The sequence below is a fragment of the Tinamus guttatus genome, unplaced genomic scaffold (genome assembly GCF_059628265.1).
Source record: "Tinamus guttatus ecotype Peru unplaced genomic scaffold, ASM5962826v1 Tinamus_guttatus_pri_ptg000107l, whole genome shotgun sequence".
Lineage (NCBI taxonomy): Eukaryota > Metazoa > Chordata > Aves > Tinamiformes > Tinamidae > Tinamus > Tinamus guttatus.
The window spans coordinates 19,039-79,986 of record NW_028288641.1 but is presented as its reverse complement, the minus strand read 5'-3'; the positions used below and the strand labels follow the sequence as shown (position 1 = coordinate 79,986).

At 47.5% G+C, this 60,948-nt stretch overlaps 3 protein-coding genes and 2 long non-coding RNA genes across 7 annotated transcripts; 4 read left to right on the top strand and 1 right to left on the bottom strand.

Moving 5' to 3' along the window:
* The first annotated feature begins 4,428 nt into the window (after positions 1–4,428).
* UBE2I (ubiquitin conjugating enzyme E2 I) lies at positions 4,429–20,114 on the top strand. Of its 2 annotated transcripts, none has more exons than XM_088520958.1 (7): positions 4,429–4,546; positions 10,663–10,741; positions 10,964–11,047; positions 14,736–14,808; positions 16,057–16,166; positions 16,368–16,447; positions 19,452–20,114. In XM_088520958.1, exons 2-7 carry the CDS (start codon positions 10,676–10,678, stop codon positions 19,513–19,515), a joined length of 477 nt encoding a protein of 158 aa, XP_088377084.1. In that variant the 5' UTR covers positions 4,429–4,546; positions 10,663–10,675; the 3' UTR covers positions 19,516–20,114. The 2 variants fall into 2 exon arrangements, with proteins under 2 accessions (XP_088377084.1, XP_088377083.1); XM_088520957.1 differs by lacking the exon at positions 4,429–4,546 and adding an exon at positions 4,833–4,909.
* Positions 20,115–22,143: 2,029 nt separating this feature from the next.
* TSR3 (TSR3 ribosome maturation factor) lies at positions 22,144–25,798 on the bottom strand. Its single transcript, XM_088520956.1, has 6 exons — positions 25,654–25,798; positions 25,089–25,305; positions 24,223–24,416; positions 23,285–23,458; positions 22,415–22,478; positions 22,144–22,310 (listed from the first exon to the last, which is right to left on the bottom strand). Exons 1-6 carry the CDS (start codon positions 25,763–25,765, stop codon positions 22,160–22,162), a joined length of 912 nt encoding a protein of 303 aa, XP_088377082.1. The 5' UTR covers positions 25,766–25,798; the 3' UTR covers positions 22,144–22,159.
* A 37-nt stretch (positions 25,799–25,835) lies between these two features.
* Positions 25,836–34,388, top strand: GNPTG (N-acetylglucosamine-1-phosphate transferase subunit gamma). The gene is made up of 11 exons (XM_010222053.2): positions 25,836–25,869; positions 25,944–25,998; positions 26,174–26,241; positions 28,402–28,456; positions 28,559–28,642; positions 29,620–29,713; positions 30,577–30,691; positions 31,217–31,299; positions 31,586–31,717; positions 33,015–33,096; positions 33,920–34,388. Exons 1-11 carry the CDS (start codon positions 25,836–25,838, stop codon positions 34,042–34,044), a joined length of 927 nt encoding a protein of 308 aa, XP_010220355.2. The 3' UTR covers positions 34,045–34,388.
* Positions 34,389–40,581: 6,193 nt separating this feature from the next.
* Positions 40,582–42,215, top strand: LOC148595370 (uncharacterized). Of its 2 annotated transcripts, none has more exons than XR_015913166.1 (3): positions 40,582–40,681; positions 41,188–41,359; positions 42,088–42,215. It is a non-coding gene; the product is annotated as an uncharacterized LOC148595370 (long non-coding RNA). The 2 variants fall into 2 exon arrangements; XR_015913167.1 differs by having other exon boundaries at positions 42,085–42,215.
* A 1,099-nt stretch (positions 42,216–43,314) lies between these two features.
* On the top strand, positions 43,315–43,904 carry LOC148595369 (uncharacterized). Its single transcript, XR_015913165.1, has 2 exons — positions 43,315–43,411; positions 43,857–43,904. It is a non-coding gene; the product is annotated as an uncharacterized LOC148595369 (long non-coding RNA).
* The last annotated feature ends 17,044 nt before the right edge of the window (positions 43,905–60,948 follow it).

Here is a 60,948-nt window from a genome sequence, read left to right as displayed (position 1 = left end):
CTGGGCCTAGCTATGAAAAAACAGATTTTCCTGTGAGCTGTAGAGGCTTCCCTGGTCAATTCAGCAGGTGTTTCTTTTTTTTTTTTTTTTTTCCTTTTCTTTTTTGGGTTGCTTTTTGTTGTTGTTGTTTTTTAAACACTGGTCTCAATCAGTTGTGCACTAGGTGTTTATGTTAATGTCCAACCGTACTTGCAAAATGTTATTTCCTGGATAGTGGATTAGCAATAACATTTTCTTTTGTGCCAGTTCTTTATCTCCGAAGTGTTCTTACTGCAGCAAAGTTTTGAGTTAGTTTTAATGCTTTTGTATTAGTCTAAATTATTAGCACAAACATGGACAACAATTTGAATACAGGGAATTTCCCTGGATAAAAACCGGCTAGGGCTTCCCAAATCATTTGACGATGACTACTATTAGCCATCGTTTTTAGAAAAAGCATACTATTAAAATGTGTGTGGGTATTTTTTTAACCTCCTTTTCGTAACACTAGTGTATTATAAACTGCATGAAATAAACATGTTTTCTCCCTTTTAAAGTCTGATATCTTTTCTTTTATTTTCCAAGTCCATTAAGAGTGTAATATCACAGATATACACTCAGTTTAGCACTTCAGATTAAAAAAAATACATAGCTTAACAGTTCACTTTTATGCAGCCACTCAAAACGGTGATACTTCTTCCTGCGTAAAGGAGATGCATCCTCTTGCCACAGTGCCTTAGTTGTAAAAAGCAGGCTTATCCACTGTGAAATTTCATGTTTACTATTACTGTTGCTCATTACAGTAGGAAATTCTTTCCTCTAGTGTGGGTATAAAATCACAATTAATATATATAATATATAATGCCAAGGTTAACCAAACATCATGCATGTATTTTCCTTCACACAAATCACAAATAAGCCTGCCTAAAAACACAATTTCTTTTAGAATACTTGGATTTTTAAAGTAAATGTTTGTTGTTTGAAAAAAATAAAGTAACCAAAATCAACACTTTATACTAAGGCCGACTTAGAGTATAATAAATGAAATGTAAACAAGAAGCCACTTAGTTCATTTGCTGTAGAAGTTTTGAAGATAAAAACTGCGGAAGGAAGTCAGTGGTTAAGTACCTGAAACAGGATACTAAAATAATTTAGAAAGTTTTTGTGAGCTGTTCCATCTGCAAGTATAGAAAACATAATAATTTACTGTTAGTATTGAGAAATCAACATAATTGTCCTTATTTTCCAAACTGATAATAAAAATTATGTATGACAGACTAAGACTTGTGAGTCCTAAAATCTTAGCGTCTGCACAGGTAAGAATGAGAGTAATTTCATTTTAGCAGTTTTAATCAATTTTAAATGCAAACAATGGTTTATTTTTTCCTTACATATCCTGCGACTTTGGTATAATTTTACTGACATTTCTTGCAGTTTAGTAACATTCCAATCCAGTAGGTATTAACTATTCTGTGTACACTTCCATATTTTGTCTGACTTCTTAAAAGTTTTTTACTTTACAATCAAGCAGTATTACTACCAATCCAAATTCCTATTCTCTGTATCTGTAGCTCCAGTGTTTTCACAAACTGTCAAAGGTGAGAACATTAAAGCAGTAACTGTGTATCCCAAACCAGAAACCAGTTAGTAAAGGGCATCTAAAGGAGATTATCCTGCACTTCTGAGTAAGTCATTAACACTCCACTTGGATCTTTTAAAGCATTCAGAGTTTATTTCAGGAAGATGAAAATGACCCTGCAAATATACCTTGTGAGGTGCTGATTCTTGCCTGGCAGTCACAAACAGAGTTTCATGTTTATGTGATGTTCTCTAGGCTGCTCTCTGGGTAATTGCAGCGGGTTAAGTGTTAGCAGTTCTCTCTGAATCACTGCTTCTGGTAATTTCCTTCCAATCCTCTGCACAGAAATGTTGCTTCCTCTACCACATCCATTCAGATCAATGGTGACAATCTTCAGGTCCGAGTTTGCAAGGATGCAGATTCAAGCAACACGAAACCCTGGGAAGTCTACATAGTACAGTACAGTGCATCTATCCATTATCTTATGGACCGTGCTGCCAAAGTTGCGTCTTAAATGCAAGGATAATACTTTAGCTCAGGGGACCCCCATACTGCAAATGATCAATGCCAGAAAGGTATGCAAGGGAATGCATGTTCATTTTCTTCCTGCTACAGGTATTAGTTACCGACAAAAGATTACTAAAATAATGACATGTACTGCGATGAGGCATAGCCACTATTATGTTTGTACACAGCCTTACGACATACCTCATTTTCGAACTTCTACCGAGACACTATCAGAGATTCCAACTATATTTTCACCAAGTGACATGCCATTGAGGCATTCAGTAACTGGCAAAGCAATCTGTAACTGGTGTTTTCATATAGAAATGCTAAGTCATTTGTGACTGTTCAGGATGCATCTTCTGTACATGCATCTGCTACGTTGCTTCCCTCTCTACTCCGGCATTAACTGGTTGAAACCAATAAAACAATTAAAGCAGATGCTACTCCAGATGTGCATGTTTTAGGAAAAGAGAACTGTGCAGCAGCAGGGACCCACAGAAAGGAAAATGTCCTACTTTGCATGGCTGAATCACAAATGTGAATAAAGACTGCCCGTTCAAAGAGAATGTAGTTACTGTTAGTAACTCCCTTATGCAGGGACGCTAAATAAGGACACCATGAGAACATGGCGAGTGCTTCAAGAATCTGGACTGTTTATATTAAGGTGAAATCATTACATTGCATTCTTAAACATTTCTGTGACGCGTCACTGTTCTTGTTCTGCCTCACGATCTCATTCACTGTTCCTTGCTGTAACAGGGAGACGTTCCAACTGCCCACTAGCCTACCAGAAAATACTTGTGCCCTCCATCCTTTCTATAGGAATCAAAAATCAGAATTTGATTTTAAAAGTCTGGAAGGGGGTGAGATACACCACTCGGCTTGTGCCCTGGCAGAAGGCAGAAACAGCAACACTTCCAACGTATGTTGTCTAACCCACCTTTAAAGCCCCACAAGAGTCCGTACCACTCCCATACCCATTAGGCAATCAAATGCTTTAGCACCTTTGACATGAAAGACTTTCTTCATACCTTACCTTCATTTTTCTTGCTGCAGTTTATACTGATGATACTTTGCCCCCTCCATTGCAGGCACAAATAGTAGATTATTCCCTTCTCTGTGCAACACCCTTTAATTTTCTCAAAACCAACTTACATCTTCATATTGCGTATCATGTTTACAGTGATTCAAGGAGCAGAAAAATCTAATGGGGTTCTAAACTGAGATTATAAAAGCCAAGCACAAACAAAAATTTCTAATGAGGTCGAGTCATCCTGCTACCTTTGGGTGCCAGTTGCAACCGAATCCTAGATACCCAGGGTACAGAGAACACGAGTCCTTCCAACAGACAGTTTAATGTATCCAAAATGAATTCCTCTTTGCAGCTGCATGCTCATTAGATGGAATGCTGGGCAAGATTACTAACTAAGCACATATTTTGATTTGGGCAAATTTAAGTCTAAGTGATTTTTTTTTCCAAAATTGATTCTAGCATTCCTAATTGAGATACAACTTTGAATTTAATTTTAAGCAGTACACTGGAGGTACCTCAAGAACAACTAACACGATAACATCGTGAAACACAGCTGGGTGAAGGTTTCAGGGCTGAAATTTCATTTATTTTGCAGTAAAGTATGTAAATCAAACACAAGAACCCAATGCCCTCTTTGCCACACACATATGAAAGCATTCTTATAAACTATTAGCTAAAAAAAAAAAAAAAAGGTAAAGCAATCTGCCTCTCAAGTACGAGAAGTACAAGATGGAAAAACAGTCGGGCCAAGCACAGAGCTGAGGGCGGGACGCGCGGAAGCAGCAGCGAAGCTCGGTGTTTCCGGCGCCCTGTGGCCTGGGCCGTGGCCCGAGGAGGCGCCACCAACGACGCGGGGCGGCGCGGGGAACCTGGGGGCCGGGCGGGCTCCCAGCACCGCCCCCCGCCGCCCCGCCCCGCCTCCCGCCGCCGCAGCTCCCGGCACCGCCCCGCCCCCCGCCGCCGCCGCCGCAGCTCCCAGCACCGCCCCCCACCGCCCCGCCCCGCCCCCCGCCGCAGCTCCCGGCACCGCCCCGCCCCGCGCGGCCGCCGCCGCAGCTCCTGGCACCGCCCCGCCCCCCGCCGCCGCCGCCGCAGCTCCTGGCACCGCCCCCCGCCGCCCCGCCCCGCCTCCCGCCGCCGCCGCAGCTCCTGGCACCGCCCCCCGCCGCCCCGCGCCGCGGCAGCTCCCGGCACCGCGCTGGGGAGCGCCAAAGCCAAAGGAAAACCCCGTCCCACTGACGAGTTCTCCAGCCAACCAATCACCTGTGAAAGTTCCTCCAGGGGCGGAGCCCCCACCCGCCAATCAGAGGCCTGGCTGCTCATGGGGGCGGGGGGGGTCCTCTCGGCCTCAAGACTGTCCCGGGCAGGCGCGGCCTGCGACACTGGTTCTAGCCCTTTGCGAGGGTCCAGGCCTTCCGAGGGCGTAGGTGACTCTCTTGACGCCTGAGGTAAAACTTCGCTGCCTCTTGGTGCGGGCTGGCAGGGCGCGAGGACGCGCCGAGCACTCTAGGGAGCCCTGCGGAGATCCCCGCGCGCCCCCTGCTCAGGCATTGTTTTGGGCGCCTCGGGTCCTGTGTCACGAGGTTGCGTAAAGCGTGGCGGACGGAGCGGGCTTGGGGCATACAGCGCCGGCGCGGACGGGTCGGGCCGAGGGACAGACCGAAGTGCTGCGCCCTGCACCGAGGAAGAGGGAGGGAGACTCCGGGCCAGAGACAAAGGGGGGGGTGGGGGTGGAAAGCTGAGTGGGGAACATCCGGGTCACTCTCTGCCGCCTCAATCCGGGACACGCGCCGGCGCTGCGGCCGATCACGGTGAGGCCTAGCCCGGTGAGGAGCCTGAGGCGGCAGGAGCGGGGGAGGCACGACGGGGCAGGCGGCCCTGGGGAGCGGCGTCTGTCCTGGCGCGTCCCGTCCGGGCCGCGACGGCGCGGGTGGGCGCGCGGGTTCGGCGACACCTGCGGAGACGGGCGGCCGGGCCAGCCGGCGCGGCGCTGCCTGCCTCGGGCGCGCTCTGCGGCTGCCGCCCTGGAGCGCTCGACCGCCGCGAGCCGAGCGCGAAGAGGATGGCTGGGTGACCCCGGTCCCTGCCCCGCGAGCACTCGTCCGGGTTTGGGTGGGCGGGCGCCGGGCTGCCCTGCGTAGGCCGCGGTGCCGCCCAGGGCCCTCGGCCGGGCCCGGGAGCGCCCGGCCCGCGGCGGCGTTACCGAGTCGCTCTGGAGTGAGAGCCCTTGCCGCGCGGCTCCGGCAGCCGCGTCGGGAGGGCAGCCCCTGGCTTCCATCGTTTTCCTGCCGAGCACGCCATTTCTCCTCCAGTCCACGCTGCTATGTTTTGGTTAAATCACAGTCACAGCTCTTCTGAAGAGCAAAGTTTGTCAAGTTCTTGAAAGAGCTGCTTGCTTGATATCTTCTTGTGCTAGTAATCAACACGTGGAGTGACAATGTGAGTCTAGCAATCTTGAACTAGTTTTATTGTTGTTTGAAATTAATAGACCTTCTTCAAGTTCTTGCCACTTAAAGAGCATCCTGTCCCTGTTTTAAGGACTCCTCACAGGTTAGAAGTGTGTGTGTGACAGATGTTGCTATCCCCCAGCAGAACTGTTCTTTGTGAGATTAGCTTTTTGTATATGGAAATGGATTTGTTTTTTATTTTTTTCATTTATTTATTGGTCTTTTCCTTGTATGAGGGAATAGGTAGCCAAGATGATCTGTAATGGAACACAACCAGTTCACCCCTGTGATAAAGATTTAGTTTTGGTATGGTTGGTGGTTGTTTTTTATTTTCTCTCCAAAAGTGGATAGTGTGGGTATTAGCAGCAATCTACAAAGTTTGGAAGCTTTTGCTCATTTCTTAAAGCTTTAATAAACGATATTTATAACAGTAAAAGGGACATCAATATTTCTGTATGTGGATGGCAGGGTGGGAGGGAAGGAAGAGTGTAAAACTGAATAGAAAGTGGACGTGGACCTCCTGTGCTCGCATGGCTTCTATAATATAGGGTTTGCGTACTCCTCCAAGGGCTGAAGTTTGTGTCCTTTTCAGTCAGGTATCTCTTTAATGTGTTCTGACCTCAGTTCTGTACTTAATAATGAATTTCCCAAGTGGAGGAAAAATCGGATGTGATAGTGGTGACTTTTTTTTAAGCTATTTTTTTTTTCTTCAGATTTTTAAATGTTTCAAGTTAGTAGTGTTATCTTTCATTTGCTAGGAGTTTAAAGAGCTTACAAGAGCTAAACATTAAACACAGGTATTTGAACAAATACTACTCCAGTTACTATTACCAAGAAAATAGCATGCTAAAATTATTGAGGAAGACAAATGTAGCAGGGAAGATAGGAAATCTTCGGCTTTATTTCCGAAGATCTTGTTAACTCTTTTATCATCTCCCTCCTTCTTCCCTATTCCATTACTTCTAAGATGAAAATATATATTCAGGTGAATCAGTCTGTTTCTTGTATCTAAAGTGACAGGCATATATTACAGCAACAGTTTGAGCAAGATGTATAGATTGCTCTACAGAAGCTGCTGGACATGGTATGTTGGGAATTTGTTAATAGATCGCACATTTGAGCAGATTCAAGGGGATCTTTATTCAGGCCTGGGCTTTAGCTCTCATTTGTCACAAACTGTTACAAAGTAGATGTGCAAGAGATGGGAGTGACAAGAGTGTGGTTTGGCGGGGGCCGGGGGGAGGGGTTCTCTCTTTTTTTTTTTTTTTTTTTTTTTTAATGTTTTTCTGCTCTTGTAAGGATTACTGAACCCTTTGTACTTTATAAAGAGTTTAACCAGGCACTGACCTATCTACAAGTCTGTAAGATATTTAGATACACTGGGGAAGAGGGTAACATGTTCCAGAAGTGAGGTCTCATTTTTTGCATCCTCTTATGCTGAATGCTCCTTACAGTCCTGTAGTCATGTAGGAGTTGCAAAACTCAAAGTGCGTCTACAAGTGTACAGTCTTCCACTACAGTTCCTGATTTACTTTAAAATATGCAAAGAGGAGTAAATGTAGTTAGACAGTAATAAGCCTGTTGCACTCACTGCCTGAAGATACCCATTGCAGTTACTTCAGCATCCTGGACACTTTTAAAACATTGTAACAACAGTCTTGCAAAAGATGGACAAGAAGTTGGCACAAAAATCAGAGTTCAAGTCTGGCTGTGATGGAGCTTGGTTCTATTTGGTAAAACTTAATCAGAAATTCAAGTGTGTGTGTGTGTGTGTGTGTGTGTGTGTGTGTGTGTGTGTGTTTGTTGTGGGGGGAGAGGATAGGACAGAGGTTCCAACCTTCCAACCTGCAATAAAACCACTACATATATATAGTAACAGATGATTAAATAGATGATAGTAGATTAAGATATTACCTATGTATTTGAAGCCATCTAATATAATTGTGTTTTTTTCTAGTTGTTTGCCTGTCTAACTTAATATGGATCTGATACCTCTCTGATTTGATATGGATAAAGTAAATATTCTTAAAATGTTGGGAATTATCATTTATGTATTTATTTTTTCTCCTCTTTCCAAGGACTTTTGATATTCAGAGTACTAGAACAGCAGGGACTAGGAGACTGTCCAAATATATGTCCTTGGAATCTAAACTGAAGGCACAAACATTTCTTTATCAAGCTTCTCAGTATATCCTAGTTAATCACACCTGGCTCATTAATAATCTACAATGTTCTGTGAAATTAAAATTCAGGCACTCTCTCTTTTTTCCCAAGCAACAGAGTTGCTATTAGAATAAATATTAAGCTCTTAAGTCACAGGCTTCACTCACTGAAATAGTGAATATTAGCGTAATGTTTTCTTGATGTTAAAAAATAGTAATTGAGAGAATCCCTTCTTAGTTCATAAATCCATCTGTCCAAGTGTGTGTTTGTTTGGCAGGGGTAGAAGCCACGCAGTGTTTTAGTATTACCCTTATCTATTTGCCTGGGCTGCAGAATAGCCAAGAGCTTGAAATTGTTTTTATATGCTCTTCCTGCTCTGCCCTTGCATAATATATCATTCTCAAAACTTAAGTAATGACACTTTTTTGTGATGACAATGAGGAGAGGAAAGCAAGAAATTGACTTTTGAACTAAGGAATGAAAGGTAGACATGAGAAAGACAAAAGGGCTACCCTTGGGAAAGAAGGGGTGTGTGGTCTTTCCTCAGAGCTTGTTTTGACATCTTGAGGTGCAAAACAGTTAACAGATTAAGTCTAATCTGGCAATGTGTGTATATATGTGCTGCAAATAATCTCTGAATGTAGTCTGATCAGTGATTGAGATAAATGGCTCAATATTTGAAAAGGTCTTTACAGAGCAGAAGAAAGGCTTAAGATTACTAGGTCACCGTATAGTGCATAACTAGTGGCAAAAGCAAGGAGGTTACAAAAAGTAACCTAAAACAAGTCAGAAATGAAGCCTGAAGATTTGTAATTTCTTTCTGTTAAAAATTACTTAGTGTTCTGTAGGATCTGTGTAGTTTATAGCCCTCTGAGAAGCCAGCATTTTCCTTGAGAAAATTACCTGCTAACTATAGGAAACTTAATTCATTGTGTATTTGAAAGCATTCTGTAATATTTTTGTCAGAAAAAAGGTAACTGAGTTAGTAAAGGATCTAAGAATATTTGAGTGGTTAATAAGCACCACTAGTTTCCTCAAATTATCGTAGCCAGATTTATATAGTGTATCATCATAAACTGGCAGCACAACTGAAATTCAGTCATATATTCAAAAGTTCATTTAAATCTGTTGCAAGAGTATGGGGTCATAGAGAAATATAAGAGAGTATAAAAGGGAGATTTTTTTTTTCTGACAACATTGTTTCAGTGGCTCCTACCTCTTCTGAACAAAGGAGTCTGAAGTAGTATGTACAGTTTCTTTGTTGACTAAGTCTTCTGACTTAACTAAGAATCAGATACTTCTGTTTTACCCATCAAACAATTTATAGTGGTGATGCATAGAAAACATTGAGAGGTATTGGATTGAAGATAGGATTTACTGTACGTATTTGCTGTATTTCAGGGTTGATGATACTTTCTAAGAATAGCTTTGTTTGGCATGAATTTAACTGCTAGCCTGAAGTTGAGATTGTTTTACGGACATCCAGGCAAAACTGACTTTGAATAAAACTGGAAGAAAGTATTAGAAATACTGACTGTCTGGGGAACTCATTAAAACTGTTAGTCTGGAGTTTAAAGACTTTGAATTGCTAATTGCTAATCTGCCAATTTTTGATGTGTAGTTACTTATGTTGGAAGACAACCGTCTTCTAATCTTTAAAGTGTATAGTAAATGACCATGTGTAGTCCAGTCTGAGATTTCAACACAAGGATCTTTATAAACTGCAAATCACACTATTGTATGACTGACTGTAATATTCTTCTGAGTACTTTGCATGTTAATACAGTTTTGAATGTTGCATAGTTCTTGATTAGTATTTAAAATGTTCGTGTTAACAGAATGTTAATATTCGTATTGTTAATTCTGTGAACCTGTTTAGTGAAAAAGTTATTGTATTCTTTTGATTTTCCTGAAGGCTAGTTAACTACACATAGAGTTAAAGACAGTTGGAGAAGTCAGACCAACTGTGAGTACAAATACTGCTTTGAAAAGGAGAAATGTGCAATAGGGAGAAATGAAAAACTGTTGTTGGAAGGAGGTTGTGAACACCTTTTGACCAAGTAGCTAGCACAATTTCAGTAATGAAGAATAAATTCTGTCTCTTGATTAGTGTTCTGCATGACTACTCATGCAGATTTTCTACAAAATCTTCCCTGAATTTGAGTGAATCGCTATATTGTAACTATCATGTCTTGAACTCCTGTTGTATCATCTGCAGTGAAGACCTATTCTCTGCATATTTTTTTCTGCAGTTTGCTGTTTTGGTCGTCTTTTTTTCTTGGCTGTTACTGTGGGCACTGACGATGCAGAAAGATCACTCAGTTTACACTGGAGTTCAGAATGTGCCTTGTGGAATGAGCGGGACACACTGGTTCTTCTGTTGATCACTTGTGCATTACTGTCTGTGTTTGCTGATATTTGTAAGTTACATAGCAACATCTCAGCAAATTTGAGAGGATTCTCCTAAGTTCTAGGCCCATGTTGCTTTTACATAGTGCACAGAGTTTCAGTAGGAGCTTACAGTCTAAAATTGACAATCATCATCTGTTTCCTACAATCAGGAGCAACAGATGTACTGGCCTGGAGAAGAAAATCATGCCCTTATGTAGTGGTAGATAGGCCATTTTCCTACTAATGATGGCATTTCTGGTGTCAAGTTACTGTTAAGTATTTTTGAGAATGTACTTCACATACAAAACACAAGATGGGGATAGTGCATGAAGTCCAATAACTTAAAAGCTTTTGTCGTGGGAGACCTTGATGATGTTTTTTCTTGATGCGGAGTTTTGCTGGGATGGATGGGGGGATACTTTGATCCAAGATTTTCATTATCCTTGTCAAGATATGTATTTACTGAGTAATCATAGCTTTTAAAAATACAGGATTTGTGAAATATGTACACTTAAAGTACTTAAAGTAGAAGTTTATACTAAAAGCAATCCCTTCCTTTTTAGAGGGACTACAAGTATGTCTGGCATAGCCCTCAGCAGACTTGCACAGGAGAGAAAAGCCTGGAGAAAAGATCATCCATTTGTAAGTGTACAACTGCCAACTTTCTGACTTCTGTAGCTATTTTTGTCTTCTGATGATGATTCTCTGATTTGTGCATGTGTGGGGTGTGTGTGTGTGTGTTTTTTTGTTTTTTTGGTTTTTTTTTGCAGTGCAAAACAAACTAACACCATCTATAAATAGAAGATAGTTGTATACTGTGTATCTTCTGAAATCCTCAGTCTTTGACTTTTTGCCTTAATTCAGGGTTTTGTAGCAGTACCTACAAAAAATCCAGATGGCACAATGAATCTAATGAACTGGGAGTGTGCTATTCCAGGAAAGAAAGGGGTAAGACTTACTATTGTCCTAACATTTCACTTAACTACTGAAAAGTAACATAAGCCTGCTCATGTATTAAGGCGAGAACTGAGAGTATAACTTAGATGCAGCTTAATGTAAATGTTTAGATCCTTTTGCTACTTTGGAATCCAGTTTCGGTAAATGGAGAAAGGGCATTGGTCTAAATGCACTGAGTCTGACTGTTGGCCTTGAGCACTTAAAGAAACAAATGCTTCAGAGGACTGTGCAAAAACAGTCTGAGCAGACTTAAAAGCAGAGTTAAGATAATCAACCCTGTCATGAAGCATATGATTATGACTTCTGTTAATAAACGCTGCATTAAGCCTTAAAGCTTTAAGGTTAGTATTTCCAAAGTGTTGCCTCTGGCCATGAACCACCAATGTCTCTTTTCTCTTGATTAAATAGTAAGACCTTTCAAATCTTACAGAAGGGCTGTACTATAGCACTACTCCTTGTTTTATGGATTTTATGGAAAATAGTTCTGCTTTATCATTATTGAAAATTTCGTAAGCTGAAGATACACAATCCCCTTTTCCTTTTAGGAAAAGAAGAATATAACTTTCTAACGTGGTTTTTCTAGCTGACTCAATCTAAGCTTTTTATGTCTACTTCCCGAAAATATCTCTCTTGTTACTCTAATCAGCTTAGTCAGGCTTTATGGAAGAGAACAAACAAAACTTATAGATGGGTGTCATCATTAATGTATGAGGCTTTTTGATTGCTATACTGCCAACTTCAGGGTGGTATTTCTTTCTCTTAAGTTTTTGTTTGGCAGGGAGTCATTGGTTCTTGAACCCCATGGATGTGGTCTTCTGGAGTAGTACTATTAACTACTTAGTATTTTTTTCATTTTTGCAAGTCTTTGGTGTGGAATTTCTTTTGTTTTGCTACATCTTCATGCCAACTTACTTAAGTCCTTGTAAAATCTGGTCTCTTAGATTTTTGTTTAATACAGAAAGCATATATTAGCAAAACATACTAATTCCGTGATGTTGTATAGCTTATCTAGTACTGAAATGCTATTGAGCATTCCTGCTAGAGCAGCTTGACTGGACAGTTACCAAAGTATTGAGCTAATTAATACCTGCTTTTTGTATGACTCTCTGAAACAGCACACCTCTTGTCAAGATGTCACGTTTAAATGCCACGTTTAAATGCTTATGTTAAGAAATCTTAGTGGTGCTGCTCTGTACATTGTAAAATGAAGCAAACAAAACTGGCCTTAAAGGGCAATTTCTTGTCCCCTTTAAAACAGCTGATCAAAGGACAAGATTAGGTAAAACTCATGTAACTGTCTCTTCAGAAATGAAAGCCTTGAATTATCAATCTCTAACCAAGATTTTTTTAGATTTTTTTGCTAGAAGCAGCGTGTATACAGACCAACCAGTTGCTGTATATTGCCTTTGTGTTTGGAGGCATGCTATACTTGAGTTGGGTGAAATTGTTTGGATGGAGAAGACGTATGTTTGGAACCTTGATACAAAGCTTTGATAAAACTCAATTATCCTCAAAAAAAATCTTTAAGACCTCTAATGCAGGTGCAAAGCTTTGAGTTGTTGCTTCTCATGACTGTGTGACATAAGATTCATTTTCAGTTACCAAGCTTGAATCCTTCTCTTCAATCCTAGCTACCTAGTCATTTTTTCCTGTCTGATTGCAATTTAAACAAAAAATCTTGTACTTCTCCCTGAATTGCATCCATTTCCCTTTCCTTCCCCCACCCCAAATTGTTTAAAGCATATTAAAGTTAAGTAAGTTTGAATCCAGAATGCTTTCTCATCTACTTGTTGCTTCTGTTAGCTTGGTTCTGCCTGCAGATTTATTGGATGTCTTCTGTGTTATCAGCAGATCACAAGCTGAAGCAACAAATGGTATTAGACTTGGGATAGATATCTTCATACACCCCTATTTTGTCAAGGAATCATTTATTAACTACCCAAATCTGACTACCCAAAATTAACTACCCAAAAATCTTGAGAATACATCTGCAATCTGTCCAGTAGCACAGTAGGATCTAGATGATGCTTTATCTTAATAAGGTTTTCGAATGTCTGCTATTTTACATCCGTAAAATATGTTGCTCTGTCTAAGTCACAGCTTAACAAGTTTCATATTTTCTCCCAGAAGTTGAAATCAAACTCAATACTAGTTTTTATTCTATCAAAAGGCTTCATCTCTTTTTAAAATGGACATGTTTGTCTCATTTCAAAAAGTGTGGGGAACAGGTATTTTGAGTCAATAACAACTCACTATGACCATCTCGGAACCTGATAGGTATGTTATAGTAATTAAGATCATCCACTCTTGAAACATTTCTGTGTTGGTCTTCCTTAGCACCCTTTCCCTATTGTAGACGTAGACTTTGCACAGTGAAAACAAGCAGAAACAGTGTGTGCTTTTTTTCCCCGCTAAAAATTAGGTGGTTCACATAGGAAAGAGGTAGGGCTTTTCTCCTAGGATGATGTGTGAATGTCCTTGAGGACACAAGTTGATAACTTATGAGGCTATCATCACTTAGATTTGTCACTAAAGGACAAATTCAGCACTTTCATTCCAGTGAGCCTAGTTATAGATGAGTGATCTGTTTTAGAGATTACTAAACTTTTTCACACTACTTACTGGAAGTCAGTTCTTCAGAGGAAAGGCGCTTCTCCTTAAGTAAGACAAGGCAGGATATCTTCTGAGGTAGATATTCTGCCACTTGCTGGATATTTATACATCTTAAGGTGACCATTCTGAGTAGCGCTGTCTTATTTAGTCCCTGTTGTTGTGTAGTGCAAGAATTGCTCTAACAGCAATTTTCGTAATTTCAGACAGTGATGAAAACCTTGAAAGTTGTTTCTTGTACAAAAAAGGCAATCTGCAAGATTACATGCCAGCAAATAGACAGGATTAATCTAGGCTAGTGAAGAACATTGCATAAGTCTAGACTGCACTGTAATGTTATTACTTATTGTTGATTTGGCAGTTTGTTTATTTTTGGTGCTTTTTCTGAGGTCAGATTTTCATGAGTTGAAGTAGAAGCTGTGTATATTCACTTACTTAAATAATGTGTCCATATCCTATCATTCCACATTATAAGTGTAGACATAGCAATCCCTCCCTCATTACATGTTTATCACTTACACGTTTTGTTCTTCAAGTATAAAACTGTCATACTATATAGAATATTCTTGTGTTTGTATTGAATTTCTTGAACAACTCTGCAACACTTATTAGCAATTATCAAGTGGAAAAAAAGTGTGGCTTTGTTTTTTGTCGTTGTTGTCGTGTTTCTTTTTTCTTTTTTCTTTTTTTCCAGCTGCTCATTATATAGATAGAATAATTAGTCTCAATTAGACATGGCTTTACACCTTTATGGACTTGGTATGCAGATGCAGCACTGAGATATTACTGTTATGTTAAAACAAGCACATACTCTTAAAAGATTTTTTTAAACTTTTAGGGTTTGAAATTTGATTTCAAATTAGTGTAGGAACTAATTTACTCCTTTAATTTTTTTTTGTCAATCAAAGTATTGCACTAAGTAATTCGTTCAATGCATTCTTACTAAACCCAGCAAAAAGCTAATGAGACAAGAGGACAAATTTCGTACTGCTATAGATAAAGGAAGGGTCTTGCTATGCCATTTTGTTTTTGCTTGTTTGACCTGATGTAATCTGAATTATTTTGATAGACACCATGGGAAGGAGGCTTATTTAAACTACGGATGCTTTTCAAGGATGACTACCCTTCTTCACCCCCAAAATGCAAGTAAAATGACCAAAAAACATGGGTTTAGTGGAACAATATTAATCCAGTCTATGAGAATGTGCGAGAAGTTATGAATGGTTCTTACTGATTTCCTACTGAAAGGTGTTTCTGCTCTGCTTTTGCATCTGGGGAGCAAGTGTTTAAATGAGCAAAATGTTCAGTATTAGAAAGCTGCAGAGTAGAGGGCTGCTTTGTGAATTTTATAAAAATTAGAGATCTGAGAACATCTTGTGCCTGTTTAGCCTCTGGGTTCTTGAAAACGGCCAGCCCTATGGAGGACATGATCGCAAACAGCTTTTTATACAATGGTTCATGTTTCTTTAGCATTTCAGCAGGTTGTCTTGGCTATTCCTTAAGTTTTTCTCCAACTAAATTTTTTGTGGCAAAGGCAACATACCTTTTTAACTAGAAAATATTTAACGTGAGTATCTCGGGAAATACCAACTAGTTTAGTGCAGTTGGCAAGTGCTGAATGAACTATCATCCCTGAAGGTGTATCTTGACTTGCCATTTATTATGATTTATTTCCTGCCAATACTCTTAGATTCCCACTGAACTTTGACGGCCTCATAAGCAAAACTTAGTTGTGATGTAAGATGACTAGAAAACTGTCCCACTATTTAAGCATTTTCTAGATTGCTAAGTATCTGTTCATTGCATTACTGAAGATGCAGGATTTAACTATTGCAGAGATTAAAGAAGTGTGAATTAAATGTGAGTTAAAGCATGTACATTGCTTGACAAAGGGATAATTGTACAAGCCTATCCCTTCAGTCAATCTTGCAACTTAAATTTTTTCATGTTCAAAGCATGTTGATTATGCATAAAAGAAAAGTGAAACTGGAGAAAAATGACTGTTCAAGGCTTAACTTAGCTTTTTTTTTTTTTTTTTTTTTTTTTTTTTTTTTTTGCATGGACCTTTTTTCTTCTCAAGCTAGAAGACTTACGGGTTGTAATGGTGTTGCTGTGTTGCTTGGGCTGATATTGCAGACACTTAGAGTTCCTGCTTTATGTGCAGGCTGGGCCAAGAGGAAAGCTGATGAAAATAGCCCTTCATACACACAAAAAATATCTTTAGAGATTGTATGTCTGTCTCTTCCCATGCCTTGCCTTACCCCTCCCACCTTGTGTCTTTTTTTTTTTTTTTTTTTTTTTTTTTTTTTTGTCTTCTCATAGACAGTATGAGCTAGCCTTCTAATCATAGCCTGATCTTACATATGCGAGTAACCTTTCTTCTCCCTTAGGTAAATTTGAACCACCGTTATTTCACCCAAATGTGTATCCTTCAGGCACGGTGTGTCTCTCCATCTTAGAGGAGGATAAGGATTGGAGGCCAGCAATCACAATTAAACAGGTCATTAATTATACTTGGACATGAGCACTCTTATTTGCTTTGCCTGATTGTCTTACATGAATCTAAAATGTTCAGTGTATGCTTCTGCAGTTCACTTCTAAGTATTTTTTTTTGTAGTGGTTTTGTTGTTTTATTTTTAATTGTATATTTCCTAGCAATATCTATGCCTACATTACTCGCATCCTATTCCTTCTTAAACAGATCTTGTTAGGAATACAAGAACTTCTAAATGAACCAAATATTCAAGACCCAGCTCAAGCAGAGGCTTACACAATTTACTGGTGAGTATCTTTACATATCAACTTCAAAGATGTCATGTTATCTACAACTATTTGTAACTGATAGTATAATATGGAAATATTCTTACCTTCTCAGCTGTGATTTGTGGAGATCTCTAGCTCATGCTAAATTTAAGCAAAAGAGGAACTTGAAAGTTAATAGTTTGATTTTAATAATGTGACAACAGCAATACATTTCACGTCTTCCTTAGTTGGACCATGATGCTCATATTGCTTTATGCTGATACAAAATCCCTTTCTTTAAAGCCTAAGTGGGCGATAGTGATAAGGCAATAATGATTTTGTGCAAGCAGCAATTGGAAAGATGAGACTGAATCAGTTGATAAATCCCATTCATCAATACAGGAATAAGCTGTTTCTGATTGGCAGCGGGTGTGTATTAGCATTTGTGCCTGGAGGATAAAGTAGAGCTTTGTGTGATTATTGTAGTGAATGTGGAACATTTTGTGAAAAATAAGTCTTCAAAAAGAAGAGACACACAAGTATGGAAAGCTTGTAACTGTACAGAATAAATATTGCAGTGGCTATGAAAAGAGGTATTGTTTAAACCGAAAAAATCCTCCCCCTGCTCCTGTTTTTTTTTTTTTGTTTGTTTGTTTTTTTTTTAAGGCTTAATCTTAACATCCCATAATAAAAAAAAAAAAAAAAAAAACGGGCAGCTGAACTATAATGTCTGTGGGGGAAAAATAAGTTAAATGCTTTTGACTGTCAGCTGCTAAAATAATGACCAATATCAAAACATGAGGTTGCTGTTCCAGACTGAGGAACAAGTCTTCAGGAGGCTGCCAGATTAGAAAATGACATTTTATGAGATCACATCTTTGACATAGCTTAGATGTACCTATATTACAGGAATCTAGCTAACAGGAAAAATAGGGCAGAACAATGTGTCTTGGATGAAATACTTCACTCAGTGTTACCCCTTAAGAATACACTCACAGAATTTTATTGAAGATTGGATGGAACGGAGTGCAGGTGAAAGACATGCAAAAGGCCACACTTGTAGGCAGTATCTTCAGCAGCAAGCAGTGGTGAGGGCAGGCCATTTATAAAAGTATTCTGAGGGATTGTGTGGGGAGGAAGAGCATGCTTTTATCAAAAAAAAAAATTATATAGCCTATTTGTCTCCTGTTGATGTAGAAACACTGGTGTGTGCATATACAAAACCAGTTTATTGTTCTTATTTCTGCCTTGAAAAAACAGGATCTTGGATTGTACCCTGATAGTACTGGTTAGTACTAATGAATGCACTGCTTTAAGGAATAGTCCTATACTGCTAAGTAGGATTAGGGAACGGTTTCTATGTGCATAAGCTTAACACATTTTGTATTTTTGGGGTAGGAGGATGGGGAGGTGTTGGGAAGGTATTGCACGAGCTGCTTCAGTGTTTGTTCTAAGACTTTCCCGTTGCATTAGTCAAGCACTGTGCTTCTGTGCCTATTTCTGTACAATTGATTTCCCCCAAAGTAAGATCTGTATCTACTGAAATATATGGTAAAACTCTTCTTCTTTAGAACGTTGCTTTCAAGTGTTATCTGTTTTAGTTCTGTATCCTTTTCATGTGTCCCTAGACATGCAGTTTTTCAGCAAGTTTAGTGTATTTCTACAGCCTGACAGTATGAGTAGTACTCTTAAACTCAACAGAGCAGGATGATGCATGCATTTACTGAAATTAGGAAATAGGGGAGAAAATGAAGTGCTGTATAAGTAGATGCCCTGTAGGTTGCTAAACTCCATTTTCAAGAAAAAGCTTTATGCACAAAATAAGGATACTTACACTACTACTTATTCTCAAGACTGCTTTGGTGTACTGTTATTTTTTTAACTTGAATATCAGCGCTCTTAATGCACTAACCTGCTTTTTCCTCTCCCCTCTCTCTATGTGTACAGAGACTCCTATGGCAGGACCTCTGCTTGGGTTCTGAGGGTGTGAGACCTAACAAGCTGGGTTGAATTCTTGTGTGACAATACATTATAACCTAAAGTGTTTTTTTGTTTTTTTTTTTTTTTTAAGTTTGAGTTTAGTTATGTGAGAAAAAGCTAGAGTATTGTCAGATTACTTGCTGATAATTGTTCATCTGACATGTCCACATTTGGCTTCATGTCTTCCTTAAAACCATCAACTCCTGAGAATATAACTTACTGTTCCTTTTGCCCCGCTCCCCATGCAAGCCTTCAAAACTGAAAGTGCATTGACTGACTCAGGCTGTCTGCAAAATCTAGTTGCTTTGTTTTAGTGACATATCTTACATACAAGAGTAAAGACACTTTGTTTAGTAAGAGCTTGCCATTTTCTCTGTTCAGTCTGTAAGCCGTAATGAGTGATTATAGTTCCTTGTAGTAACACGTGCTTGTTTAATCAATCTTTATCATGTATGGTAGCTGCTGTGAACTATAGTGCCATTTTTAATGTGCAACACTTTTTCAACGAAAAATTAAGATAAAAGTCCTGATTTGAGGCAGGATTTGCAGAGAGTGTGATGCTATCATCATCTTTTTCCCCTTCTTAGAGTGCTTTCCCTCTCCCCTCAAAGCAGAAGAGATGGCACTTTAAAATTCTATGAATTCTGCCAACTGTTCATGTGAACGTACGCTTTGTGTTATTTGGATACTAGCATTGAGGCCTCGGCATAAAGAGAGAAAAAAGTCTTAGTTTCAAATAAATAAGATGCTTTTATGTAAGACACAGCTGGCCCTGTCAGAGGACAGGCATAAACTTGCTTGTTACATGTTGGTATGGCATGTGGTGAGAGAATGCAGTCATTCAACAAAAGGCTAAGTAACTAGTTTAACAGACCTTCCCTCCAAAACAAATTGTCAGAGTATGGTCCAGATAAATACTTAATACAGTATATTTTTGTGCATTGTGAAAATTGGATTTGCTTCTGTCTAATGTATGTTGTTAACAACAGTGGTTTAGTTTCATATTGAAGGAGGGAAAAAGTGCAATTCTGATTTCTCAAGCTTCTGTTCCTTTTCTATTCAGCCAAAACAGAGTGGAATATGAAAAGAGGGTTCGAGCACAAGCCAAGAAGTTTGCACCATCATAAGCATCTGTCATGCAGCATCTTAAAAAGGAAGGGATTGGTTTGGCAAGAACTTGTTTACAAAACTTTTGCAAAATCTAATGTTGCTATGTACAATTAATATCCACTTAGGGGAGGGGGTTGTATGTGTGCCATTTTCCATATTCGCCACTTGTATACAGTTCTAAATTTGCTGAATTGCCCCCAGTTTTTTCATACAGGGTCTCTTCCTTCAGTCTTTTGTATTTTTGATTGTTATGTAAAACTTGCTTTTATTTTAATATTGATGTCAGTATTTCAACTGCTGTAAAATTATAAACTTTTATACTTCTATAAATTCACTAGTATCTCTAGTTACTTTGCTCTCTGATGCAGGCATGCTTTCAAATGTTTAGAACTATATTTAGCCTCTAGCTGGCTGTATGGGGAAAAAAAATCATGCCCTCCACCCCCTTCCCTCCCTGAATTTGTTTTTCTATCTTTCAGAAACTAGGTTGTTATTGCTTAAGAGCCTCTGAGATCCAAAGTCAGCCAGCATCTTTATTCTGCATCACTTCCTTTGTGTTTATATGGCGTTCTGTCTGTGTTGCTGTTTAGAGTAAATAAACTGTTTATATAAAGGGTTTTGATTCATTATCTTCATTAAAATTATTGAAAGGCTGCCATTTAAGCAGTTCCAAACACCATGAACACAATCTGGTAAAAATACCGTTTTTAAGGCCTGTGATGCTACAGTTTTTGTTTAGATGTTTTCCTCATTTCTCCTTCCTATCCTGTTCTTGCTTCTAACACAGATGTTGTCCTTTGAGCCTAAATCATGATTATTCATAGCTTTTAGGAGGAGTCAATAATTACTTATACTTAAACAGCTCACTGAATTATGTGACTAGAGACCAATTGCTCACTGATATGACCACTTCATCATAAAATAACAAAAATGCAGACTGACATTAACTATGGTACTAACTCTCAAAGGAATACTAGATGACTTAAAGTATCTGGGGATTTTAGATGATATGTTTCTCCAAAATACTTCTGTGCCTTCTGCCATATATCAATATGTATAGGTTTTAGGAAAAAGACATACTCTGTGTAAAGGAAACTGGTTATGTAAGTTATTTTCCATGTATGTCAAGTTGATATGCCCTATATTAAACTTGCACTGCTTTTTTTAATGTATTTTTCTAGTTCAAGTAATGCTGCAAAACATACAATGATAAAAGCTTCATCCCATTTGATCTTCAGTGTTTTTGTTATTAAAAGGTACCCTAAGTCTGCAGTGGTAACCATCTCAATGTTACAGCTGTGCTTTCAGGCTTGCTATATTTGTCAGCATCTGATTATGATAGCACTGTAACATGACAATATTCCCTCAAATTACAATAGCTGGCACCATGACATTCTCATTCCTTTAAGACTGTGTCTAAAATAGCTTTTGTAGCAAAGATTTCTAAATTAGTGAGAAAGAAGCAAACTTAAAAAAAAGACTTCAAATTCTTGAGGTTGGAGGATGAATTGCTGAGGAACACTGTTAAAGGTAGGATTTGCTGTCAGCTCCGATTCAAAGTTTTTTTTTTTTTTTTTTTTCTTCTTCTTTAAAGGTATATAGAGTATTTCGCCACTAAAATTGCTGTGAATCCCAAAGCTCCAGCAGAGCTAGAATTTCATCTCTGTACAGTTAGTTGGAAGAAGGTTAAGACCTTCTGTGATTTGAAGACCTTTATCTTAAGCATATGAAGGTAACAAATGATAAGTTGTCCTCTGAACCTCCCTTTTTACTGAAGGGTTGCTGAAGGTCAGGTGTAACTCCAAACCTAAGGTTAGGTTCCAGTGGGGTGCTGGCAATTCAAAATAGCTTTCTATTTAAGTACACAGAAGCCTGAAAACAAGGGATAATGGCTGTACATTGACTATATAAACTGGCACACAGCTGGAAAAGTGAACTAAGATACCAGTGCCCCTTAAAGCCTTGCTCTTACCTCAGGGAAAGATGATGTGCAGTTGTGATTTGGTGGAATGCTGTCTCAAAATAAAGATACTATTGGCGGTGGTATTGCTGAACCTACTGTCTGAAATTCTATAATGTATCTCTGAATATAAAATGTTAAAGCTTTGTATGTCACTGAGGACCCTCTCATTGAACCTAAGCACATCAAAACTCAGCATATAATGCTACTGAAAAGACAGTAGGATTTTAAAACTTTGCCCTGCCCCAGGTGTTTGGTTTACTGTAAAATAAGTGACACAGCTGGAATACCTGAATCAGATTCAAGCCTGCACACAAGTCAGGAGCACTTTATGTGCTCTAATTTAGGTAATAACCTAGAATTAGAGCTCTTGGAAGATGAAATATTCCCCAGCTGTCAAAGTCTAGTCTACAATGTACTATCAAGTAAAAATAATGCCTATAAATTACGCTACAGAAATGTTTCCTTACTAATGTAGCTAAGCTGCGACATCCTTACATAATAACCATCTGCCCTCTATAAATATTTAGAAGGTAAATGACCTTAACCTTTATAAGTAGACCTATAAACCTCCATGTGGCCTTAGTGAGAACTGGAGATAATTAAGTACCCAATTACAGCAGGATAGCCCCCATACTAGTGTCTATTCACAAGAAAGTTTCTTATACAAGATTTTACAACTCTGTTTACAAAGTTTTTACTTATTTTTCCAAGAGTTGGTTTCTTAGTTCTTGGTGCAGCAACTTGTCAGTGCCATCTTCCTCGGGACTGTTCTCGTCATTGGTCTCAGTGTCGTCATCATCTGCATCACTCAGTGGACTGTCTTCAGATTCTTCATCACTTTGTGCTATTCTGGAAACATTTCAGGATGGTAGCAGCAAAGTAATTTTAATACCAGACAAAAAAGCAAAAAAAATCAAAAAAAAACAAACACTATGTAAGTTAAATTTCATTACCCTGGGACCTTGACTGGTCTATTAGGATTAGAAAATTCTTTTCCTGAGTCAACATCAAATGGATCTGGAGGAGAAAAATAAAATACACACATTTGCATACATGAATGCAAGGAGGGGAAGATAATAGATAACAAATCTGTTTCAGCTTTGATAAGCCTGATGTACTTGTTCTGCCAAGAGGTCAAAAGCCAGGAACTGGAGAGAGAACAAATGACCAAAAAAACAAAACCCTAAATTCCACTCCCCATTCTCATCTTTTTAATTCTTTTTTAATTAATTAAAAAGGGGGTTTAGTAGCAATCTGGGGACAGACCAACTGCCCACATAGGTGGTTAAAGCTTAGTTCTTGAACTAGTTAGATGCGTCTATCTTTTGATCTTGACTATTTGACTTTTTTTGCATTGTCTTAAATAACAGCAAGCACTCATCTGTGAATACAACCTGAAATACTGGGATACAGCTCAGTTACGCAAAGAATCTGGGAATAAGCTATTTGCACTTGTTCAAGGTCTTACCATTATTCTTACAGGTGTCCTTTTAAGCATCGTGGTTAGATACTTTTTGTATGTGTCTGTTAAGGATTTATCTAGACTTGGATATGACTCATTTACTGTCAGAATGCATGCCTTAATTTTTGTTACATTTCTCCTGTATTGTGAGTTATCTCATTCATATTCTGCCTTTAACACTTGTAGATACAGTGAGGAAGTCAATATGTTTTCTTTTTACCCATTAGTTCTCTAATCATAGCTTCATGTTAATTAGGTAGCTTCTCCACAGCTCAGCCAAATAAATTAATATTAAAGAAAAAGTATGGAAACTATATGGTAAACCAGGTGAGAAAAGAAGATATTTTTAGGTGTTTCTTACCTATTTCTTCTTCTTCTATTTCTTGGACACTGGCTAAATATTCCTTTTCAACTCTTAGCACATCTTCTTGGCAATGGCAGATTGCATACTTTTCCAAAAGATTTTTGTTCAAATCAATAAATGTCTTCCCCCATTTAAATTTCCTTAGAAGAATGGTGGCTAGGTCTGGAAATCCTAAAACAGGAGATAAAATACCGATTTTCTTTTCAGTATGAGATTTTACTTGGTTTACCGATTTGCTTTTAATGTTTGTCAGCATATTTTCAGTTTCATATTTTTAAGAGATCAAAGATCCTTTTAAATTTCCCTTTAACTTGAAATATCTACTAAATCCAAGAAAAGTTTATAGTCTTTTAGTCTGACATGAAAATATTAAAGTATTTTGTACAAAGGATGATTCAAGCGATAGCTCCCCCATCTTTTTTTAAGACAGTAATACTATGCATACTGTATTATCAGAAAATAAGATCTGTCAGCATTATAGCAGAGAATGTCTGTTCCACTGTGAGCCTGGAAAACATTATGAGTAGGGGGTGTTTTCTCTTAAGGTTCTCAACCAGAACCCACCTTGTTATGAATAGCTGCTAACCGCCATGGAGGCAAGAGACCTAAAGATTAACCCTTTCTTCTCTGACCCCCCAACACTTTTTTTGGTGTTTGTTTATTGTTTTACATTTTTCCTAACATTTGGTGCTGTCCTGACAACAGTAAGGTCATGAGATCATAGGTCATATATAGCAGCTGAGGTGATCTCCATCCCAGAATTATCTATGAAAGGCAATTAGAAGAACTAGATAGTCTCATTCCAAACAGAAGACTAAAGCGATGAGGAATGCGACAGCGTTGTAATTTATTATATCAAAAGTAATCTATTGTGGTTGATTAAAGATATGAGAATTGCTGGCAATACATTTCGTATCAGACACGTTGCAGCCTACCAACGATACAAAAAGTAGCAGCAAAAGCTTCCACACATGACAGCTTGCATGGCCGGCCATAGTTTACAGGATTTGCAGCCACCAGGTAAGGTAGGAGCCGTAGATGATTTCCTTTCATTCTCTTAAAGGGAGCTTCTTCAAGTTTTGCCCATGAGCAATCTATGACTGCAATTCCACTCTGAGCAACAATATGTCTTAAAAAAAAAAAAAAGAAAGAAAAAGAGAAGCTATATTAAAAAAAAAAGTTTTATTCTATTGATAAAGTAAGTTCAAGTGAGAACGACAACTGCAGGTTTGGCAAGAAATGAACATATAACCCCCCCAAAAAAAAACCCTCTATATTATAACTAAAATTCAGCTGCAATGGGAAAGAATAACAACATGCTTTTCTTCAGATTCTGAATTGGGCAGGAAAGTCATATCCCCATTTCAAAGTGAAATTTAGGATTAAAAAAAAAGATTGAAAGGTGATTAAAAACAATTATCTTGTTCTTAAGGCATTGAGATGAAAGTTCAGACCAAAGTTCTCCACTAGCTTCTAAAGCAATCTCTTAATATATATACATCTTTGAAATTCTGCAAATACATTTGAAGAAAACTCCGCAAGTTTCCCAAATAAGTCTTCTACCTAATGGACTGTGGTGTCTAGCCTAAGAATTTTTATGTGCAATCAAAAAAAAAAAGTGTGTCTAAGCTGATTCTGCATATGCTGGCCTTCAAGCTGCAGAGTGCCCTTTGGAGGTCCACAGATATTTTTCATCAGCTAGCAGCCGCTTCAGAGTTTTGACCTTATTTGACAAGACTCCGGTTCTCATAGTCACGCGCCAGCGGGCAGGAGGGTCCGGGTGCCCCGCGGGCGCTCGCACCTGTCGGCCGGCGAGACGGGCGCAGCGGCGGCGGGGCTGAGCACGAGCCCCGCGAACCTCTGCCCGAGGCGCAGGGTGCGCAGCAGCCCCGCGCGCGCCAGCTTCCTCCCGGTGCAGCGCTTGGGATCGCAGTGCTCCAGGTCCCACATGGCCAGGGGGCAGGGCAGCTCCGCCGCCGCGGCGCCGCCCTCCGCGGAGCCGCCGCCCTCCACGCAAGCTGCAACACAGGCGCCGCTCAGTGCCCGCCGACTGGGACCGGCACGGAGCCGCGACCCGAGCCCCGCGCCCCCAGCCGCGTCCCAGCCAGAGCGGCACCGGCCCCCGCCGCGCCCCGTCCTGCCCCAGCCGGCCCCAGCCGGCCGCTCTTCAGCCAGGCTGCAACAGACGCCCTCAGTGCCCGCCCAACCCCCAGCCGCGACAGACCCGCCGCGGCGGCACCGACTCCCAGCTGCGGCCCGCCCAGCCCGTCGCCCAGCGGCACCGATACCGGCACCGACCGCAACCCCGGGGCGCGACCGCCGCGGCCCACCGCCCAGTCCGGCCTGGCCTGGCCCGGCCGCCGTACCTCTCAGCGCGGACTCCGCTTCTGCCGCGAAAGTGTCGAGGCTCTGGACGCCCCGGCGAGCGCTCCGCGCCGAGGCCGCAGCGGGCCGCGGCGGGCGCCTTCTCCGCCTCATGGGCCTGCGGTCCGCGGAGCTGGGCGGAGCGCCCAAGCCGTGGCGCCTTCCGCTTCCGAGGGTAGCGGCTATGGCGGCCGCCGGGCTGCTGCTGGCGGCGCTGGGTGAGCTTGGGGCAGGGGCCAGGGCCAGGGCCGGGGCAGCGGCCGCGCCGCTGCTCACCGCTCTCTGTCAACAGGTGCCTTCGCCTCAGCGGCCAAGATGAAGATCGTGGAGGAGCCCAACACGTTCGGGTGCGTGGCCGCTCGCGCTCCCCGGCCCGCCGCACGGCGCGGGGCCGGGGCAACTCTTCTCGCCGTGCTCGTTCCCCCGGCGCGCCGCGCTCGCCTGCCGGTGGCTGGACACGACGACGACCAGAAACACCTGTTCCTCTTAAATCTTACATTGTAAATTTTCTTCTTTTGAAAGGCTCAATAACCCGTTCTTACCTCAAACAAACAGGCTGCAGCCAAAGGTGGCCCCTTCTGCAGTGTCAGGTATGCGCAAAAGTCTCTTTTCTGTATGAACTTTACCTTTTTCATCATAGTCATTTCTAGAGTAATGTGCCTCAAATTTGTGCCTAGAATGACTAATTTTGCCAGCTGCTTTGTGTGAGTTGTAGAAAATAAACATGACCAAGTATGTCTTAATGTGCATCTAGAAGATTAAAAATCTAGTTTAACATCTTCTGTGTTCTGTTTGGATTGCTTTGGTCAGTCTGCCCTCCTTGTGCTGCTTCTGTGCTGTTTGAGCCTGCTGATCCCTACTGAAGACTTACTTGCTTCCTGACACAGTCCCTGATGTCCTTGAAATTCTTATACAAAAATGATGCTGTCATCTGGTCATACTTAGTTCTCAGAAGTCCTTTTTCAAAAGTTTTTAGAATAAACTTGGAACGAGTCATGCAGACTCAATTTCACATGCAAAGTGTGGATGCTGCAGTATAACTTACCACTGTAGTAGCAAAATAAACAGAAATCTAAGGATTTTTTGACCTGTATGGTGGACAGTAGGTAGGTGCAATAAACACCAGATTGGTATGGCAGACAAACAGGTAGTAACATTAAGTGAGCTGTTTCTTTAAATCTCCCCTTTCATCCTAACCTTAGGCACAGACATAAGGCTCCTTATTGGTTCAAGCTGAGGCTGATAAGGACACTCATGAATGGTGAAGTTAAATGTGTGTGGGTTTTTTTTTGTTGTTGTTTTTGTTTTGTGTGACCTGGTTTATAAGCCTAAATCAACTACATAAATTATGTACAGGCTGTAAGTGAAAAGTGAGTTAGAAATAGGAATAATGATAGTTGGAATGCAGAATAGGAAGGTGCCAAACAATAGGAAAAGAAAACAAAATGAAAGGATAGCATATCAGAAATCTTTCTTTCCTGGCCTCACAAACTTATCTGTAGATCAAAATTGGAAGCATCTGTTGAACTGGAATCTCGGGCACAGCACCCTGGCTTGCATGGATGTTTCTTTAGCATGAATAACTGATTTTATGACAGTCAGTGTAGTAGTTTGTTATAGTTACTCTATGAGAGCATTTGTCCAGGAAACGGAGACGGAATTGAATATATTCTTTATGGACGTTCAGATTAGTATTTCTTCCCCTTTGGGGAAACCATCTTAATCACTTGGCACAGATTACTTGTAGGAGAGGAGCAAACTCTTTAGTCAAACTTGTGGTGATCAACAAAAAGAATGAAAGATCATAAGGTCAGAAAAAGGGTGTGCAAAGGAGAACCTGCCTATGTTCCAGTGGTTAGGGCATATTGGAGGGGCATTCTTGTGTTCTGTTCTCTGTTTCAAGATTTGCTTGTTTGGATCTTTGTAAGAAATACATTGGTGATGATGGCAGTGATGGCCCAGGTTCTAGATTTTCTGTATGATTTTAGGTATCTGCTTTGTAATCTCTTTTTCACTCGCAAAAATTATTTCTCTCACCAGTAATTTCATGTAAAGTTAGATGAGACATGTGACTCTTGAAATAGCCCTGTAGGAATTGTTCAGATTTTCTGGCCCTTTTCCAAATGGCAAATTACCTGATTTAAATTCCCTTGACAGCAAGGAGAGAATGGTCAGTTAGTTAGTTCAACTAGAAAGTTGTGTCTGTTTTTCCTGAATAACAACTGGATCAGACCTTGAAAATGAACCAGCCAAGAAGACCGGTGAAGAAGAACATCTAATTTGAGAGCGTTAGTGAAACTTAGGTGTGCAGCACTCTTGACATTCTGAGCAAAAGGGCTTTGCTGACTTGAACTTTGGGATTTTTATATGATTCTGGGGACAGATAGGTGCCAAGTAAGAGTTCTGGTGATTGCAACTAGATTTTGGCAAGACTCCTGCGCTAGGATTGTGTTTATGGAGCTAGCCTCAAATATTTCTCTGAGTTTCTTTTCACCAGAGAGAAAAGCTAACCTATTTCACAGTGTTAAAGATGAGAGGGAAAAAAAAAAAAGAGGGAGAGAGAGATTTGGAAACAGATTGAAATAACGTTAGGAGGAACTTAGAATAATCTTTATGGAAGGTACATATTTCCTGATGTGCAACATAAAAAAATATTTGTTAAGCATTCCTTACAACTCTGTCACCAGAGCAACTTGTTTAAATTTAACCAAAAAATATTATTCCTTGGTGTCGTTTTCTGGTGTTTTTAGGTCCTGCACATCTCTTCAGGCTTGCTGGCAAGTGTTTCAGTTTTGTGGAATCCACGTGAGTAATGGATTTGAATATTTGACTCTTATTTGTTTTGATGAAGAACAAAGTAGTTCTTAATTCCAGTCTGAAACATTTTTTTCTTTTTTTTTTTTTAAGGTATAAGTATGAATTTTGTCCTTTCTTTAATGTCACTCAGCATGAGCAGACTTTTCGGTGGAATGCCTATAGTGGAATTTTAGGGTAAGGCTATTTAGAGCTTTATGTTTTACTTATTAGCAGATCATTGTTTAGATTGACAAAAAGGTGGCCTGTTTTTAAGCTTTTATCGACTAGTTTAAGTCATTGTAGTTTCCAGAGCATTATGCAGATGAGTACTCAGTATTGAAATAGCCTTTTTTTTTTTTTTTTGATTAAAAATTAATCTCCTGTCTTTGGCTGGAGGCTGATTAATAGCTGATATCAACAGCAGTAATTATATGTCTTCATATAATGGCTTCATGTCTCTTCAAGGTATTTTCTTTCTAACTTACATGTGAACTTACAAAATAGAACACATTCTGTGTGCCTCATGGTCACTTTAAATATATTTAATAAACAGTAATAAAAGACTCAATGTAGATCCAGTACCAGTATCTACATCAGAAAAGCTAATATAAATTTAATTGTAAATCAGTACACTGCCTTAACAAAACGACCTATTTTTTACTTATTTTTATGTAGGTATCTGTGCAGCTTGAGTGAAGGACTTGTCTCTCTCTCTCTCTCTTTTTTTTTCTCTTATGTGCACAATAATCTGTGAGACAATGTGAGAGGAAAGGCTATATCATTATTCTGAGAAAATGAGTGACCTTTTGGATGAACAAAAGTAGAGATTACTTTTTGTAGACTATCTTTCCAGCACTGCAAATCATCCCGCAAGCAATCTTGCATTTGTTGTGGGATGGATCTGTAAGCTGTTTTTAATTGAGTTTAAACTAGGATTTGTAAATGCAAATAAATGGAGGCAAGCATGACACTGTGCTGTAAAAGTAGTGTTGATACATAAGAGCTTGAATAACAAATTTCACTGGTTGAAAGGTGAACAGATCCTTACTATAGGAAATGGAAGCATTAGGACAACAAAACTGATGTATACAGTTAATTTGGACCTTATATGCGAGTATTCGTTCTTTTCTTCCTGTGTTTTCACATTTTTCTTTGATGTTCTACTTTTTCAGAATCTGGCGCGAATGGGAAATTGTCAACAATACGTTTGTTGGAATGTGGATGAGGGAAGGAGATTCCTGTGAAAGCAAGAGCAGACAGACAAAGGTATAATAACAAATTATGCAGACTCAGACAGTATTGCAGTCTACTGTATCTACAGATACTCATGATGCACTATAAACTGAAATGCTTCTACATCTAAGAGTTAATGGTTTAGGACATGATATAAAATTAAAAGATAAGGTCCTGTAACAGTTAGTTGATTAGATGAGGAGAGAAGCTAAAATCAGGATAAAAGTCTGATGAAGTTTATTTATGTATCTTCGTTAGCCTGGCAACTTTAATTTTTTGTTGCTGCCAGAGTGGAGGATGCTAGTATTATCATCACTGTTAAGAAACATACAGGACTTACAGGAGATACAGAAGGGATCACTATTCTTGTGTGACCTTTGATGCGATGATAAAAATCCTTCACAGGCATTTGGTTTTGAACAGTCATTAAATACTAGCACTGACAGTACAAAGATCAAGTGAATTTCTACAGTCCAGTGGAATATTGTTCTCTGAAAAGTAAAAAGACAACCCTTACATTTAGTATACTTGTCAGGAAGCAAAATTTGTTAGATGAATGACGGTCATGACTGATGAGGTTTGAAAGCGTGTCCTATACACATGCCCTTTTATTCTATTTTTGTTGGAAATACTGTGCTTGAGAGTTCAAGCAACAAGAGATATGTGGGGCTGATTTCCCATTACAAGATGGATTTAAAAAATAAATAAGAAAGACTTGTTAGCTATGGTTTTTTGTTGTTTGTTTGTTTGTTGTGGATGACAGTACTGGAAACTTTGGGACTGTAGTTTTTACCAGAATGCATCTGTTGGCGTAGGATCACAGCAAATTGATCATGAATGCTGGTCCTGTTTAATTTGGAGCTGGTTTTGCTGATCTTTTTTTTACTGATGTTTAGGTTCTTCTTGTTTGTGGAAAGAGCAATAAATTGGCTTATGTGTCTGAGCCAAGTACTTGTGTTTACTCTCTGACATTTGAGACTCCTCTTGTGTGCCATCCTCACTCTCTTTTAGGTAAGATGTAGAAAATTATTTGTGCGTTTGGAGTAGCTATCATCTTACCGGATCTTACCCACCCCAGAGTGTAAACTTCCAGGGTCTTTGGTCTTGTAGTTGGATATCAAAGAAAAGTAAATGTAACGTATATTGTTAACTGTATGTCACAAATAGATGTTTCTAGAATAAACTATCGCTGCTAGTATGGATGCACCAAATGATTTGCTTTTTTCTTGGACTAGTTCTGCAAATCTGCCTTGTAGTATCTGTTCATTTACCCACATAACAGAAGAGGAGAGCTCAATTAGAATTTCATTCAGTGGAGGATTATGAGTTCTTCTATCTGGAAATGAGATTGACCAAATTTTTGGGTCAATAGTACTCTTCAGAAACTTTGTGTTTGTGTAAGGTGGCAACTTAAAAGCTGTAAAGACTGCGTGCTGTATAAAAACGTTGAGAAATATGTAGGGGTGGTACTAGAGAAGCACTTAAGTAACGGAGCACAATGCTGTTAATTTTTACACAGTGACTTCCATTTTTCAGTTTATCCAACTTTAACTGAAGCACTACAAAGGAAGTGGGATGAAGCAGAGCAGTTTCTGTATGATGGACTAATAACTGAGCAGGTTTGTTAGTTCTTCCAAAACTGTTTGATAAAGAACAGTTATTGCCAAAGTACTGAACTGACTTCTGCAGTTTCATCTTTTCTTTTCTTTTTTTTTTTTTTTAATGTGTACATTTATTCTGCAGTTGGCAAATAGTAGGTTTTGTGCTCTGTAACTGCTGTATCAACAGTAATAGCAATGTTTTGTAAAGTAAATCTTGTGGAATTGGAATGCCCAGTGCAAACTACAAGAAGAGATGACACTCGGATGGATTCTTCTATTGTATTTTGCAAATTTTCTTCTTTAGGGATACAAAAAAATACTGAAAGAGATTTTCGAGGAAGCAGGACTTCTAAGAGTAGCAGAAGAAAAGGAATTTGAGAAACAGAGTAAGAAAATAACAAGTCTGGAATTTGAAACAGTAGAGAGCTGCAATAAGGTATAGAGCGTGATGTTTACAATGTGGAATTAATTGTTGCTTTTTTACTTTATGGTTCGGTGTGACAGAATTAAGTATTTATTCTGTGGATTCACCTCAAGTCTGTTAATGGGATGATGATTATTATTTTATGTAGCAGTCTTTACAAATTAAGTGACTTGACATCTCGATATTGGACCTCAAGTCATGGACAAACCAGCACAACTGAAAACTCAGAAGTTAGATGGGTGATATATGCAAATTATTGTAGGTACTTGGATTATGTACACTTTATAAGTACCCTTTCTGGGGGATATCAGGGTGAAAATAGGAAAAAGCTATTAGCAAAAATAAAAGCGCACCAAGCCTTGGGAAAGTTGACACTTTTTCCATGTGGATTATTACTGAGGCTTATGGCAGAACACACAGGCCATTATATAAGCAAAAGACAGCATAATCGACACTATCTATATTGATTGATTTTAATATGTGTGAATATGCAGATACTTCCTCTGCAGCTGCACAATAATGGAAAAAAAAAAAGAGGCAGAAAGTGTGCTCAGCTTAGAAGAACAAGTGTTCAATATCATGAAAAGATCATGGAAGGGAGTTCATTGATTATAATGCAAAGAAGAAGCCACTGTTGTCATCTATTTTGAAAGTGCAGCAAAACAAAATGTCTGCATATAACCCAAGAAACAGGTTAAGTGGAATAGATTTCTGTAAAGATGATCGGTTTGCTTTGGTACTCTCAGAATTTCAATAATTAATTATTTTGCTGTTAATAATATTAACTTTTTTTTTAACATTCTTAGTTGTCTTCATTATGGTGTAATTGACATCATTTTGCATGTTCTGATAATCGAAGAATTTTAAATAGTTTATACTTTTATTGATATAAGTGGAAAAAATACATTTAAAAAAAAAAGTAGGCTCCTTCAAGATTCCAGATGTGTGTGAGGTTTGACTGTTGAAAGTGTGAAGCACTCCTTGCTTCTGTAGTTTAAGAGAGACTGTAGAAAGCCAAACCATGAAGTTGCCAGGTCAAGATCCAAGGAGGTGGCACATTTCCAGACTCTACCTTTATGACAGAAACTAAAATAAAGCTGGTCTTGTAGCAAATGAAGACAATTTTATCCAACAGTAAAATGCTGAAGATAGATCCGAGAATTTCTATAAAAATTTTACCTCATTCTTGGAGAATACAGATTAAGATCTTTATGTCAAAAACTTTTAACAACTATGCACAGACCTGTTATGTTTGAAAAATGTTGTATCTATGTACATGTGTGCATTTTTAATTAGTTTTCTTTCTTAGGAGTACAAGCAACTTTCAAAAGAATTCAAAAAAATTAAAGATTTATTAACTCAGCATGGTATTGCGTACAAAACAAATTCTGGTGAGTTTTTCATATATGTATTTTTTTCATTATTGTCTATTCAGAATGTATATACCTGTATGTTGCTTTTGACTACTGCAGTAATTTTTAAAAAAAGCGTTGTATGTGGAGATAAAAATCAGTGTTACAGACTTGGTAACACTAAAGGGTCCTTTGAATGTCTATTCTTTGGTCACATCCAGCTGCAAGTCTTGGCTTCATCAAGAACACTTGAAATGTCCCCCGCCCCTTTGATATTTGTTAACTAAATACTGTATCCCATGCTGTTTTGAGAAGGAAGGATTCTTGGGTTCTGGTTTTGAGAAAGCAGGGCTTATCTGGATTAACTCCAGGCAAGTTAAGGCTTTTTCCTGACTTACTCCTTCTTATCCATCATTCCCGTTATTACATTAACTGTGTGTCTGAGGGGGATTCAGTTTCCCCACAGCTTTTGCGTTCAGCAGTGGCACCTCAAGGAAACAATGTAGCTTTGAGCTGATAATATTAAGGAAGCTACATGCTTAGTTTGTTTCTTCTCTCTGTTTAGAGAAACTTTCATGGGTTGAAATACTTTTTTCTAGAAAAAAATCAACCTGGCTGTTTTTTTGTAAAACTCATTCTTTGCATGTTTAAACTGTTTAATATGTAATTTACAATGTAATTTTTGCCTGCCTGAGGGACAACTCATTTAACTACAGTAGATCGGAATTTGGATTCTAGAATCAGAAGCAAACAAGCTTACTCTGGATAATTTATTTCAAAACTGTTTGGTAAATTTTGTGGTTAAGACAGAAATGTTTCAATGTTTAAAAAGCAGAAGTAACTGATGTCTTAAACATTACAGCTGAAAATACCAGTGTTGAACGTACAAGTCACAGACTGGCTGCTGCAGAGAGAAATGTTTTTAATGGGTCAAAGAATGATGAACATCTACGTGGAGATACAGGAATTTGGAATGACACTGTTTGAAGAATTTTGGGTGGTAAAAACAATTTCATATGGACTGTTCAGTAAGTTGAATGTGTGTCATGGTACTAAGATGATTCACCTTTTCTGAGTATTTTTGACTACGAATTCCTGTCCTAAAGCAAAGGGAAAATAATGGACTGCTATTCTGCTATTTCTGAAGAGTTACTTCATTTCTCACAACATTTATAAAGCTTCTGTGCTAAGCCTGCCATTGGGCACAGGCTTGCTGATTCTTTCCTTCCAGTCTCAGATGTTGTTTTCTTTGATCTGTTATGGCACGTTGAAAGATGAGGGCTGTAAGTACACAGAACTTACATTTCTGTCTGACTAATGACATGTTTTGCCATAAAATGTGGGCAAACTAATTTTGCAGTGAGCACTAGATTGTTGTCTGGAAGAGAAAAAAAAAAAAAAAAGTATACCTGCATCACATGATCCAGCAGTATTAAAAAGCCACTGGAGGTGACCAAAGTAAGTGGAAGGAGGGAGGGATTAAAACTGAGTAAAATATTTTAGGTAGTTAGTGTTTAAGGTAATGGCAGTGCAAAAAATGATGTTTAATAATACTTCTGACAAGTTCAATCCTGTATGTCCTCGTAGAGTAAGAATACTCCCAGTTTCCTTCATCTCGCTTCACGTGGCCCTCAGTCTGTGTTGTCTCAGGAACTTTCTGGTCTTAAGTTTCACTCCTACAAACATCTGCCTTGACCCTCAATGCACAGTGACCCTTCTGGTTGTATCGTGGAGCACTAACAAATGTTCTCAGTTGTGTATGTTTTCTGTATCAAATTAAAGAAATTGCAGGTATGTAACAGGTTACAAAGACAAAATAATTGGGAATCTGATGTTGTAAAGTGTTGTATGAAAGAGTGTTCAGAACATATCACTTGTATGCCTAAAAAAAGGCATTTTTTTTTCTTTCAGACTTAGGCAAAAATGTGTTTCCTGCTTCAGCAGTGCCTGATACACAGACCTCTATCCCAAGCTTAATTTGGTATAGGAATATTTACTGGGTGAGATGAAAGCTGTTCAGGTTCAGAAGGAAGGAATGAAAGAAGTTTTGCATTCTTACAGTGTTGCTATGAAAATGAAAACTTACTCCTGAAGAGCAATTTGTGTTAGCTGAAAAGGTGGCAGTTCTGTGTGTGTGATTTAAAAAAAAAAAAAAAAAAGGCGAAGGGGACTCTACTACTTAAAGTTGTGGGGAAAAAAAAAAAAAAAAAAAAAAAAAAGTCCTGCAAGTCCTGCAGACCTTGCGGTGCACCGAGCGCGCTGCCGCCGGGCGCTTTGCGTCTCCCACCCGGCCGGAAGCGGGACCTTCCTCCCGCTGCTGCCGGCCGCCCCCAGCCGCCGCCGCGCGGGGCCCAGCGAGGCGGCGCTTCCGCTTCCGCTGGCGGGCGGCGCGGGGCGGGATGCGCTGGGCGCTGCGCAGCTGGCGGTGAGGGCCAGGGCCGGGGCCGGGGCCGGCCGCTCGCGCCGCTGCTGCCCGCCCCTCACTCGCGTGTCTTCGCAGGGTGCGGCGGCTCCTGCCCCTGCAGGGCCCGCGGCGCGGGCTGGCGCGGGGCCCGGCGGGTGCGGAGGAGGAGGAGGCGGCGGACGGCGGGGGACCCCTGCAGTTCTCGGCCAGCAAGGCCAGTCCACGCGTGTGGAGCGTGGACCGCTCCATGGGGAGCGGCCACGAGCGGCCCTGGGGGAAGGTGCTTCCCGTGAGCCTGCTGGGCGCCGCGCTGCTGCTCTGGTGCGCGCTCAGGGACAGCTCCGAGATCGACGAGCGCCTCGAGGCGATTTTCTCCGAGCGGGTTGCGGACCCCGCGCAGCCGCAGCAGGAGAAATGAGGCCCGAGAGCCGCGGCGAGGAGCTGCCGGGCCCCACTCGGACATTTCCACAGGAAAACCGTTTTTTTTTCCAACTATCGCGGCCCAGGCCTGGCCAGTGCGGCTCCTTGGCTTCTCAGCAGCTTCCCGCACTGCGACGAGTGGAATGGCTAACAGCTGAAGGAAGTTTTCTTGCAGTGGGGGCAAACGGAATGTACTGAAATCAGCTTGTATTTGAAGGTACGCTTTAACCAACTCATTTCTGTTGATTTTTTTTTTTCTCAGAAGCTGAATGTATTAAAATACCGAAGTTGTCACTCTAAAATCGCTGCTGAATGTGACCTTCATTTGACATTTTGCTAGTCGTAGAGTATATTAAAATTACATTGAAAACAACTATGCAAGTATGTGAATTATTAATATATGATGGTTCATGTCCTTCTTTAGTTCAGCTGTATAATGTAGCAGTTACTTCTTTCCGCTCTTCCTAAGGCTGTGTCTTTTTTTTTTTTCTGCACTAGAGTGTTTTATGCATTCCTCATTTAGATGATCTTGAGCATTAGGAGACGTTTTTGCAGGAAACTGATTAGCTTGTATTGCATGGCAAAGGAAGCCTATAGAAATTAGTGTTTAATTTTTCCAATAGATTTATGTATGTTCACATTCCCATACTCAGCAAACCTTTCTTGGAGAGGAATGATCTAAATCACGGTGATGTCTGTTTTCTTTAAAATAAGATATAGTTTTATGAAGCTTCCAAATGTGAAAATGCACATTTCTCCTCTGTCTTCTGTGTCATTAAAATCCCCAACTACAAAAAAAAAAAAAAAAAAGGCAGCAGCTAATAAGCTAGTCTTGCAGCAACAGAGAAACTGGAAAGTACTGTATTCCTACAATGCTGCTAATCACACTCTGTGCAATACCCAGTGCTACAGATGACTTTGGATTCTGATGTGGTAGAGTAAAATCAGTTTAGTACTGTCATAGAGTTTAATTTTTCTTGGAATTCAACTTCTGCTACAGTAAGACGTTGAGAGTTCAATAGAGATGGAGAATGTGTTGGTGAATAAATGGGCACTCATTAATTTTATTTTTAGTGGTGGTGATGGGTGAGAGCTGCAGCCGTGGGCAGTGGAGAATGTGGGGCCCCAGTGAGGCGAACATGTCCCCTGGGGTGGCTGTGGGCATCGGGCTGTGTCCTGCCCACTGGGGCCGTTGCTGCGCAGAGGCAGCTGTACAGGACGAGGGCTGGCAGGGTGAGGGCCTGGCCCCATCCGTGCTCAGAACGCAGGGCAGGGTGTGCGTGGAGCAGCGGAGCGCAGGGCTGAGCTGTCCTTTCCGCATGTGGCTTGAAGGCTCCTCAGCAGCGTGGGCCGGGCCAGGGTGTGCGCTTAGCCCTGCGGCCACAGCCCAGAGGAGCAGGAGGCGGGCAGCTGCGAGTGGGGCTGAGGTGCAGCGGCTGCGGGAGGCCACTTCTGTGGCAGCAGCAGGGCTGGGAGGGCTGCTGAGTCCTGGGGGAGGCTTAACCCTTGGGCCGAACAGTCTGAAGGCCAGTTTGAGTCAAGTACAATTAGTGCCGCCCCAAGGTATTTCCTTGAGCATCTGTGACTGGCCTAGCAAGGAGACGGGGAGAAGAAACCCCACTGAGCCTCCCTTCCTCCCTCCTGTACTTCTGCCCCAAACCACGGGCTTCTTCACTGCAGTATGTGTCCATTGGTCCTCTCTGCTGTGGTCAGAGACCGGTGATGACTCCCACATGGTGACAGCCACCTGAGGCACTCCTGCACACTCACTATGCATCTGGGATGCAATCTGTCCTGATAGTCATGCAGAATCTCGAAGCTGTATCAAAAGGGTAACAGAATTGAAGCAGAGACACGCAAATCAAATGCTGTCATTCTTCCATGTAGTTAAAAACTGAATTTTCATTTAAGCACATGTATACAAGGGTTGGAGAAAGGATAGTGAACTCCACAATGTTGAAGCAGAATAAAGCTTTGTGGGAGATGACACAGGTAAGTATTAGGCGATGTGCTTGCTTGCCTAAAAGTCTTGCCCTAATCGCTGTAGGTAATGTTCCCAAACTGTTTATTCCTCTTGTGCGAGGAGTGTTGTTTGTGACCAGATAAACACTAGGTGCAGGTGGGTCCCAGTGCAGTCCTTTTGTGGGAAAAGGCCCGTGCCTGTGTCGCCCCCAGGGCCTTGCCAGGGTTGTCCTCTCCCGCGGGACAAAGGGGCTGATGGAGGTGCCCACACCTGACTGCCCTCCCAGTGCCTGTGCCCGGGCCAGGGCTCTGCCCGGCGCTTCCAGGGAGCTGCGGGGAGGGCTCTGCTGCGGGGGGACGCCCCAGCTGTCCCTGACGGGGCCGCTCGGTGACGGGTGGCAGCTGCGGGCCCTGGGGCGGGCCGAGCCACAGCGGGGGCCGGCAGCTGAGGGAAGCGGGCGCTGGGGCCGCTCCGCGAGGCGGGCGCCGCCGCTGGGGCCGGCGCCGGGGGAGGTGAGCGGGATCCGGGGTGTGCGTCCGGGGCTGGGGATCCCGCCCGTGCCGGGGGTCCCGGGCCACGCGGCCCGCTCGGGATCTGCCGGGTCGCGCCGGGAAGGGGAAGCTCCCCCAAGGCCGGGAAAGGCGGTGGCCCAGGCGTGGAGCGGGGGAGGAGGGGCACGCGCGGGGGTCAGAGCGGTAGCGGGGGGAGCGCAGGGCTGGGCGCCCGCTGGGGCCGGCTGCTCCTTGTCCCGGGCAGGACCTGTTCGTTGCACTTGGGTTTCTTTTAGTTGCTCTCTGCTCTACAGAAGATGCATTTGAACTGCACTAGATTCCCCTGTAGAATCTTGTTGTGCTGCCGAGTCTTCTTTGGGTCCTGCAGAGCCCTGAGGAACCCCTTTGTTTTACTCTGGAGTATTCTTTGAGTGCTTCCCTTTGTGCTCCAGCTCTGTTTGGGCCCTTTAGTCTTGGTGGGACCCCTCTAATCTCTTCAGAACCCCTTCCTGATCCTTAGTTCTGCCTCAGAGCCCTGTGTCAGTTCTCCACCCCTATTAGCACCTCTCTCCTTTCCTCCTGCATGTCCTCCACCTGGAAATACAGAGCTAGTACTCCCCTGGGGAACTACCAATTCTATTCTATCCACTAACTGCTTTCCTTTTTTATTATTATTAATTTTTGTTTTTCCCCCAACTTGCTCTAGGTGCTGTGCAGCTATACACCTTCCCTCCTAGGAAGTACTTGTGTTACAGAAGAAACTCCGTTCCATCAGTTTAGTTTGATATCCTGGTTTGCCCTGGAAGGAATGCCGTCCTGCTACAGTGGCTGTAGCACATGATGGCTCAAAACCATTACGGCACCTTGGGGGGGTAACGTTCCCTTTGTAGCAATATCGCTGGACCCTGAAAGTTGCTGACACCAAATGCCAGGGTGGCAGAAGGAATGTAAATGGACCCTTAAAGTGAGTAGCAAGGAACCTTGAAAGGGGAGTTAAACTGGAGTTACAAAAGAAGGGACCGTCTGCCCTATCAGCAAAACCTGAAAGAACCCTCCCATAACCAGATGTTCTTCAAAAGCATCCAATCCAGGGGCAGGTAGATTCGACTGGGCAGAGCAGCACAACCACCAACTCGGTCACTGCCAACTTGAGAAACCGTCTGGTCCGAAAGAAAGGGTAGCAGCGCATGTGTAGTTACCTAAAAGGTACATAAGAAAATCTAAAAGATCTTGAATGGCAAAATGCCACTTGCTTTCTAAATCATGCAGAACTTTGGTGCTTTGTCATAAAGTCAGGACAATTTGGCACCAGGCATCCCTTCAGGTTCAAACTTTCTGAGAAGATGATTCAAGAAGATGAAAGTTTGTATCAAAGATCAGTCATGAATACAATAGGAAGATAAATGCAGTCATACTTTATCCACTAAAGGCTGCCCGGCCCTTTTAAAATCATTACTGTCAGATCTTGCTATGACTTCGCAGGGTAAGTTAATCTAGAATTAACTGATATTCTGCTCTGCTGTAGAGTACCAGTTAACATTAGGAAGGAATTTTCTGTGAAAGAAGGAATGGAAATTGCAATGATGTGATTTTTCTAACCTTGCTACAATCTTGTTTTGCAGATATGGAACATAACTCTGAGCAGAGCTGGGACAGCATTTTGACAGGACCCTGTGAGCATTATTTTTGCCATCCGAGATATACACGGTGTTGGAAATGGGCCTGGTGCCCGTGAGCAGCTAAGAAACTTGTCTGGGGAATTCAACTTTTAGCTCAGCTTTTCTCTGTAGCAAATTGCTGAATGTGAGTACTGTATTGTGTGTGTACGCCTTCTTTTTTCTTTCTTTTTTTTTTTCTCCTGTATACTTTTAAAGTTGTTCTGCACATAAGTTAACGTGTAGCTTCAGATATTTCATTTGTGTCAGGAACTTGACAGAGGAAATCTATACCTCTCTTTGATCACATATTGTGTACCAGTGTCACAGTAACTTTTGCTAGCATTGTTCTTTCTGCATTGGTCTAATTGTGCCTAACCTGGCTTCATTTGATTTGGTCTGTCTTTTTTTTTTTTTTTTTTTTTCCTAATCTGATGCATCTGCATCATTGCTTAGGCTGCCGCTTGCGTCATATGTTGCTCTCTTTTCTTTCTCTCTTTTGCTCAGCTCTTTATGTTGCTCTTGCTCCTCGTGCTCCTTTAGCACGCCCCGTGCTCCTGCGCTGTTGTCTGTGGCTGGACATCTCTGCGGCCTGGACTGCCTGGTCAAATGGCCATCTGGGAGACAGGTCTGCTCGCTGGCGCCGGGAGCGGGGCAGTCGCTGGCAGCTGAAGGAAGGAGTGCGCTGGAGGTGAGGCGCCGCTTGTACGGGCCCTGCCAGCGCACGCCCCAGGGCCGTCTCAATGCTAGGCCCTCCCTGGGGACTAGCGCGCTGAGGCCCAGGGGTGCTGCAGGGCACTGGCTGTCCTAGGCTGAGGAGAGGGTGTCACCGAGTGACCTCGCGCCTCGTTTGCAGTTCCTGAGCATCCCTCCCTTCGAGGGACACCCCGATGAGGTGGCTTCTGGGCGCCTGGCCTCCCTGGTGGGAGCAGGGCTGCAAGAATCTTCTGCCCTAAGCACGTGGACTGCCTGGGCCCACGGAACCGCTGCAGTACGGCTGCTCGCCGGAGTCTTTGCTGCCGTGACTTTGAGACTTTCTCAGGCATTCAGAAAGGGCAGATTTAATAGGCTGAGAGTAAGGTGCGTCGTGGCTTGCGGCAGTACTGAAAGCCCTGAGCAGTAGCTCTTGCCATCTGTCCTGCCTGCCTTTCCTCCTGGGAGGAGAGCCTCATCTGGCTTTTGGTTTACTCTCTGCAGCTGCTCTATCAGGAGTCTCCTGCATCTCTGACTGCTCAGCATGCCTCATCTCTGCGTACGAGCATCACCCCCACCAAGAAGGTTGAGATGGACCGGACCATCATGCCCGATGGCACCATCGTGACTACTGTCACCACAATTCAGTCCCGGCCCAAGACAGACTGCAAACTGGGTAAGGCTGCCCTAGAACAGGCATCTTGCCCAGGTGGTGCCTCAGGGGGGACACCGAATCAGCTGGGGATTGCCCAAGACTACCGCTTGGGCAGTAACCAGACTGCATTGCTGTTGTGTGGTGCAGTTGCTGCTGACTCGCCTCTTAAGCAGTGCTTGGGTGGGCAGTACTTTTGCCCTCTGGGTGCCCCTGCTCACGGGCACATGAGCATCGTTGTTGTAGCACGATGTCTGGGGAGAGCTGTGAAGGGGGGAGCATCTCTGACATCCCGTGGTGGCAGGAGGCCCTCGCTCTCGTTTTGTGTATGCTGCTGCAGAGCCACTCCGCTCAGCTGCTGCACTAAGTGCTGTGCTGCTCTTACTCGTCGTGCTGCTGCTCTGAAGCACTTGTGCTCTGTGTACTGCCTGCGGGTTGAAAGCGTGCTGAGGCTGCTGAGTCACGGTTGTTGGTGCTGGCAGTCCGAGAGCCTGGTGAATGTGACGCTGGCTGCTCTGTGGGATGGGTCTGGGGAGCAGCAGGAACGGGGCCTTGTGCTGGGGTCCTTAATGTGTCATAACCCAGAAGGCGCCTTACTGTTTCCTTGCTACGAGGAAGCCACGTGGAGTCAGGCGCTGCAGGCTCGCTGCACGTGCTTGAGGCAGTGTGACTTTCCCTTCATAAGGTGGTGACCCTGCCTAGGCTTCGTGTCTGCCTGCTGCTAATCTTGTGTCTCTGCCTCCTGCAAGGAGATTCACCATCGAGGTCACCATCCAAGGTGGAAGTGACTGAGAAGAAGACGATAGCGCTTTTGGAGAGCAGCTGTCCTCGCAGCGCCGTATCCAGTGGTAGCTGTAAGTGCTTGGAAGCCTGATGGTCTTACTGGAGCAGTGATGTTCCTTAGTCTTTCTTGCTGACGAGGTTGGTAAGGCACCTCGCGCAGGTCCCTGTGCGGATGACCTAACTTGCCTGCAGTTGCTGGGGAAGAGAATGTCCAAGGGCCTGAGCAGAGAGGGGAGAGGAGTTATATTCATAGAATCATAGAATCATAGAATGCTTAGGGTTGGAAGGGACCTCTAGAGATCATCTAGTCCAACCCCCCTGCACACGCAGGGACACCTAGAGCACGTGGCACAGGACTGCATCCAAGCGGGTTTGAAGATCTCCAGAGAAGGAGACTCCACAACCTCTCTGGGCAGCCTGTTCCAGTGCTCTGTCACCCTCACTGTTAAGAAATTTTTCCTTAAGTTCCTATGGAATTTATGATGTTTCAGTTTCCGGCCATTTCCTCTAGTCCTATCAGTGGTCACCACTGTCACCACTGAAAAGAGACCATCACCATCCTCTGCACTCCCTCCCTTGAGGTATTTATATACACTGATTAGATCCCCTCTCAGCCTTCTCTTCTCCAGGCTGAACAGGCCCAGCTCCCTCAGCCTCTCCTCATAGGGCAGATGTTCCAGGCCCCTGATCATCCTTGTAGCCCTGCGCTGGACTCTCTCCAGCAGCTCCACATCCCTCTTGTCCTGTGGAGCCCAGACCTGGACACAGTACTCCAGATTCCCCCTTGACTCTCCAGTGCCTGACTCGGGATGTTCCCTTGCTTGCCAAGAAGAGCCGTGAGCCGTGTGGAGGCAGTGAGCTTCACTGGCTGCACACTTGGCTTGCAAATTCTCCCTCGGGCACTGTGCTGGGGCTGCTTTGACAGTTTGCAGCAGAGGCTGCCTAACATCTGGGAGGTCTGGGGCAGGGTGGATAGCAAAGATATGTCTGGAAGAGCTGAGAGCTCTGCGGAGCTTCCTCCTTTCCGCTCATTCCCACTAGTCGAGGAAGTGCTGTTCTCTACCGTCTAGCACATGTAGTTGCCCATTACAAGCTCTGCGCTCGGCAAGTGACCTCCACTGCTGCTGAAGGGTGCTGTTTGTATTCATCTCGTGCTCAGGGGACAGCCACATGCCCAATGGCTTGGATCCGGTGGCTGAGACAGCGACCCGGCAGCTGACCGAGGCAAATAACAAGCCCGCCAAGAAGACCCCAACAAAACAGAGCATGCTAATCATCTCGGGAGTTTCCAAGGTAACTGGCACTGTGGGAGCTCCATCTCCGGTCTGGGTCATTGTCTCTAAGGATGTGCTGCTGAACGCAGCCCCTGCCCTCAGGAGCAGCGTTGGGCACGTGTGCCCCTGCCCAGAAGACTTGCTCTGCAGAATCATTCTGCTGCTTCCCTGCTGCTTGTCGCTGCTTCCTGGCGGGTGGCAAAGGTACTCGGCTCTTGTGCAGTACAGCTGTAGAGAGTCTAAGGAGTTATTGTGGGGCTTGCTTATGGGATCAGGTGTGGGAGACTGTGGAATCTGGTACGTTCCAGGATGCTTCCACACAATGGGAGAGGCTGTGCCTCCATGCTTTTTAGTCCTGAGGAGCTCAACAGGACAATCCATCCGTAGGTGTGTATGGAAAAAAGCGGATGATTTTGCTCCTTGAGGCCCTGCCTTCCTTTGGTCTGTCCTTGAACCCCTTCCAGGTACCCATTGCCCAGGATGAAATGGCCCTTTCTCTGGGTTATGCTGCCTCCCTGGAGGCCGCAGCGTACGGGGATCCTGTAGCAGCAGGTGGAGCTGACCTGGAGCACGGTTCTACCGAGTCGTCCCAGCGGTTGGAAGCATCGCTGTCAGGACAAAGGGCCAGCCAGGAGCTCTGCTGCGAGGACGAAAGCTGGCAGCTTCTCCCGCCGCCTCATCAAGCGCTTCTCCTTCAAGTCGAAACCCAAGCCTAAAGCTGGCGACAGCACGCCACCAGGTGAGAACTGAAGGAGGGAAAGGCTGGGCAGAAGGACTGCGCAGAAACCCTTTTCTTGTCTCTCGTCTTCCCGCTCCACGGTGTCTGTGACCTACAGTCCAGGTTCTTGCAGCGTTGGTTGAGGGAAGACATCCCCTGTGCGTCACACTGTGTGGGCAGCAGAGGTCTGGAAAAGCTGGGGCTTAGGCTGCTCCCCGCCGTCTCTGACGGTTGTGACCCCGTGTGCTCCTTCGAGAAATGCAGCTGGCCTGCGCAAGGGCCTGCGGGGCCCAGAGCTGCAGAAGCACATTCAGCTTAGCTTCATCGGAGCCCTGCTGGAAAGGGATGGGACCGCCTGTGTGACAGCCCCACATTTCACCTTTGGGAAAGCACCAGGAGAGCCCTCTCTCCCAGAGGTGTGGACCGCAGCCCTCTCTGACCCTCTCAGGAGGGAGAAGGGCGCAGTCCCTGGCAGCCTGGTCGGCAGCATTTCTGCCAGGTGCAGGCGCCGTGCCCTGACTGAGGTGTGACGTGCTGTGGGGCTGGGTATTTGTGGGCTGTCAGCAGCGAGAACTGCGCTGGGAATGCTCTCTGGATCAGAGAGTGCTGGGAGATGCCTGCGTTCTGTCCTGGTGAAGAGAGGAGCGTCTGGGAAGAGCGAGGCCTACAGCACGAGGCGAGATGCTACAGAAGACCAAGCCTGTGCAGGAACTTGCGGGGACTGCTCTAAGTGCTGCCACACTCGGACACTGCTCTGCACCAGCATTCAGGAACAGGGAAGGAGCCGTGCTCCGTGTGCGTACCAGCCGCCCGGTGCGAGTGGGATCTCTTCCCTTAGACGTGCTGTGGAGCGTTGCTGGGGGCTCCCTGGGTAGGTGTTGACAGGCCAGAGCTGGAGCTGCTGTGTTGCTACGGTCAGCCACTGTTCTTAGAAATACATAGGTACACGGGTCTACAGTGCATGAGCCAAGGGCACGACGGCTGCTGGCATCTTTATTGTATTTGTGTGGTTAACTTTATTTTGCATATTTTATAAATAAATCGGCACTGTATTTCACACTGATCAGAGGAAGGCTGCTGCTGCAGCCTTCAGGCGCTGCTTGCTTCAACGCAGGTACGGGGAGATGTGTGCGCATCTCTGTGAAAGCGGGGGACAAGGGTGGGTGCTGTTTTCACACTGTCCTAGTGCCGTGAGGGGGAGGCGAGACAGGAAAAGGGCGGAGCTGCTGGAACCCGGCCCGGCCTCCGCTCCTGCCGCTAGAGGACGGCGCTAGGCGGGTGCTGGGGCGCGTGCGCCGCGCTGGGTGCCAGGGAGCATGCGCGGGCACTGAGACACTAGCGCGCGTGCACCAGAGGGAACGGGCAGTACGCATGCGCTCAACAGCCTTCTTCGGCGCATGCGCCGTGTGCTCTGGCGCCCTCACTGGTGCCCCCGATGTCGGAAATTCGGAACTGCAACGTAAGGGGCAGGCGCATGCGCGTTCTGGCACTAGTGCGTCGCCGTTGGCCTAAAAGCCCCTGGCAAGGGCTGAAAGCCTCTGGCAACGGCAAGCGCCGGGGGTGGGGGGGGGGGTGTGTGTGACAAATTTGGCCGGCGCGTTTGGAGAAGCTGCCTTCGTTAGGATATCCATATCTTAATAAAGCACGGCCTTGAGCCCTTGGTGTTTGTTTCAGGCTGTATAACGGGGGAAGGGGGGGGGGGGGGAATTGTTATTAACAAAAACACAAACAGCCTCTGCAACGCCCGGAACCTCTGGAGTTGGCCGAAGCTGAACCGGGAAGCTTGAAGGGCGGGGAGGCGTGCACGCCCCGCCCCGCCCCAAAATGCGCGCATGCGCACAAGTCTCGGGACGGCGGGGCCTATCTACGCATGCGCAAGAGGCGCAAGCGAGTGCGCATGCGCATAACGGGTAATCGTGAACTCTCCTGCCCTCTGGTGTCCAAAAAAAGCGCAGTGCAGCATAGGACGGGCCGCGCATGCGCAGAGCTCCAGCGGTCTCTCTGCTCCCACCGCGTGTCCAACAACGCGCACTGCAAAGGGGAAGCGACACCGCCGCTGCAGGGCGCTCCGCCGCGCGCCCTGCTGCCACCTGGTGACACAAAGTCGGTCCTGCAACGGTAAGGAGCGCCGTACGAGCTGTGGCTCGCCAGGCTAAGTAATTCTCTCGCGTATACAAAGATCAGTAGTGCAAATGGCGCGTCGACGCTAAGCGGATTTTCCAGGTAGCAGTCACAAGCAGACGTCATACATAAGTCTCTGGGAACACACACACACACACACACACACACACACCAAAAAAAAAAAAGGTCTCAATGGAAAAATGTTAATTCAAGCCCGGTTTGAAAAAAAAAAAAAAAATGGCTCTTTCATGATAGGTTGCGCATGTATATGTGTACGAGATGTCGATGCAGCGTGAACATAGCAATAGGGGGGAGAGTGGGGCGGGGAAGAGAACACAGCCCGCACCCGCCGGCCCCAGACGCCGAAGGGACTGCAGTCTGTATGCACAGCCCTGCTGTATGGATCGGGGCAAAACACGCGGGAACCGAACCCATCACTCAGCCGGCAAGCGAGTGCGCGTGCGCAGAGGAGGACAAGTACGGACCATGCGTAAAATTTAGCAACACGCATGCGCACCCCTGAGCCTCAACCCCGCCTTCCAGAGTATGCGCAGAAACGCCAAAACCCATGCGTGCCACCAATATTCCAGGGCGCATGCGCAATACACTCATCCGCTACTCTATCACTACGCATGTGTAAACAGTCATCGTCAGGACACATGCGCTGTCTTTAAGCCAACGACGCGCGTGCGCAGAGCAGCCACACCACTGCGCACGCGCAAAAGTCGCCACTCAGGACGCATGCGCTCGACTGGGAGGCTATGGCGCATGCGCTCGCTTTGTCGTTATACGCGCATGCGCCAGAGAGCACGGCGAGAACGCATGCGCTGAATTCAGCCAAGAAAAGCGCATGCGCTGCAGGAGGTTGTAATACGCATGCGCAAAAAAAGTGACGCCATATGCATGCGCCTCACTAGTATTCAATAGCGCATGCGCCGCACAAATACTGAGGCGCATGCGCGATATACGCGGCTGCTATGTGCTCACTGCGCATGCGCAATAAAATGGCATGAGGCTAGCGCATGCGCTGTCCTTAGGTAGCTCTGCGCATGCGCGGAAAGACATCGACACTACGCACGCGCAACAATCGCCATCCAGCACGCATGCGCTTCACCGGGAGGCTATAGCGCATGCGCGCGTCCTATCCCCCAACTACGCATGCGCTAACCTTAGGCTGGAAAAGCGCATGCGCGTCAATGAGGTCGATATGCGCGTGCGCAGAGAGACGCCCCCACGCATGCGCGGCACCAGACTCTAAACCGCATGCGCAGTAGAGCCGCTTTTAAGCTGTCAGTACGCATGAGCAATACAAATCATGAAAGAAGCGCATGCGCTGTCTTCCCATGACCGCGCATGTGCAGTACGGTGACTCCACTGCGCATGTGCCAAATCGCCACCTACCACGCATGCCCCGAAGTGACAGGCTATAGCGCATGCGTTCACCCCGTCCCCATATACGCATGCGCTACAGAGGACGACGAGAACGCATGTGCCAATTTTCGGGGAGGTGGGGCGCATGCGCACCATTGAGATAGCAATGCGCATGCGCAAAAAAAAAAAGCCCGCCATTAGGTACGCGCGAGCCTATTGTACATGCGCAAAAAGCTCGGTGTACAAAGACCAGCAGGGCGCATGCGCTGATTCCGGACTCTATTGCGCATGTGCAAAAAAAAAAAAAAAAAAAAAAAAGCCCCCGGGGGGCGGGGGCGCGGGAAATGGTGGCTCATGGGCACCGCCCCAAGGCACTCCCCCCGCCCAGGAACCGAGCAGCGTTTTCGGTGTTGGAAAAAAGCGTTCCAAAGAAATAAGAAACGCGGCTCTCGTGGAGCACTGCACGTAGCCGCTGTCTGCCGAGCCGGCTGCTGCGTTTGTCGCAGCTCTCTGCCATTTCGGAACGGGTCGGTGGCCGGGCTGCGCGCGCCGCCCCGTCCCGGCGCTCAGCGAGGGCCTTTTTATCTCCGGCGCTCCCTGGTCGGACGGAGACGGACAGTGCTATCGCGGCGCTGCTCCGCGGTAACTCCCCTCCCACCTGGGGCGGCTCCTCGCTGCTCTATGCACAGTACTGGTCACCCCTAAAGAGTATTATGGGTCTAGCCCGCCGCCCATGTATCCCACCCACTTTTTTTATTTTTTTTTTTAAGTAGGAGAGGGGAAAGGGAACACAAAGGGAAGAGAAAATAAAAAATAGAAAACAAGTCTCTGGTGAAGGGCTTTTCGGGAAAAGGGCTGTGCCTGTCTCGCTCCCAGTCATTGCCAGGGTTTCCTCTCCGGCAGGACAAAGGGGCTGAATGGTGCCACCCACACCTGACTGTCCCCTTTGTCCCTGTACTCGGGCCAGGGCTCTGCCCAGCACTTCAGGGAGCTGCAGGTGGGGCTCTGCTGCCTGGGCCGCCACAGCTGTCCCTGATGGGGCTCGTGGCCCTTCTCCCGTCCTGCTCGGTGACTGGTGGCAGCTGCGGGCCCTTGGGCCAGAATGAGTCACAGGTGGGACCGGGGGTTGATAAAGGGTGGCGGTGGGCGGGGGCATCCTGTGTATGGGCCGGTAGTTGAAGGAAGGTGGTGCTGGAGCCGCTCGGCAACCTGGACGCTGCTGCTGAGAAGCTGGCGCCGGAGGAGGTGAGCGGGGCCGGGGGTGCGCGCTCGGGGCTGGGGGTCCCGCTGTGCCGGGGGCCCTGGGCCGCTCATCCCGCTCGGGGCGCACCGGGACGGACGGAGCAGCTCCCCGGGGCCGGGCAGGGCAGGACTCGAACCCGCGGTGGGCGAGAGCGGCAGCCCAGGCCATGGAGCGTGGGGAGAAGGGGCGCGCGCCGGGGTTGGAGCGGTGGCGGGGAGGGAGCGTCTTAGTCAGATCATTGTCTACCAATTAAGAGCCTTTGTATTTACATCACTGGTTACTAGAATTATCGTCCGAACGGTGTCGGAACATCGGTACTGCGACTGGGAGGGTGGAGGTGCGCATGCGCAGAGCGTCGGGAGCGCTCTCTGCTGCCATCGCGTGTCCGATTACCGGTACTGCAACGGGGACGGGGAGGCGGCGCATGCGCAGACGGGAGGAGGGCAACGCGCCGCCCTTGGCGGAGCCGTCGCTCGGGGCAACGCGCCGCCATTGGGCACCTCCGCGCGCAGACACGGCGGAAGGGGCGGGTCGCCGGAGGCGGAAGGGGAAGGGCGCATTCGCGCGGCCGGCTCCCGCTCCCGGGGTGGGTCGTGTTACCCACAGGGGGTCATTGGGGTAACGGGGGGCTGGTGTCGCCCACAGGGGGACATTGGGATCCTGCCTCTTCCAGTGTGAATGTGTCGCCGGGGGCAACGCGCCGCCATTGGCGGAGCCGTCGCCGGGGGCAACGCGCCGCCATTGGCGGAGCCGTCGCCGGGGGCAACGCGCCGCCATTGGCGGAGCCGTCGCCGGGGGCAACGCGCCGCCATTGGCGGAGCCGTCGCCGGGGGCAACGCGCCGCCATTGGCGGAGCCGTCGCCGGGGGCAACGCGCCGCCATTGGCGGAGCCGTCGCCGGGGGCAACGCGCCGCCATTGGCGGAGCCGTCGCCGGGGGCAACGCGCCGCCATTGGCGGAGCCGTCGCCGGGGGCAACGCGCCGCCATTGGCGGAGCCGTCGCCGGGGGCAACGCGTGGCGGAAGGGGCGGGTCGCCGGAAGCGGAAGCTGAGGGCGCAGGCGGCGGCAGCGATGGCGGCGCCTCCCGGTCGCGGGGACGGGGTTGGTGTCACTCGCAGGGGGACATTGGGGTAAGGAAGGGGGTTGGTGTCACCCGCAGGGGGACATTGGGACCCCCCCTTGCCCCAGCGCAGACCATGGAGCTGGGGCTGGAGCTGCCGGGTAGGAAACCGGGATCCGGGGGGGGGGGGGGGGGGAGTTAGTGGGGGGGAGGGATAATGCGGGGGCTTAATGAGGGGGGCCCGCTAATGAGGGAGGGTTAATGGGGGGGGTTAATGAAGGGGCTCGTTAGCCGAGGGGACGGGGACACAGGGGGGTGGTGGGGACATGGGGGGGACACGGGGATCCAGGGGGGAATAGGGGGAACGTGGGGGCTTTGGGGGGCCGTGCATGTCCCTGTGTCACCTGCGTGTCCCTCCGTGTGTCCCTGTGTCACCTGCGTATCCCTCCGTGTGTCTCTGTTTCCCTCTGTGTCCTTCCATGTGTCCCCCAGTATCCCCCATGTGTCCCTGTGTGTCCCCTGCATGTCCCTCAGTGTGTCCACGTGTGTCCTTCCATGTTCCCTGTGTCCCCCCGTGTCCCTCCGTATCCCTCCATATCCCCTTTGTCCCTCAGTGTCCCCTCCATGTGTCCCTCTGTGTGTCCCCGTGTCCGTCAGTGTGTCCCCGTGTGTCTTTCCATGTCCCTCCGTGTTCCTCCACGTCCCGCCGTGTCCCTCCGTATCCCCTTTGTCCCCCAGTGTCCCCTCCATGTGTCCCTCCATGTCCTCCCGTGTCCCTCCATGTCCTCCCGTGTCCCCCCATGTCCCCAGTGTCCCTCATGTCCCTCCATGTCCCCCTGTAGGAGGTCGGCCGGAGTCAGGACGCCCCCTCAATGGCAGTTAAAGGATCCTGCTCGTTTATTAGCTCGCATGCAGCACGTTTATATGATTGTGGCAGTTAGTGACGTCACTGCGCAGGCTCCTGATTGGCTGACAATGATGTAACCGAGACCCTTCCGGCCCCCCTGGCTTGTTCAGCTCCTCCTTTTAGTTCAACAGCTCTTTTATTCGCTCTGGCCTTGGCCTGCTTCCTTATCCCCTAGCCAGCGTTCCCGTTGTGCTTCCCCTGCGACCTGAAAGCCGGGATTGAGCAGCCCTGCTGGGCAGCCCTGGCTGCGGCTCTCTGCCCATTCCTCTCTAACTCCCCCTTTTTCCTTTTGCAGCAGCCAGGCCTGATTGGGAGCAGAGAATCCCTCGCAGCGGACGCCGCTTCCCGGCTCCTGGATCCTCCGTCCGGCCGCGGCGACCCAGGATCTCCCACCCGTCGCAGCAACTTTCCTGCCGTTTGGTCCCCTGCCGTCGGGTCCCTGTTCAGGCGCCGGCTGTTGGCCCAGCGCAGGATAACTGCACGGCCTTTCCGGGAGCCGAGCCGGATCGCAGGACACGGACTCAACATGAGGTCAGGTCTCGCTCCAGTTGTTACCGACGTGCGCGGATATTGATCCCTACAAGCAGCTGAGGGGTTTCCAGGCTCGTTCTGATTGGTTGCCAGGAGCTTTGCTAGGTCCCGACCGCACAGGCTCTTCTCAGCTCTGCAGATCCTCAGCACAGCATTTCCCTACAGCCCCCCATATCGGAGGCCGGGAGCCTCAGAGACCCCCATAGCAGAGGCTGGGAGGCTCCCAGCCCCCCATAGGAGAGGCTCTAGGTCCCCATATCGGAGGCCAGGAGACTCAGAGACCCCCATATCAGAGTCCAGGAGGACTGCCCCCCGCTTAGCGGACTCCAGGAGGCTCCAGGCCCCCCATAGGAGAGGTTCAGAGACCCCCACAGAGGAGGCTGGGAGACTTCCAGACCCCAATGGTGGAGGCCAGGAGGCTTGGAGGCTCCTGTATGAGAGGCCAGGAGGCTCCCAGCCCCCCATATCCGAGTCCAGGAGGCTCAGACCCACATAGAGAAGGCTTGGACACTCAGAGGCCACTATATGAGAGGCCAGGAGGCTGAGAGATGCCTGTAGTGGAGTCCACGAGGCTCAGAGACCCCCATAGAGGAGGCTGGGAGGCTCCCAGACTCCCATAGGAGAGGCTCAGAGGACGCCATGGAGGAGTCCAGGAGGCTCAGAGACCCTATAGATGAGGCCGGGAGGCTCCCCGTGCCCCATATCAGAGTCCAGGACACTCAGAGGCCCCCATAGAGAAGGATGGGAGGCTCAGACACCCCCGTATGAGAAGCCAGGAGGCTCAGAGGCCCCCATAGAGGAGGCTGGGAGGCTGCCAGACCCCCATGGGAGAGGCTCAGAGACCCCCATATCAGAGACCGGGAGGCACCAGGGTCCCCCATATCAAAGGCCGTGAGACTCAGAGGACCCCATAGAGGAGGCCGGGAGGCTCCCAGCTCCACATATCCGAGTCCAGGAGACTCAGAGGCACCCATATCGGAGGCCAGGAGGCTCCAGGGCCCCCAGTATCGGAGGCCGGGAGGCTCAGATGCCCCCCATGTCGGAGGACAGGAGGACCAAGGGCCCCGTAGCGGAGTCCAGGAGGCTCCAGGTCCCGCATAGGAGAGACTCTGAGACCCCCATAGAGGAGGCCAGGAGGCTCACAGACCCCCACAGAGGAGGTCGCGAGGCTCTAGGTCCCCATAACGGAGGCTCCCAGACCCCCATAGCGGAGGCCAGGAGGCTCAGAGGCTCCTGTATGAGAGGCCAGGAGGCTCCCAGTCCCCCGTATCAGAGGCTGGGAGGCTCAGAGGCCCCCCGTAGGAGAGGCTCAGAGGCCCCCATATGAGAGGAGGCTGGGAGGGTCAGAGACCCCCATATGAGAAGCCAGGAGGCTCAGAGGCACCCATAGTGCAGGCCAGGAGACTCCCAGCTCCCCATAGCGGAGTCCAGGAGGCTCAGAGGCCCCAATATGAGAGGCCAGGAGGCTCCGGGCTCCCCGTATTGGAGGCCAGAAGGCTCCGGGCTCCCCGTATTGGAGGCCAGGAGGCTCATAGGCCCCCATATCGGAGGCCAGGAGGCTCCTAGCTCCCCATATCTGATTCCAGGAGGCTCAGTTTCCCTTAAAGAAGGCTGGGACAGTCATAGGCCCCTATATGAGAGGCCAGGAGGCTGAAAGACGTCCATAGTGGAGTCCAGGAGGCTCAGAGGCCCCCACAGAGGAGGCCTAGAGGCTCCCAGACCCCCATAGAGGAGGTCAAGAGGCTCCAGGCCCCCCATATCAGAGTCGAGGAGGCTCCCAGTCCTCATATCAGAGGCCAGGATGCTCAGAGGCTCCCACAGAGTAGGCCGGGAGGCTTCTAGACCCCCATAGGAGAGGCTCAGAGGCCCCCGTAGACGAGGCTGGGAAGCTCAGAGACCTGCCATAGCAGAGGCCCGGAGGCTCCCAGACCCCCATAGGAGAGGCTCAGAGGTCCCCATAGAGGAGGCCGGGAGGCTCCCAGCTCCACATATCCGAGTCCAGCAGGCTCAGAGGCCCCCATATGAGAAGCTAGGAGGCTCCCAGTTTCCCATAGTGGAAGGCAGGAAGCTCCAGGGCCCCCAGTATCGGAGGCCGGGAGGCTCCCAGTCCCCCATATTGGAGTCCAGGAGGTTCAGAGATCCCCATAGAGGAGACTGGGAGGCTCAGAGGCCCCCGTAGAGGAGGCTGGGAGGCTCCCAGACCCCCATAGGAGAGGCTCTAGGTCCCCATATCAGAGGCTGGGAGGCCCCAGGGCCCCCATAGCGGAGGCCAGGAGGCTCAGAAGCCCCCACAGAGGAGTTCCAGAGGCTCTAGGTCCCCATAATGGAGGCTCCCAGACCCCCATGGTGGAGGCCAGAAGGCTCAGAGGCTCCTGTATGAGAGGCCAGGAGGCTCCCAGTCCCCCATATCAGAGGCTGGGAGGCTCAGAGGACCCCATATGAGAAGCCAGGAGGCTCAGAGGCCCCCATATGAGAGGCCCGGAGGCTCCCAGTTTCCCGTAGTGGAGGCCAGGGGGCTCCAGGGCCCCCCATATCGTATGCCGGGAGGCTCCCAGTTGTGCACAGAGGAGGCCGGGAGGCTCAGAGACCCTTGTAGATGAGGCTGGGAAGCTCCCAGACCCCCATAGGGAAGGATGGGAGGCTCAGGGGCCCCATATTGGAGGCCAGGAGGCTCCCAGTCCCACATATCGAAGGCCGGGAGGCTCAGAGGCCCCCATAGAGGAGATCAGGAGGCTCCCAGCTCCCCATATCTGAGTCCAGGAGATTCAGACACACCCATATCGGAGGCCAGAAGGCTCCAGGGCCCCCCATATCGGAGGCCGGGAGGCTCAGGTCCCCATAAAGAATGCTGGGACAGCCAGGAGGCTGAAAGACGTCCGTAGTGGAGGCCAGGAGGCTCGGAGGCCGGGCGGCTCCCTACCCCCATAGGAGAGGCTCAGAGTCCACCATGTCAGAGGCCGGGAGGCTCAGAGGCCCCCGTAGAGGAGGCCAGGAGGCTCCCAGCTCCCCATATCTGAATCCAGGAGGCTCAGAGCCTCAGAGGAGGCTCAGAGTTCCCTAGGACCCCCTATAGCCCCCAGAGAGCCTCCTAGAGCTCCCATAGGACGCCCTAGAGCCCCCATAGGGCCTCCTATAACCAACATAGGACCCACTATAGCCCCCATAGGGCCCCCTAGCGCCCACACAGGACCCCCTAGAACTCCCCTAGGACCCCCTAGAACTCCCCTAGGACCCCCTACAGCGCCGACAGGGCCCCCTAGAGCTCCCATAGGGCCCCCTAGAGCTCCCATAGGGCCCCCCAGAGCTCCCACTGGACCCCCAGAGCTCCCATAGGACCCCCTAGAGCTCCATAGGACGCCCTAGAGCTCCCCTAGGACACCCTTTAACCCCCATGGGGCTCCCTAGAGCTCTCACATGACCCCCATAGAGTCCCCATAGGAACCCCTAGAGCTCCTATAGCCCCCCTAGACCTCCTATAGGACCCTCTACAGTGCCCATAGGATGCCCTAGAGCTCCCATAGGGTCCCCTATAACCTCCATAGGACCTCCTATAGCCTGCATAGGGTCCCCTAGAGCCCCCACCGGACCCCCAGAGCTCCCCTAGGAGCCCCTATAGCCCCCAGAGAGCCTCCTAGAGCTCCCATAGGGGAGCTCTAGGGTGTCCTATGTCCCCCTATAACCACCATAGGACCCTCTATAGCCCCCATAGGACCCCATAGAGCTCCTATAGACACCCTAGACCTCCTACAGGACCCCCTGTAGTCCCCATAGGATGCCCTAGAGCTCCCATAGGGCACACTATAACCACCATAGGACCCACTATAGCCCCCATAGGACCCCCTAAAACTCCCCCAGCGCCCCCTATAACCACCGTAGGGCCCCCCTAGGACCCCCAGAGCTCCCATACGACCCCCTAGAGCTCCACTAAGAGCCCCAGAGCTCCCATAGAACCCCCTATAGCCCCCATAGGGGCCCCTAGAGCTCTCTTAGGGCCCCCGATAACCACCAAAGGACACTCCATAGCCCCCATAGGACCCCTTAGACCTCTCATAGTACCCCGTATAGCTCCCAGAGGAACTCCTAGAGCTCCTATTGCCCCCCTAGGGCTCCTATAGGATCCCCTATATTCCCCATAGAATGCCCTAGAGCTCCCATAGGGCCACCTATAACCTCCTTAGGACCCCTAAGAGCCCCCATAGGGCTTCTTAGAGGCCCCACAGGACCCGCAGAGCTCCCCTAGGACCCCCTATAACCACCATAGGACCCCGTATAGGCCCCATAGGGCCCCCTAGAGCCCCCATAGGAACCCCTAGGGCTCCTATTGCCCCCCTAGAGCTCCTATAGGATCCCCTATATTCCCCATAGAATGCCCTAGAACTCCCATAGGGCCCCCTATAACCATCATAGGACCCCTTATTGTCCCCTTAGGGCCCCATTGAGCCCCCATAGGCTCCCCTATAGCCCCCATAGGACCCCCTAGAGCTCCCCTAGGACCCACTATAACCCTCATAGGGCCCCCCAGAGCTCCCATAGGGCCCCCAGAGCTCCCATAGGACCCCCAGAGCTCCCCTAGGACCCCCTATAGTCCCAAAGAGAGCCTCCTATAGCTCCCCTAGGACCCACCAGAGCTCCCCTAGGACCCACCGGATGCACTATAGCCCCCCTAGGGCCCCCTATAGCCCCCCTAGGGCCCCCTATAGCCCCCCTAGAGCTCCCTTAGGACCCCCTATAGCCCCCCTAGGGCCCCCTAGAAGTCCCCTAGGGCCTCCTATAACCACCATAGGACCCTCTTTAACCCTCATAGGGCCCCCTAGAGCTCTCATAGGACCCCCTATAGCCCCGATAGAACCCCCTAGAGCTTCTATAGGATTCTCTATAGTCCCCATAGGATGACCTAGAGCTCCCATAGGGCCCCCTAGAGTTCTCCTAGGACCCCCTAGAGGTCCTATAGCCCCCCTAGACCTTCTATGGGACCCTCTATAGTGCCCATAGGATGCCCTACAGCTCCCAAAGGGTCCCCTATAACCTCCATAGGACCCCCTATAGCCCGCATAGGGCCCCCTAGAGCCCCCACAGGACCCCCAGAGATCCCCTAGGACCCCAGAGAGCCCCCTAGAGCTCCCCTAGGACCCCCTATAACCACTGTAGCATGCCCTATAGCCCCCATAGGGCACCCTAGAACTCCCATAGGACCCCCTATGGCCCCCATAGGACCCCCTAGAGCTCCTGTAGGACCTACTATAGACCCCATAGGATGCCCTAGAGCTCCCATAGGGCCCCCTATAACCATCATAGGACCCCTTATTGCCCCCATAGGGCCCCCTACAGCCCCCACAGGACCACCTAGAGTTCCCCTAAGGCCCCCTATAACCACCCTAGGACCCCCAAGAGCTCCCCTAGGACCCCCATAGGGCCCCCTAGAACTCCCATAGAACCCCTTGAGCCCCCATAGGAACCCCTAGAGCTCCTATAGCCCCCCTGGAGCTTCTATAGGATCCCCTATAGTCCCCATAGGATGCCCTAGTGCCTCCATAGGGCCACCTATAACCACCATAGGACCCTTAAGAGCCCCCATAGGGCCCCCTAGAGGCCCCACAGGACCCCCAGAGCTCCCCTAGGACCCCCTATAACCATCATAGGACCCCCTATAGCCCCCATTGGGCCCCCTAGAGCTCCCCTAGGGACCCCAATAGCCCTAATAGGACCCCCTAGAACACCCATAGGGCCCCCTGTAGCCCCCACTGGACCCCCAGAGCTCCCATAAAACCCTCTAAAGCCCCCATAGGACCCCCTAGAGCTCCACGCGACGCCCTAGAGCTCACCTAGGACATCCTATAACCCCCATAGGGCCCCCTAGAGCTCCCATAGGACCGCCTACAGCCCCCTTAGGACCCCCTAGAGCTTCTATAGGCCCCCTAGACCTCCTATAGGACCCTTTATAGTGCCCACAGGATGCCCTAGAGCTGCCATAGGGCCACCTATAACCACCATAAGACCCACTATAGCCCCCATAGGGCCCCCTAGCGCCCCCACAGGACCCCCAGAGCTCCCCTAGGACCCCCTATAGCCACCATAGGACCCCGTATAGGCCCCATAGGACCCCCTATAGCTCCCCTAGGGCCCCCTAGAGGTCCCCTAGGGCCTCCTATAACCACCATGGGACCCCATATAGGCCCCATAGGACCCTCTAGAGCTCCTATAGGACCCCCTACAGTCCCCATAGGATGCCCTATAGCCCCCATAAGGCCCCCCAGAGCTCCCCTAGGACCCCCTATAGCTCCCATAGGGCTCCCTAGAGCTCCCCTAGGACCATCTAGAGCCCCCATAGGATCCCCTAGAGCTCCCCTAGGACCCCCCAGAGCTCCCCTAGGGCCCCCTATAACCACCATAGGATGCCCTATAGCCCCCATTGGGCCCCCTAGAGCTCCCCTGGGGACCACTATAACCACCATAGGACCCCATATAGGCCCATAGGACCCCCTAGATCTCCCATAGGACCCCCTATAGCCCCCATAGGACCCCCTAGAACTCCCATAGCACCCCCTACAGCTCCCATAGGACCCCCTAGAGCTCCCCTAGTACCTGCTATAACCCTCATAGGGCCCCCTAGAGCTCCCATAAGGCCCCCTATAGCCCCCACAGGACCCCCAGAGCTCCCACAGAACCCCCTATAGCCCCCATAGGACCCCCTAGAGCTCCCCTAGGACACCCTATAACCCCCATAAGGCCCCCTAGAGCTCCCATACGACCCCCTAGAGGTCCTATAGCCCCCCTAGACCTGCTATAGGACCCTCTGTAGTGCCCATAGGACGCCCTAGAGCTCCCATAGGATGCCCTAGAGCTCCCCTAGTACCCACCAGAGCTCCCCAAGGACCCCCTATAGCCCCCATAGGACCCCCAGATCTCTCCTAGGACCCCCCATAGCCCCCATAGGACCCCCCATAGCCCCCATAGGACCCCCCATAGGACCCCCTAGAGCTCCCCTAAGACCCCTCAGAGTTCCCCTAGGGCCCCCTATAGCCCCCACAGGGCCCCCTATAGCCCCCACAGGACCCCCTAGAGCTCCTATAGACCCCCTAGAGCTCCTATAGGACCCCCGATAGACCCCATAGGATGCCCTAGAGCTCCCAAAGGGCACACTATAACCACCATAGGACCCTCAATAGCCCCCATAGGACCCCCTAGAGCTCCCCCAGCGCGCCCTATAACCACCATAGAACCCCCTATAGCCCCCCTAGGACACCCAGTTCTGCCCTAAGACACCCTATAGCCCCATCGGGCCCCCTATAGCAACCATAGGACCCACTATAGCCCCCATAGGGCCCCCTAGAGACCCCACGGGTACCCCGGAGCTCCCCTACGACCCCCTATAGCCCCCACCGGGCCTCCTAGAGCTCCCATAGGACGCTTAGAGCTCCCCTAGGGCCCCCTATAACCACCATAGGATGCCCTATAGCCCCCATAGGGCCCCCTAGGGCTCCCCTAGGACCCCCTAGAACTCCCATAGGACCTCCTATAACCCTCATAGGGCCGCCTAGAGCTCCCATAGGAACCCCTAGAGCTCCTACAGGATCCCCTATAGTCCCCATAGGATGCCCTAGAGCTCCCATAGGGCCACCTATAACTACCATAGGACCCCTAAGAGCCCCCATAGGGCCCCCTAGAGGTCCCACAGGACCCCCAGAGCTCCCCTAGGACCCCCTATAACCACCATAGGATGCCCTATAGCCCCCATAGGGCCCCCTGGAACTCCCCTAGGACCGCCAGAGCTCCCCTATAGCCCCCATAGGACCCCCTAGAGCTCCCCCAGGACCCCCTAGAACTCCCATAGGACCCCCTAGACCTCCTATAGCCCCCCTAGACCTCCTATAGGACCCTCTATAGTGCACATAGGATGCCCTAGAGCGCCCATAGGGTCCCCTATAACCACCATAGGACCCCCTATAGCCCGCATAGGACCCCCTAGAGCCCCCACAGGACCCCCAGAGATCCCCTAGGGCCCCCTATAAGCACGATAGGACCCTCTATAGCGCCCATAGGACCCACTAGAGCTCCTATAGGACCCCCTATAGACCCCATAGGATGCCCTAGAGCTCCCATAGGGCACACTATAACCACCATAATACCCTCTATAGCCCCCATAGGATCCCCTAGAACTCCCCCAGCGTGCCCTATAACCACCATAGGACCCCCTATAGCCCCCCTAGGACCCCCACAGCTCCTATAGGACCCCCTAGGGCCCCCAAGAGCTCCCCTAGGATCCCTTATGACCCCCACAGGGCCCCCTAGAGCTCCCCTAGGACCCCCTATAGCCCCCAGAGAGCCTCCTAGAGCTCCCCTAGGACCCCCTATAGCCCCCAGAGAGCCTCCTAGAGCTCCCATAGGATGCCCTAGAGTCCCCATAGGATGCCCTAGAGTCCCCATAGGGCCACCTATAACCACCATAGGACCCCCTAGAGACCCCTAGGACCGCCAGAGCTCCGATAGGACCCCCTATAGCCCCCATAGGACCCCCTAGAGCTCCCCTAAGACCCCTCAGAGTTCCCCTAGGACCCTCTATAACCCTCCTAGGGCCCCCTAGAGCTCCCCTAGCCCCCCTAGGACCCCCTAGAGCCCCCCTAGGACCCCCTAGAGCCCCCCTAGGACCCCCTAGAGCCCCCCTAGGACCCCCTAGAGCCCCCCTAGGTCCCCCTAGAGCTCCCCTAGGACCCTCAGAGCTCCCAATTGGACCCCCTATAGCTCCCCTAGGACCCCCAGAGCTCCCAATTGGACCCCCTATAGCCCCCATAGGGCCCCTTAGAACTCCCTTAGGGCCCCCGATAACCACCATAGGACACTCTATAACCCCCATAGGACCCCCGAGACCTCCCATAGTACCGCCTATAGCTCCCAGAGGAACTCCTAGAGCTCCTATTGCCCCCCTAGAGCTCCTATATAATCCCCTATATTCCCCATAGAATGCCCTAAAGCTCCCATAGGGCCCCCTATAACCATCATAGGACCCCCTAAAAGCCCCCCTAGAGCCCCTATAGCCCCCTATAACCTCCTATATGACCCTCTGTAGTCCTCATAGGATGCCCTAGAGCTCCCCTAGGACCCCCCAGAGCTTGCCTAGGACCCCCTTTAACCCCCATAGGACCCCCTTTGGCCCCCATAGGAACCCCTAGAGCTCTTATGGCCCCCTAGAGCTCCTATAGGATCTCCTATAGTCCCCATAGGATGCCCTAGAGCCCCCATAGGGCCCCCTAGAGCTGCTATAGGACCCCTCAATCTCCTATATGACCCTCAATAGTCCCCATAGGATGCCCTAGAGCTCCCATAGGGTCCCCTGTAACCTCCATAGGACCCACTATAGCCCCCGTAGGACCCCTAGAGCTCCCATAAGACCTCCTATAGCCCCCATAGGGCCCCCTAGAGCTCCCTTCGGGTCCCTGAAAAGCAACATAGGACACTCTACAGCCCCCATAGGACCCCCGAGACCTCGCATAGTACCCATTATAGCTCCCATAGGAACTCCTAGCGCTCCTATTGCCCCCCTAGAGCTCCTATAGGATCCCCTATAGCCCCCATAGGACCACCTAGAGCTCCCTTAGGGCCCCCTATAG

Bases quoted from the DNA above. Each gene is read 5' to 3' on its own strand.
- UBE2I (XM_088520958.1), top strand. From the start codon at position 10,676: ATGTCTGGCATAGCCCTCAGCAGACTTGCACAGGAGAGAAAAGCCTGG. The intron at 10,742-10,963 runs GTAAGTGTACAA...GCCTTAATTCAG, and splicing joins GGAGAAAAGATCATCCATTT to GGTTTTGTAGCAGTACCTAC. The intron at 16,448-19,451 runs GTGAGTATCTTT...TTTTCTATTCAG, and splicing joins GAGGCTTACACAATTTACTG to CCAAAACAGAGTGGAATATG.
- TSR3 (XM_088520956.1), bottom strand. From the start codon at position 25,765: ATGAGGCGGAGAAGGCGCCCGCCGCGGCCCGCTGCGGCCTCGGCGCGG. The intron at 24,417-25,088 runs GTGCGAGCGCCC...TTTTTTTTTAAG, and splicing joins CCCGTCTCGCCGGCCGACAG to ACATATTGTTGCTCAGAGTG. The intron at 22,479-23,284 runs GTAAGAAACACC...TTTCTCCTCCAG, and splicing joins AATAGAAGAAGAAGAAATAG to ATCCATTTGATGTTGACTCA.
- GNPTG (XM_010222053.2), top strand. From the start codon at position 25,836: ATGGCGGCCGCCGGGCTGCTGCTGGCGGCGCTGG. The intron at 28,457-28,558 runs GTGAGTAATGGA...TTTTTTTTTAAG, and splicing joins TTCAGTTTTGTGGAATCCAC to GTATAAGTATGAATTTTGTC. The intron at 30,692-31,216 runs GTAAGATGTAGA...TCCATTTTTCAG, and splicing joins CCATCCTCACTCTCTTTTAG to TTTATCCAACTTTAACTGAA.